Raw genomic sequence first — 72089 nt, 5'->3', positions numbered from 1 at the left:
TATTATATAATTATATTTTTATTATCTGATTTTATGAATAAAATAGATATTAATTAAAAAATTGAAATAAAAATAAAAAATTTGAAAATAATATAATTATTAATTAAAAATAAAAAAAGCTTGAAACAATATGGAATAAAAATTACAAATGTGTTTGGAAGAGGAGGAATTAAACTTGAGACTCAAGGATAAAATCATTATTATTTAACCATTTAACCAAGGGAACTAATATATTAAAAAAATTAATTAAAAATAATAAAAAGCTTAAAACAACATGAAATAAAATATACAAATGTGTGTGGGAGAGGAATCGAACTCGGAATTCAAAGACAAAAATGCTAACCTTTAATCATCTTGCCAAAGAAACTAATTATATTAAAGGGAAAGTATGTTCAACTAGGCATGCTTTCCTGTCATCGGTGCAGCAAAATCGGGATATTTTCCTAAATTAAAAAAAAAAACCTATCTAACCGATAACCTTTTTTTTTCTTGACTTATATGATTAGCCCTGTTTCGAATATTAAAAAATTATTAAAATTTGTGAATAATAAAAATAATTAATTAATACTTAATGAATTTTTAATTTTGACTATCGAACTGACAAATCTTTAATCAACCAATTGCACTGATTAGTGTGGTCAGAAATTTACAACCATGGTAGCAGCTTTTATTTTTCATCATTGAAGAGCGAAAATGACAACAATAAAACTTTGTTAGAAGGAAGACGGCAATGAACAGAAGCGCAAAAATAGATGTATTTGCAATTCTTCAAATACTAACTACAGTTACTCCACTCACAAACCCATAATATCCAAATTTTCGAAAAGAAAAATCTAGGGATGCAATCAGATCTCGTGGTGGCCGTTCATTTGGCACTTCTTACACTACTGCATACAAGAATATCTAGTCCATGGCCTCTTGCTAACCCGACGGCCATGCCTCTAAGCTAGTTTACCTTACCGCAATGAAGCACCCAAGTTTTGAGAGAGGCCTAGAGATACTATATATTGCATTGGCTACACAGCTTGATTCATCTACTGCTTTGGAAACTGGGTCTTCGGCTGGACATAGGAGAGTTTATTCAGCGACACTGGCTCCGATGAATAAAAATCTTGCCGATTAGCATTATCACTACAGCCGCAGCGTTTCTTGTAGAAGACGAAGAGCAGAAATGAAAGGAAGGCAGCAAAGAGTAGGAGAAAAACAAACATCATGATCTCACCATGCAAAGCGAAGTTTCTATCAGGAGAAAGAAGGAGGTGATCGTCTTGTTGAGGATCAATGGGGGCTTCCATGTAAGATGATAACAAAGGAGGACTAGCCATATGAGGACTGAATAATTTATTCAATGGTGGACCAGTACTGTATGTTTGGGGACATATATAGGATTTTAAATAAATAAATAAAAGACAGAAAAGGTGGTTAGATAGATAGATTGGTTTAATCCGTAGTGGTTAAAATTTGTTTATCTAACTAATAAATATTGGGTGCAGTATTAATATATAGGGTTAAAGTTAGAAATTTTTTTAAAATGAAAATTAAATTACATATTTTTACCATAGTGAAATATAATTTCATCATTTTAATGGTTTATATTTTTATATTTTTAAAAAAATTAAATTAATTTTTATTATTTTTAGAGATTAAAGTATAATTTTACTATTATTAATTTAAAATTTTATAAATTATAAAGTAACTTAAATAAAAAAAATTATTTTAGGGGAGACCGAGGCCCTGCCAATCCTGTGACTTTGCCATTGCCAATACACATATTTTCAAAGAAAAAATTTAGATTTAAACATTGTAGATAACATGCCACCGAAGTTTAAATTGATTGATATTAATGAACTATAAAATAACATTAATGATAAATTAATTATAAAAAGAATTTGCGTGTCAGAGAGAGAAGCTTGCTTGCAAACACGTTTGGTAGATTTTAGAATTGGGTTGGGATAATGTGGAAATGGTGGACAATGCCAAGCGTGAGGCGGCCGAATGAGACGCCGCAAGGGATGGTCTCCCTTGTCCCTGTCCCTACCCCTCACTTCCCTCTCTAATTTGCGTGTTTAACTACGCTTATTTAGGTGTTTTCACCTATTTAAGGTGGTCAGTCGGTAAACGTATTCTTTTTCTATTGGCTTTGGTGTATTTTAGTATTGGCATGTTTTCTTAGATTAAATTATGAAATTAATCCTTATACTATGTATAAGTTGTGAATTTAGTCTTTACAATTTGGTCATTTTCAGTCATTGTAATTTTACAATTTTTAAATTTAAGTCTTGACAAAAAATGACATTGTTATACTTTCTCCACTTGTCATCAATGGACAAATCACAGGCTAACGTGTCCACATTGAGCGAAACTATAACCAGGCGAGCTTGGCAAACCTTGCACCACAATAGACTGGCGAACCTTCATAAGATTGCCCTTGCTTAGCACCCCGTGGGGATCAAAATCATTGATTATCTAGTTGTCACCACTACATAGGAACAATGTATAACTCTATTGTTAGTAAGACTCAAGACGTGTGGACTTCTTTGTCCTCCATATATAAGCTCACTACAACACCTGAGACGGGGACTAAGACACAGAAAACTACTTCTCCTTCCTCCTCATATTTTCCTTATCTAACCTACCTCCTCAGGCAACCTTACCTAACTCTTCTTCCATTGGCTCTTCGCTCCAACTACGGGTGAACCACCACTACAACCACCGTCTCTTCCTCCTTGTTAATCTCACTAGTTAACAGACAATTATTAAATTCATTAAGTTTTACTATCTTCAAAATTTGACGTGGAAAACTTATTATTGCATGTGTAATGCGATATCAACTTGCTATTTCCACAAATTACTTACAAAAAAAATTAATTAATGGATTTAATGATTGTCGTTTATATTAAACTAAAATATCAAAATTTGAGAAGCATAGGGACTGAGAATGATCCAATTGGAGAACATGGACTAAATCTACAAATTTTCACATAATACATGACTAATTGCATAATATAATCAAACAAATTTAACTGCTATCATTTGTTCAGGAGTAAAATTTCAAATTTTGAAAAGTACAAGGACTAACATTAACCAAATTGAAAACTACAAGGACTAAAATTGATCAAATTAAAGTATAAGGACTAAATCTACAACTTATATCATAATTTGACATTTTCTTATATCTTTTTTGAATTGGCTTAATATAACATTTGGTACTTGAACGTGACACTTTTTCCAAATTTGGTACCTAGGTTTTTTTAATCTAATTTAGTATCTAAACTTGACACTTTTTTCTAATTTGGTACATTATTTTTTTTGGTTCAAATTTGGTACCTTCTTTTTGAAATGTTATACAAATTACTCCAATATACTAAAAACATTTTTTTAATGAGTTAACAAAAATAATCAATATATGATTGACATGAGCTAAATGCATGGATTTTTTTTTGTATTTTAAATCTTCAATTAATTTCATTTTAAATAAGTTTTTAATTTAACATGATGAATTTATTTAATTTTAGGGTTTATTTTTAAATCTCTTGTACTTTTCTTCTTCAATATCAATTTGTTAAGTTTAGCTCAAAGCAATTTTTGAACATGAATTCCCTTTGATAATGACAATATATTTGTGGATTGAGGACTTTATGAACACCAGCCATTCTTTAAACATGCAATCTCTCATTAATAGTTAAAGTAATCTTAATCTCAATGAAAAGTAAAATTTGATTATATTGTTTAGAGGAATAGAGGAAGCTCTAAATAAATGTAATCATTTTTGCTATTAAATTTCATGCCATCTGTAGATTTATTTTCAAATTTCATAATTAATTTATTATATCTTTATACGATTGTCTTCAATGGTTTTTGCATGGAAAACAAAATGAATAAGAAAATATTTGTTTATTACCTAAGGGTTTAACTAATATTAAGTTACATCATATGTCATATGTAGGATTATGATGCGAGAAAATAGCTTATATTAGTAGATAACCTAAATTGTTGCTAATCGGTGGGAATCAAAATGAGCAATTGATTCATGGGGACTATTATGCTGTCTATAAGTCCAATTTGGGAAATAGATAATATATATTATCTTGGTATCCTATGTAGGGGTGAACAAAATCCGATTCAATTCGAAAAACTCGATAAAATATTCAAATTTTGAATTAAATAGATCAAGTTATTTGAGTTAATCAAGTTATTTGGATCAACTCGAATACAAAATTAAGTTTTTCAGTTTAGCTCGAATATGAATTACACAATTCGAGTTATTTGAAAATCCGAATAAGAAAAGACAAAACTACGTTGTTTTGATAAATGTTTACCTTTTCTAAAGTTAAAAGTCATTGTTTTGATAAATGTTTACTCATTAAGTTAAAAGGAAAAACCATTATATTTGTTTATGTAGTTAAATAATCTTGTATTTCGTCTACTAGTTAAATAATCGGTCCATGTAAACACAACATTGAGTATAAATAATAGGATTCGTTAACTCGACTCGAAATTTTTTGACTCGATTTGATTCTATTCGAAAAAAAATTCAAATTGAGTTCGATTGCTAAAATAAGATTCGTCAACTCGACTAGCTCGAAATTTTTTTACTCGATTCGACTCGATCGAATACTCACCCCTAATCTTATGTTTAAATCTGACCATTTGTGGATTTATTTTGGATTTAAATTATTTTTATTAGAATTTAATTTTATATAAAAGTATAAAAACATAAAAATATCATCATACTAATATTTTTTATTTTTATATAAAATATTTTTTAATTTAGTTAATATTTGATTAATTCGTGACACTAATTTAATAAATTTATGCTAAAAAAATTCTCTAACTAGAATTTGAGAAATTCTTGCATAATTTTATGATATCATAGAATTTATTTAGGTTATTTTAGATATTTAGGTAGATATGGAGTAGATGATGGCACGTGCAGATAGAAACTAATTTTTGTTTTCAATTTAAAAAATAAATAAAAAGGACAAGCTGGTTTGGATTTTGGAATCATGGGCATGTGTTTTCTTTGGGTTAATTGCACTAAAAGTCTCCAAACTATTAGTCGGATTTTAAATTGGATTCTAAACTTTAAAATATTTTAATTGAATCATCGTGCCCTTTTGTCAGTTTAGCAATTAATTTAGGGTCTGTTTGATTGACGGAATTGATTTTCCGGAAAATCATTTCCAACTTTTCCAGCGTTTGATTGGAGGAAAACATTTTCCATTTGGAAAATGAACTCCAAAACAAGGGAAAATGGGTTACATTTTAGAGAAAATGTCTTACCCTTTCAATTTCCGTAAGACACTTTCCGTGCTCTCCTCTCTATTGCCTCCTTCATTCCTTCCTTCATTTCCGGTAGAAAACTGCTTCTGTTTATCGATTTTCCAGTAACTTGTTTTTTTAATTATTCAATACTTGTTTTTTTAACACAATTACAAATAATTTATTTGATATTAGTTTTTTTCAATTTATAACGATTAATATTGTAGCTTAATAATTGAGTATTATTATAAATAAATCATTGCAATATATGTAAAAATAATTTAAAATATAAAAATTTATTAATATATATTAATATATGTAAAAACAACTTTTCCGAAAAATATTTTCAAAAAATCTGCCAAGCAGCAGAAAATATTTTACACAGATTCAATCAAACACCAGAAAATATTTTCCAATAAATCATTTTACAGAAAAGTAAAACATTTTCCAGAAATTATTTTACGGAAAATATTTTACTGGCAATCAAACAGACCCTTAGATGTCAAATATTAATTTGAACATGACGTGGAGTCTATTTAAAATATACACTTTTGGGTTAATTGCATATTGGTCAAAATTTAAATTAGCCTTAAGCTTTAAGATATTCTACTTGAATCATTAGGTCCTTCCATTATCTTAGCCATTGATTTAGACATTAAATGTCAGATTGAATCTAATATAAAGCATACTTAAAACACGTTAATAAGATTGTAAACATGTGTGTACTTACCACATGAACAACTTGGATATAAAAAATAAACATTATCAATTAAATTTAGAAGGGTTGTTTTTTTTCCTAAACACCCTCATACCCAACTTATTTATGCAATAGTTACGCACATTTTTATAATTTGATAGACATATTTTAAATATGTTCTACACTATATTTAAGCCGACATTTAACATTAAAACTAATCACTCAACCTTATTAATATGAAATTGAGATTTTGAATACCCAATTAAAATATTTTAAAGTTAAGATAATGATTAAGATCCAAACAAAAAAAAAATTGAGAATATGCTCACCACCGACGACTTACCTTTCAAGGTTTTTCCAGGAAACAACGGCCTTGAAAAGTTCCCACCTTCAAAACAAAATTAGAATGGATTGGTTTATGCTTTTAATTATTTCTTCCGTTCTTTTCTTGTCGATTTTATTTATTTTCATACTTTATTTTTAATTATTTTTTAATTATTGTGGTCTTCAATTTTTAAATTTTAATTAAATTGTTTTTTTGGACGGAAAAACTTAATGAACTGTTAAAATTTTAATGACATTGACGTGGCAGCTTGTGTGATAATCTACATGTTCTTCACTATTAACATGGATATATTTTCTAATTTTTTTTAATTTTTTTTAAAAAATATTTTCATTATTTCTTTCTGAACTTTTGTAAAGTATAACATTTTCATCTAAAAGAAAATAATTTAACTAAAATTTAAAGGTTGAGAGTGTAAGTGATTTAAAAAAAACGGAGCCAAAATGACAAAATCGGTAAATGTTAGGAGCTAAATTTATCATTATGCCCGTTAAATATTGCATTTTAGATATTACTAGACTCATTTTGGTTAAATTATGATATTAATTCTTGTACTTTGTGAAAGTTTTGGATTTAGTCTCTATACTTTGATTTGATCAATTTTAGTCCTTGTACTTTTAGAGCTGGTCAATTTTAGTCCCTGTACTTGCCGGTTTTTGAAATTTTAGTCCTAACCCAAATAGTAGCAGCTAAATTTGTTTGATTAAATTCAATTAATAGTTATGTATTATGCATACAGTTGTTGATTTAGTTCATATTCTCCAATAGGGTCATTCTAAGTTCCTATACTTTTCAAATTTTGAAAGTTCAGCCTTGAGGCAAATGACATTACACATATGATAATATGTTTGCCACATCATATTTTGGAAATAACAGAACTTAATGAATTTAACAATTATTGTTTGGCGAGGACTAAAATTTTAAATTCTGAAAAGTACAATGATTAAAAAAGATCGAATTAAAGTATAAGAACTAAATCCACAACTTTCTCAAAATATATGGACTAATAGTAAAATTTAACCTTTTATTTTTGCAGATTTTAATACTTTTGTGAATCAAACATTAACTTTACTATTCAAAATATATTTACAAAATTATTAAATATTTGATATCTAAATTTGCTTTGATTTTTATTTCAAATAGCATTGGATATTCAAATTATATTTGGTTAAAATATGTTATTAGTCCTTGTGCTTCTACATAATTTGATATTTAGTCCCTATATTTTAAAAGTTAAAAATTCTATCATCTTTTTTTTTTCAACTTAAAAATCCTAGTCCAAACATCATCGCCGTTTGTAGTTTTCGTCAATATTTATCAACTTAACATGTTTATTTCCTATCAATCAAATATCAACGTGTCAAGTTGATAAATTTTGACGGAAAATTTTAACAATGTTAATGATCAAAATGAGATTTTAAAATCAGAAAAGTAAGATGACTTAATTATTAACATTTTAAGTACATGGACTAAATCTCGATTTTGTCAATGTACAAGGACTAACAGCATATATTAACCTTTATATTTTTATGTTTTAAGGAAATTCAGTGATCTTGGCATATGTTGATTGGAATATTAAAAAATCAGAACCAACCCTGATTTTGAAACTTGAATTTGACATTTCAGTGGTCCCTTTTTATCCCAGGATATGATAAGAAATTGACACCATATGCCAATGTAGGAGTCGGACCACAAAGACAGAGTAATCAATTAATGTAAAAACAATGGACCAAGATAGCAAGAACCTCAAATAATGTTTGAGGGGTGTAGGATAATTTGTCCACAATATATTTTTTATGTGTTTCGAAAACGAACAAGAATGAGAACCACAAAAGCAAAAGCAAAAGCAATATTTAGTTGAAAGCAAAGCTTGTAGGATTTTTGTCTTTTGAAAAGCTAGCAGTGCATGGTATTTATAATCATCATTGCTGCATGCAGATTGAGGAAATAATGGGCATTTGGACGTGGAGAAAATTAAAGAGTAACGGATAGTCAAAGTTTGTTAAGCGACAACTAAGTTGATTACTACTTACGAGAAGGGATTGTATGAAAATGTTATTCCATGTAATGACCCGATAGTTAGGGTGTCAGAAAATGAAGTTCGGGACTCCGTTCCCGTAAATCGGACTTATAAGTATTTTTATTATGAAATTATTTGTATAGTTAATTAAATTTTGGTTAAATGAATTTGCATGAATTATAAGTTGTTTAAGCGTAGGGATCCAATTACATAAGTATTAGAAGTGGAATTATAAGATTAAAATTTATTGAGGGACTGATGTAGTAAATATACATTTACTTCATCTAGTGGACGGCATTAATGAGTTATACATATATAACTTTATGTAAATTTATTATATATATATATTATAATAGTTGATAAATTTAAAAGTATGTAAACATATATTATATAATATATAATATATGATAAAAACAAAGTAAAAGAAATAATAAAAGAGATAAAAAGAAAGTAAATGGAAAAAGGTTAAGAGAAAGACATGCAGAATTAAAGAAAAGAAAAGAAGGAAAGAAAGAAGAAAGAACGCACGGGTATTTGATATTCAAACTACAATCGGTTAGTCAATTTAGTCCATTTTTTTATAATTTTTATGTTTTTGGAATCCCGATACTTAGGGCTAGCCGACCCGTGTTGTAATTTTTAGTATTGCTTAAAATTTTGGATATTAATATTGTTGAATATTTCAAATGCTAGGGATTAAATTCATAGATTTCAATGTATAAAGTGAAAAAGGACTAAATAGTGAAGTTAATTCTTGATTTTAAGTATAGGAACTAAATTGTGAAAAATTTGAAATTTAGGGGTTTAACTGAAAATAGGGAGCTAAACTTAGCTTAAAGTGAAATTAGTATAAAAATATAGGATTAAATGTGAAGAATACAAATTAGTCTCGGTTTAAGGACTAAATTGGAATTTAAAAAAATATTGAGTAAAAATTGAAATATTCAATGTGAAATTGAATTGTGTTGTATTGATATATTTTAATTTTTTTAATTTCGTAGCTAATGTCGTATCGAAATCCTCGACTAAAAAGGGGAAGGATAAAATCGACGTCGAATAGCTCGGAATCCACGGTTTGTATTTCTATAATCCGAAATAAGTCGTAAATTATTGCATTTTGATTTATTGCATATGGTAAGCACTGGAGGTAAGAACTTTTGTGCTTTATAATCGAATTGAATTCATAGTCAACTGAAATAGATTGAATTAGTATGTTATGAATTTATTGAATTTATAAAGATTGAATTGAATGTATGTGATAATGTGCTTATATGAAAATTTGACATTGGATATATTTGAAAGTGAAATGGAACCCTATTAACTATTTCGGGCTAAGTCGAATATAGATGGCATGCCATAGGACAGGAAAAGTTTAGGGATTTCTTTGACTTTGAGTCGATGAGGCACTGGGTACCAATTTGCTTCGGTTTAACCAATGACACACTGAGTGTCAATTTATATAGCATTGGTCACAGTTATTACTTCGAATTTATCCGATGAGGCATTGGGTGCCAAACTGGTATGTTGGTTGGATCCGTGTATCCGTCCAAGTCCGAGTCGTGTTAATAGGGGTAATTAAATATTAAATATTTGTAATTGATATTGAAATGACAAAATATGTGAATCGAAAATGGGAAAGTGGATTGATATATGAAAGGTGAAAATGTTGTGATCATCAATGAGATATATGAGTAATGTACTCATGGATTGAATATAGTTGGTTTATGCCATTGTTAAAATGAATTGTTGAATGATATATGAAAATCTATTTTTATAGCAAATGATATTAATTGAGTTATATGTTAAACTAACTAATGGAAGAATATTTGTAAGGTTGAGAAAATCATGAAATAATATGGTATTATGCATGAAATTGAGATGGTGATAAATTACAATTGCTTGTTTAGATAGTAATGTGATTATACAATTCAATTTGAGCATTCATGTATCTTTATGTCTTTAAATGTTCGGATTATAGAAATATCACTGAGTTTTACTCAGTGTTCGATTTTGTTTTTCGTGCGCAGGTTAGGTACTTCTCTTTTGATCGCGGACTCAGCATTCAATAACGATCATGATCTCAAATGTGGTGATGTTTACCTTTTGTAATGGCATGTTCCTAGGATATGTTCGGTTGTTAGTGAATTTGGTATATGAGATGTAATTGAGTTTAAGTATAGTGTTGGTTTGGTATATATATATAAACATATGTTTGTGTTTGAAGCCATAATTTAACATGTTGTTTTGAACCAAGGTTTGTTAGGTGTATGTGAATTTAATATTGATGTTTAGGTGGTTATAAACTAGGCTAAATTGAGTGATTTTGGTATGTTTTAAACTTTGTTTTGAATGATGCATTATTGATAGGTTTTGATGATATAAATGTGGTACTAATGAGGGTACATTGGTTAGACATCTAAGATTATTTTTTGGCATGTTTGGAGCATGTTTGATCGTATTTCGGATAGGTTAATCGATTGGTTTTTGAGTTGCTTAATGCCCAAGCAAGTAGCAAATGGTAAACTTGTTATTTAAGGTACATTTTAGGTCCACCCGACCAGACACACGGGCGTGTAACTTGGCCGTGTGTCGTCTGATGAGTGCTTAGGGAGCAAGTCAGCTAGCACACGGCCTGACATACGGGCGTGTGGCTTGGCCGTATGACCCAAGTTAGAGAGTTACACGGGCACGGGCATGGACACGGGCTGGGACACGGCCATGTGTCCCTATTTCGAGAGTTACACCGCTTGAGACACGGGCGTGTGACCCATGCAGTTGAATTTTTTTAACTTTTTCCTAAATGTTTCAAATGTTCCCGATTTAGTCCTGAAACACTTATAAAGTGATTTTAAGGCCTCAAGGGCTCGAATAAGGGATGATATGTTTGTATAATATTGGATTATGCTATGTTCATTGAAATGTTTTGAAATGAATGATTTAGGTTATGTTTATTCGGTAATGCTCCTTAACCCTATTTCAGCGACGGATACAATACTTGCTTGGACTTTAAACCTTGAAAAAGAACAAAAATAACCTTGGCTCCAAAGTTAAAATGACAAGTAAGTCCTTTGTACGGAAGCGTTAGCGATGCCAGTTGGAGATCTCAAGTTAGGGTTCACAAGCTACCCATGCTGGGGCTCCAAATCTAGTGCTAGGGCTCCAAATCTGGCTCTAGGGCTTGGCCTTTTTAAGTTGCAATCCACACGTCTTCCTTTGACACTTCACATTTTGCTCATTTTAGCTCATTCATGTCACTTTTATTGGTCCTTAAACTTGTATCCCATACTTTTCTGTACCTAATTAAAATTATGAAACACAAAATTAATTAATAATTATTAAATCACATAAAATTAAAACATAAACAAATAAAAATGATAATGTATGCAAACGTTACACTAAACATGCAAATGAGTATAAAACATGATATTTTACTTGAAAAGTAATGAAAAGAAAAATAATAAGTAGTAGAGAAAGAATTGTATGAAATTATGATTCCATGTCATACCTATCCCTTTTCCAATATGAGAATGATATATCAGATTTTTCCTCCTGATTTTTAGCATTTGTAATTGGATTTGAAATTTTTTGAGGAGGAAAATTTTGATTTGTCATTCTTCTATTTGAAAGGGATAGGATTATAACACCCCTAACCTGTATCCGTCGCCGAAATAGGTTTACTGAGCATTACCGAATAAATATGACTTAAAACATTCATTTCAAAACATTTCAATGAACATAGCATAATCCAATATTATACAAACATATCGTCCCTTATTCGAGCCCTCGAGGCCTTAAAATCACTTTATAAGTGTTTAAGGACTAAATTGGGAACATTTGAAACATTTAGGAAAAATTCAAAAAAATTAACTACATGGGTCACACACCCGTGTCTCAAGCCGTGTAACTCTCAAAATAGGGACACATGGTCGTGTCTCAGCCAGTGTCCGTGCCCATGTAACTCTCTGACTTGGTTCATACAACCAAGCCACACGCCTGTGTGTAGGGCCGTATGCTAGCTGACTTACTCCCTAAGCACTCATCAGACGACACACGACCGTGTTACCCAGCCGTATGTCTCACACAGCCAAGTTACATGCCAGTGTGTCTAGTCGTGTGGACCTAAAATGTAACTTAAACAGCAAGTTTACCATTTGCTACTTGCTTGGGCATTAAGCAACTCAAAAACCAATCGATTAACCTCTCTGAAATACGATCCTATTCAAAATACGATCAGACATACTCCAAACATGCCAAAAAAAATAATCTTAGATGTCTAACCAATGTACCCTCATTGGTACCACATTTATATCATCAAAACCTATCAATAATGCATCATTCAAAACAAAGTTTAAAACATACCAAAATCACTCAATTTAGCCTAGTTTATAACAACCTAAACATCAGTATTAAATTCACATACACCTAACAAGCCTTGGGTCAAAACAACATGCCAAATTATGGCTTCAAACACACACATATGTTTATATATATACCAAACCAATACTATACTTAAATCAATTACATCTCATATATGAAATTCATATACGGGTTAGGGGCGTTACAATCCCTATCCCTTTCAAATAGGAGAATGACAAATCAAATTTTTCCTCCTTAAAAAAATTCAAATCTAATTCCAAATGCTAAAAATCAGGAGGAAAAATCTGATATATCATTCTTTTATTGGAAAGGGATAGAGATGACTTGGAATCATAATTTTATACAATTCTTTCTCTACTACTTATTATTTTCTTTTCATTGCTTTTCAAGTAAAATATCATGTTTTATACTCATTTTCATGTTTAGTGTAACGTTTGCATACACTATCATTTTTATTTGTTTATGTTTTAATTTTATGTGATTTAATAATTATTAACTAATTTGGTGTTTCATAATTTTAATTAGGTGCATACAAGTATGGGATACAAGTTTAAGGACCAATAAAAGTGACATGAATGAGCGAAAATGAGCAAAATGTGAAGTGTCAAAGGAAGACGTGCGAATTGCAGCTTAAAAAGGCCAAGCCCTAGAGTCAGATTTAGAGCCCTAGCACTAGATTTAGAGCCCTAATGTGGGTAGCTCATGAACCCTAGCTTGAGGTCTCCAACTGGCATCGCTAAGGCTTTCGTACAAAGGACTTACTTGTCGTTTTGACTTTGGAGTTAAGGTTATTTTTGTTCTTTTTCAAGGCTTAAAGTCCAAGCAAGTATTGTAACCATAATTTAGGTCAAAATGGTTGAGCGATGAATGAGAAATTGATGCTCAAATTAAGCTACTTGGAAATATTTGTTGAGGAAAAGTAAGAGCTTAGATATCACATTGGTTAAAGAACCAAGTGTGAGATGTGTATATATATGGGAACCCTCTTGAAGGGTGATTGAATGACTAAGATTAGAATCTTGCCTCGCGCGTAGGAGGGGTGCAAGTCCAAACCTGTCGGGGTTGGGGCGCACCTATTCAACGTGGGCGATGCAAAATATTCGGACCGGTCAGGCCCAAAATGAGCCTGCAGGTATTTTAGTCCAATACAAAATTATTTTTCCTCAGCAGACATAACCTGTTTATATAATGACATTCATCTTATTTATTTGATTCCAATCAATTTGATTTTATTTTTAATCAAATTGATTTGTTACCTCTTTTAATGGCAGATTTTGTGGATATTTCCAAAATTCCACCATACTAAATACCTACAAAATGCTATGAATTCTGTAGAATTTTTTCACACTCATATTCTCTCACACTAAATTTCTTTTGCTTTCAAAACTCTTCTTTTCCTTTCCATATTTTCCAATGTTCCGGTGATAGAAAAATACAATGTTTGTTCATTGATCGCTGTAGAGGTGCTACTGCTTTGATCATTGTGTTGTTTTATCCTGGGATTCGACCAACGTTTCTCCAAGTACTGTAGGAGTGGTTGAATCTATCTTAAGGAAACTATGTTAAACAAGCCTCAACGTTTAGTAAATCTCTATTCTTATTTTTTTTCAACCTTTTGTTATGGTTTTTATTGGTTTACGTATTTGACAATTTAAGTATAAATTATTCTATTTATATTTTATTTTATATATAAATATGTGTTTATTTATATTTAAATATTTTGTTCGCTAACGTGTTTTGTCCAACAATTTCAACAGGCATCCTCTTGGTTATTGAAACAATAAGGAGAGATTGGTTGCTAGGTACGAAGTTTGGAACTATAACTAATTTATTAAAGAACATAGAAAATTATATTTACATCAATGATCAAACTCATGAATCAAACGGAGACTTTACCTTTGGCTAAGCTTCATCTCATTGATTTTTTCCCCAATTTTTATTATTGCCTTCTTAGCTAAGTTTTAGATTTAATTTTAATTTTGATTTTCTAAAACCCCCTTTTTCTATTTACTTTTCTTCTTTTCATTTGAAGAGATAAAGTTATTACCGATATTTGTGGACATGATCTTACTCACCATTGTCTATTAAATTTATATTTTTGAGTAGTATTTTATTTTTTTAGGTCTCGACTATAGTACATAGGCAAAGTTCAAACTTTGTTAAGAAAAAATGGTCTTTTCAAGATAAGCCTATTGGAATGTGAAAACCAAATTTACTCCATGAAATAAAAAAGACTGAGCTTTTCCATATTCTTGCGTATAGGGAGAACTTGATGATTTGCACTGCACTAGGCTTTGGGGCTCAATTTTCTTATGAACAACCCCTTCCATTCTACTAGTTCTTACAAGCCCAATAACTCATTATGGCTTATAAAAAAAGGTTAAAGAGACTTACTTAACTTGGGATAAGTTATTTTGAAATTATCCTCTATTTTCAACAATCCCCCACATAATTCAAAACAATAATGGACAACCTTTAGTTAAGTGTTTTCTTCTTTCATAAAATGCATTGATTTTAGTGTCTTTTAAACTATGAACTAGAACTAGAATTAGAAAAATAAGATATAATTTACAGAAAAATTGCTGAAACATTAAGTTTTTATGAACCAAGAATTAATCATGTAAACTAAAATTCTCTTCAATCACATCATACCTATAATTTTGTTTTTCAGCATAGATTCTGCGCTAATAGGCCATACACATGCTTAAATTTTCAAGAGTGTTATAGAGATTTTGCCACAATTCTCATAAAAGCAATTCCACTCACACTCAAATAGGTCAATCCATCAAGTGTACACTACAAATTAATACACCACCTATAAAAGATAGGGATTTGATTCAGAGTTTTACTCATCCTTACTTTCTTTGTCGTTCTGGCACTATTTACACCATAGGAAGTGTAATGACTCAATTTTAGCCGGAGTCGAAAAATATGGTTTCAAAGCCAAATTTTAGTAAATTAATAAATAGAGGATTTGTAACAACCTGTTTTCGGTGGTACCAAAAATAATGGTTTTGAAACCTGTTCTTCGATGATCAAGTTTGTAGATATTAATATTTAATATAATTGATTAAAGACTAAAATGATAATTTAGCCATTTTTATAGATAGTGGTCGGACAGGTGTTGGCATTACCTATAATAGTGTTAATTTTTAATTACTAATCAGATTAGATATTTATATTGTAACATAATGGATAGAGGGAAGAAATCTTTTTTTTTTCTTTCATCCTCTACATTATTGTTTTTCTTCTTTGTTAAGCTAGGAAAGCTCGGTCAAGTTTTGTGCTCTTTCATGGTAAGCTAATTCGAGCTTGTTTTGCATGAATTTTGTGTTTTTGAGATTGTTGTGCTTCAATCTAGCTAAAAGTGGTGTTTGTTTCTAAAACTGTTAAAAATTTCATGAGATTGTCATTGTTGAATGCTTGAAATTTTAGTGTTAAATGATTAGATTAGAAGAGAGGTTATGAAAAATGATCACTTGGTAAAATGGAATTTGTTAGTTTCGAATATCAGGACTAAACTGTAGACATTTCGAAACTAGCTTAAGATTTCCATAAACTTTGTTATAAAGGGTTCAACTGTTTAATGTGTTAGGTTTAAGGGAACCTAAAGTGATAGAATTGAACTGACTTATATGTTTCATAAGTTGATGAATTATAATGGTTGATAAAATTTGAATTAAATTATATTATAGATCAAGATTTAAATCCGCCGAGAGAAGATTGCTGGAAATGAAAATTTGTTGAGTAGACTCTATCGTTTAATTTTTAATAGATTTAATTTTTTTAATGGTTTATCAAACTAGACCTTACTTAGAATAAAATATTTTCTGGGAATTACAATCTTTACCGGTTTCTATTGAGAGAATTTCGTTCCTACTGAAAGTAACAATATTGTTTCTTGTTTTGTGCTTGGTTCATGTTGCTTGAGCCCACATTTGACGCAATTCAAGGTACGAGGATAGTGGAGAAGGTTGTTCAGTTGAAAGTCAGGATAAACTTGAATTCATTTCATTCAAAGCACAACTACTTTTTGGTAATTTTTTTGCTATAAATATAATAAACGACTCGATTTTAAAAATTTGCAAACTTTCACCATATTTGTAAATCATTTTCTTAACTGGTCTTTTCCAATATTGACAACTTAGTTTCGGTATAAGTGGTCAGTTGCATCTGAACAAATAAGTCAGTAGCCAAAAATGAACAGTGCCACCTACAAGTATTGACACAAATGCTTACTTATACCGATACAACTATGTCAGATAGGGGACTCTCCCCTGTTTTGACTTGTTTTGACCCTCGAGGACTTGAACTTGGTCCCGAGCATCCCCAAACACATAGAACTCGTTTAAAAATGTTTCTAATGTGTTTTAAATTATCTAAAATGATTATAAATATTGTGATGGTTGTTAAATGAGTTGGTTATTGAATGGTATTCTTATGAGAAATTGAATGGAAACTAATTTGAGTTGCTTTGGCAACGAATGTGGTGTCACATACTCAAAACTCGAGGATCGGATCGGATGTGAGGTGTCACAGGAAGGACATGATTTTATAGTGCTCATCAATTCAACTAATGATTTGTTATTACTCATATGAATCTAGTTCATGAGACCATCAATCTTATAGGTCGGGTTATCATCACCATTGATATTTCAATTTGGAAATAGTCTTTTTACCCTTGATGTTTTATTTATTAATTTTATTAAATTTCCCCCTAAAGGCACAGTAAGAGTGTCGATCAAATTCACTTTCAACTTCACATAATCAATAAATATGACTCCATCTTTTTGCAATTGTTTTATCACATTATGTCTCAAATGAATATGTCTATTTAGGGTTTGTACCTAATGGTTTGTTATTAACCATACAAAGGATATAAATTTATAGTGCTCAACAAATCATTGTTATTACCCATATGAACCTAATTCATGTAATCAATATCTCAATTTAGTAATAGTCTCATTTCTTTTGATAATATTTGATTCAGCTGTCATGTACTCTATTCTAAATATGTTACCATTCACCGAATTTTGAACTACAAATTGGTGAAGTGCATGAAAAAACGTTGGTTTTTTTTACTACAAATAATTATAACTTTTTTTTGTACAAAATAGGGGTGAGCATTCGATCGAATCGAATCAAATCGAATCGAAAATTTTTGAGTTAATCAAGTTTTCGAATCTCATTTTATCATCCTAACTTTATTTGAAGTTTTCTCGAATCGAGTCGAGTGAGATGGAATTCGAATCAAATCGAATCGAATATATTTGTTCGAGTTAAATTTTAAAAAATAATTTTGGGTCCTTGTAACCATTGTCACCCATCATAATAAAATTTGTCTACATTAATCAAATTTTTTATTAACTTTCATCACTTCATAATTTATTTATTAATTTTTTATATATTGGTTAGCTTCTTTGCTTGCTTAGTTGTTTTAATTATCTTCAGATTCTTGTCACTATGTATTTTAGAATTGAAAAATATATTAAATGTAAAAATATAATTTTTTAATAAAAGTTATTTTAAAAATAAAATGTGAAATTGATACCAATATAAAATTTTAACACGAATATTTTATGGCATAATTAATAATTCAATTTTAATATAAATATTCAATATGACTAAACAATTCAATAATATAAATAATATAAAATGTGAAATTTAATTTAATAATATAAATAGTAGATATAAATAAAATTATTACTATTTATGTTTAGTGATTTTTTTTGGATAATTTTGATTTTTTATTTGAGAGTAAAGGGTGAGAAGTAAAAGTTTAGGGGAAAAATAAAAAGTTTTGGGAATAAAAGTTTGAGGAAAAGTAAATAGGGGGAGTAAAATTTTGGAGGGAAAATATTAAAAAAAAAATGGAGGGGGGAAGGTTTGGGATAGATGAGAGGTGGGATGGGAAGGGAATAAAAGTTTTAGGGGAAAAGTGGGAGGGAGTAAAAATTTTGGGGGAAAATAAAAGGTTTTGAGAGTTTTTGGGAGTAAAATTTTGAGAAAAAATAAATGGGAGAGTAAAATTTTGGTGGGAAATGGATTTTGTAGATTGGGGGGTTCAGAGGGGAGGGGAGTAAAAGTTTTGGGGGGAAAGTGGGAAGGAGTAAAAGTTTTGAGGGAAAAGTAAAAAGGTTTGGGAGTTTGGGGTAAAAATGTAAAATATTATAGTTTGATATTCGAATTATTCGAATTCGAAAACTCAACTCGATTCGAACTCAAAATTCGAAAAAAAAATTCGAGTTGATTCGAATAACTCGATTAACTCGAATAACTCGATTCGTTTAACTCGAAATTCGAAAATTTTTTTCGATTTTTTCGAGTCGAATCGAGTTTTGCTCACCCCTAGTACAAAATACAAATTGAGAAAGAAGATGGCAATCACATGATTTGGACCCTGATTTTGTAGATGCCAACATGGGTTTAAGCATTGCTATTGGCATAAATAATCATAAATCCAAATAAAAAATTAAATGTGATTTTTTAATGAAAAATTGGTAGAAAATAATAGAATTTTGAGTTTGAAAAATCTCACTTTATTTAACTAATAAAATATGTTAACATTGTTTCTTTGAAGAAAGTATATTAATAGTTTAGATTGAAAGATAAAATTAATAATAATAGATAGTACAAACATTTCAATATAAAATATAAAATGAAAATTTAAATTAAATATTTATTTTTAAAATTTTAAAGTTTCTTTTATTTAATGTCAAGAATATTAGGTTGTAAGTATGGGCGTTAAGGTTGAATCCCAAATAATCCAATCTTTACCTTCAAAAAATTGTATTTTACCAGTATTAATAACTTAGATTGAAAGATAAAATTAATAATGATAGATAGTACAAATATTCCAATTTTAGATTAAATATAATATAAGGACCAAAATTATAATTTACCCTTCAATTTTAATTTTATATATCAATGGAAAGACATTTTTAGGTGAAGGGTCAATAAAATGTCCAAATTTGATGGAAGCATGGCCTACTACTTTCTATCATGAAGCCCAACTTTTGAAAGATGTGGTTTCATTTTCTGTGTTATGATTGACAAATCTATTGCTTAATGCATTATTCAATTTGTTGGAGACATTTGGAATCTTATTTTGCTATCTGTCGGTGATAGGACAGATTATACCATCACAAATTATTTTTTGGATTTTGGGTAAGAAGTAAGGGTTTATTGGATTCATTAATTTTGTTCTTCGGAAAAGGTTTGATATGAGTCAACGGATTTCTTTAAGAAAATATATAGTCTGTGCTTCATCAACCTGTCTGACAATAGATTTAAATTGTTAAGATTAAAAATATCCTAGTTAGCAGGGAAGCATAAAAGTTAGATCTCGAGAGCACCAACTTAAGCTTGTATAATGAATTAGATCTAACTTATTAGGTTTCATATGTATTCTCTGTTGATGTATGCAAATATTCATGTTCGACAATCACACTTAATAATTCTCTAAATACATGAAAGTTTTGAAAAGTTTAGCATATTCATATTCTATAGTCACACCTAAATTTGACTTACATCCAAGGATCCTCCAAATACATTAAAGAGCATAAAAAGACTAACCATATCAAATACATGCTCATATCCAAATGACTTAGCATTTCCCATTTGTGTTATTTTGGGATTTAAGTGAGATATATGTTGGATTATAGTCTAACTTTTTCCTTTTACTTAATTGATTTCAAATAAAATTTTTCCTTTAATTTTTTACATTCCATCTTAGAAAAGAATTATATATAAGTAAATCCTTTACTTATGATTTTTTTATCATATTTCTAAAAGAAAAAGATAAATATTGAATCGCGAAGGAACTTAACAAATTATAATCATTACTATATATTTAAAATGCATATAGAGACAAAGTACACAAACATAGAGTATTTTATCTAAATGACTTAAAATAAATAAATATATACATAAATAATCCACTACCTTGTATTTTGTCTCAATCATCACTTGATAATTGTGTCAGGTGTTAAAAAAATATTTTTTGGGGTTGGGGGACCTAAATGACCAGCACCCTTCGAATTTTTTTCCAACAGTATCATAATGGTATACTTTACACCAGTATTTGAAAATAAAAATTTGGGTTGGGGAACTTTGATGGCCAGCACCACCTTTTTCGGGACTAAAATTTTTTTTTGGGTACTGGCACATAGATGGCCAACACCCACTTTACCAGAAAATAAAAAAGTTTGGGTTGGGGGACTTTGATTGCCAACACCATATTATTACAAAAAAATATAATATTTTTGGGTGCTAGCACATAGATGGCTGACACCCACTTTATCAGATACAAAAAAAAAATTTTGGTTAGTGGAACTAGAAAGTTGGCACCCCTATACCCAATTTTTTTTTAATTCCAGTAAGTCAACATTTTGAAATTGATTTTGATTTTAATGTCTAATGGGAAGATCAGTCGGGTTGTGGACGGTCACTACAAACTCCCGAAAATCCAAACTACGGTGGATGTTGGTATAATGTTCCAATACCGTGTCCTCGTCTAGAGATTCATCTAGAGGTGTTGGCCACCATAGAAGATGGTGAGGAAGGGTCCAACAATAAAGAACAGTTCGACCATGAAGAGTAGTCCGACCATGATATTGAATATTCGAGTAATCTCGATTTCGATGACATCCTTGAAGACATAGACGATGAAGGCCCGGTGGAGGGTGAAGATGTACATCTCTATTTGGCCGGGAACACGAGATCCGATATAGTTATCTGTAATAATCCAGGGGCTTTCATGACTGATGTAGATCTTGATGCGGCGCTTGCGCGCGAGTTCTCTGAATATTCAGATATACTGTTGGCTTACTTACTAGATAAAGAATAGGAAGCTGAAGAGTTGTTCGTATGACAACAATTCGATAACAAGAAAGATTGCTTACATGCAATAAAGCAGTACATCTTAAAGTTGTCTACCGACTATAAAGTCACAAAGTTAACACAATTTTCATATGTCGGAGAATATTGTAAAGCCTCAAGTGGCTGTAACTGGCGTGTTCGAGCTGCATTAGTGTAGCAAACCCAGATGTGGACAGTCATGAAAATAGAAAGCCCTCATACATGCACAGTTGCTCATATGTCGCAAGACCATCAAAAATTGGATGTAAAAACAATATGCAATTGCATCGTCCCATTCATGAAGGACAATCCCACCATCCCTGTATCGACTCTTATTGTAGACATGCAAGCTTAGTTCAAATACAAGATTTCCTACAGTAAGGCATAGTGGGCGAAACAAATGGCAATGAAGCAGTTGTATGGTGATTGGGATGCGTCATACAACGAACTTCAAGGGTGGATAATTGCGATGCAGTAATATGTGCCAGGAACGGTGACTGATTTGCAAACACTGTTGTATAAAGGCTCAGACAGCGAGATAGAACCTTGCAAACGGGTTTTCCACTAATTGTTTTAGACGTTCGAGTTGTGTGTAAAGGTCTTCCGCACTGCAAGCCGATGGTACAGGTGGACGGAACATTGCTGTACGAGTGATACATGCAAATACTCCTGATTGCAGTTGTACAAAATGGCAACCGGAATGTACTTCCTATCACTTTTGCCATCATGGAAAGTGAGAACTTCGAGTCTTGGGAATTTCTTGTCAAATCTTCGGAGGCATGATGTCAGGCAAGACAACGTTTACCTCCTATTGAATAAATCGAAGGGATTAGTTGCTGCGGTAAAGCGTTCGTGGGTTCCATGGAGATTCATTTATTGCATTCGACACATCGCGTCAAACTTCCAAAGAGAGTATAAGAATAAAGAATGTCGTAAAGAACTCCTGAAAATGAGTAAAAAATACTATTCCAAAATTGTTTTGTATTTTTTCAAGATTTATAAGTTTGTATTTCTAAATTTCCTTTGTATAAATTTATAGATGTGTAATTGTTTTAAATTATTTATTCGAAGGCAAGACAACGTTTGCCTCCTATCGAATAGATCGAAGGGATTAGTTGCTGTGGTAAAGCCTTCGGGAGTTCCGTGGAGGTCTGTTTTATTGCATTTGACACATTACGTCAAACTTCCAAAGAGAGTGTAAGAATAAAGAATGTCGTAGAGAACTCCTAAAAATGAGTAAAAAAACACTATTCCAAAATTGATTTGTATTTTTTCAAGATTTATAAGTTTGTATTTCTAAATTTCCTTTGTATAAATTTATTCTAAGAATCGCGACGATTCATGCAAAGGTTTGCGAGGCTTGAAGCTTAAATGAATTCGTTACCCAAAAATCGTCGTCTCTGGCAGTAGTTGGGTAAAATAGAGAATTGGAACTGAAGTCAAAGTTTCGATGATGGGTTTTGGTATAGTCACGTGACGACCAACCTCATAGAGGCGGTTAATGTGATCTTGAGGCGTACACGTTATCTTCCAATTTTGGTTGTTTTCTCAGCAACATTCTATAGTCTGTCGACGTTGATGCCAAGGATATGGAAGAGACAAGTAAAGAAAATAGAGGACAGGCACGTGTATGTTGAGGGCATCTGAAACGGATTGAAACTAAACGCGAATAAGGTAGGGAGGATGAACACAGAACTGTATTCGCACAACTTGGAGACATTTCGGGTTCAAGAGTACGTAGGTCATCTCTTGGGTCTTCCACCCAGGTTGTACGCTATTGATCTACAAAATAGGCATTATAAGTGCGGACGGTTCCAGACTCTTCGATATTCGTGTACACATGTTCACGCAGCATGTGCCCATGCAAAACTAGATGTTGAACAATTCATAGACGAGGTCTACATGCTGCAATACATTGTGCGTATGTGGGGGAACGATTTTCTCGTAATATCAAATGTCTTGAACTGGGAAGTTTCGCCGTTTGCTTTCAAAATGTTGTTGGACTGCAGTCTTCGTAGACATTCTAAACATCGACCATAGTTGACGAGGATTCGAAATGACATGGATATCAGGGAAACGGGAGAACCCAAACAATGCACGGTCTACCGAACATTCGGCCATAATCGATCAACTTTCCCATATTGTGTTTATATTCATAGTCAATCTTCTCGTAATGCTAGATTGGAAGACGACGAATAGGACGAGTGATTTTTTATTATTTCGTGATTATTGTTAAAACTTGTAATTAAAGTATAAATACAAAGTATTAATTATTTTTTATATTGTAAGTGTTTTTATGAGCCAATATTTTTAGTGTAAAGAATAAAAACTTACTAAAAAATAAAATGAATGATGAGAAAAAGAAAAAGAAAATATTTATTATTAAAAAATAAATAAAAATAAATAATTCATTTATTCATTTATTACAAAATGAAATAGAGTAAAATAAATAAAGTGTAAATTAAATTAAATAAAAGTATAAAAGTTAAAATAAATAAATAAAGTAATAAAAAATAAAAATGGATGAAAAAAAGGGAAAAAAGAAAAAAGAAAAAAATAAAATAGGCTAGTGAATTGAAGAAAAAAAAGAAAAAAAGAGAAAAAATTTTAAAACACTGATAGCCCGTGAATGACAAGCCGATGTCAGCATGTCAGGCCTAGGCGAAGTAATGGTCGGCTTCAATCCCGCTCCTCACTCCTTGTGTCAGGCCTAGGCCCAGGTTTATTTTGTCAGGCCATGGCCAAGCAATGGCCGGCTTCAAGCCAGGCCTATGTGTTAGCATTACTCAGTCCACTGGTGGCCGACTTTAGGCCTTCGGATGTGACTCGTATGGGTCATAAGGCTTTTCAGTTAATTCTTTTCCTTTTTTCTTCCTAATTTTTCCCTCAAACCCCAATGGTCCCCAACTATAAATAGATGATTTGAGCCATCAGTTGTCTCACCACCGCAAATTCCACCACCAACTACTGCAAGTTCCATCGCCGACTACGTTGACCACTGCTACTCACCAGATTTATTCCCCTCATTTTCCTATAATACTAAAAATTGTAAATTTCTCCAGACTTGTTTCAAATTTAAAGGTTTTCTAGTAATTTCCTAATTATTTATATCATTCCTAATAATTTCTTCGATTTTTTCGCAAATATCGAAATGGATGATAATTCTCTTCTAAAGCATGACAACCACATTGCTAAATTTGTTCGCAATATGGTCAAATACTCACTAATTAACCTTTATAGAAATATTTACTAATTGATAATATATTCTTTTTTAAACGATAATTAAAACTTATTATTTTTACTATTTTTGCAGGAACAATACCTGGTTGTCAGATCTCGACTTCATGATCTGGGATATTTTTCGAATAGAGGGTTCTGTCGTATTTGGATGTCACGGGGTTTAGGGTAGCCGCGAATATTCAAATTGATGACTTATGGACCGATTTAATATCAGCCCTGTTTGAACGATGGTGCTTTAAGACACACACGTTCCACGTCTCGTGCAGGGAGGCAACAATCACACTAGAAGACATAACAGTTCAGTTGGGTTGTCTATCAATGGAGAAGCAATAACCGGGCCTAGAAAAATGCTCAATCTGTGGGGTACTTGTAGCCGATTATTAGGAAGAGTGCATCATGATGATGAGGGAGGAAAACTAACCAAGCTGAAGTTCACTTGGTTAAAAGCTAACTTTGAGCATCTCCTAACCAATCCAACATAGATAGACATTATCTACGCTGCTAGAGCGTTCATTCTGCAACTCATAAGGGGGTATATTGATGCTGGATGTAAATTAAAATAAAGTCCACATCATGTACCTTCCCTTACTAGAAGACCTGGCCCAAGTCGGTAACTATAGTTGGGGCTCTACAGTATTGGTGTGCTTATACCGCGAGCTTTGTTAAGTGACAAAGCCATCTACAAAGACTGTGGGTGATTGCTGCATGCTACTATAGTCGTGGGCTTTATATCGGATGCTATTTTTGGCAGGTATGATCCACCAACCGTTGTCCTGGCCACTCATAAATAGGTGATTTAACATTCGACTATATCTTTTGATTCTTAATTTTATAGTATAGTACTTTTGCATGAAAAGAATAACAATCGAAAATATTCACGTGTATTTCAGATGGGCGACGGTACTGGGAATGGGACAGTCATACATCGTGCCCGTATACCGCCAAGTGATAGACTCACTCTAGGGATGAGGTAAAATACGCTTCTAAACTTTTCCAACAAATACATTTTTTGCAAAAAAAAGTACTATCACCCCTAAACGTTTGATCTATAATGTGTAGTTTTTATAGATACCATATTCAGACCGAAATTTATGCCACTCATACCATCATGAGTACACGATCAACAAACTCTATTCGTAACAAACGTGCCATTAATTAATTTTTATATGGTCAAGTGGCATGCCGTGGATCGGGTATTAAGACAACTTAGTTACAAGCAACCTATCCCAAACCCTCCATATATATTGGGTGAAATACAAGGGATTGACAAAAAGGGGAGGGACCACATAAATTGGGCGAACCAATATGCTTTGTATACCTTGCTATGGAACGCCCGACATGAGAGGTGATCCCCGTTATTTGTCTCGGACACATGGTTCATTCCTTCTCGCGAATACTCAAAATGGTACTTCGAAAATGAGTTGCAATCACCTGACACACTCCGGCACATTCGACACACTCTGAATCGTCCTCATACCCCCTCGAGCTTCAACGACAATCACCAACACCTAACATTGAGGATTTTCTGGCTCGACACCTCCAGTCTCGCAATACCCAACACCCCCGATGATGGGGTATACAGTTATACAACTTTCTTCAATACACCAGAAGGGACACCGGAGGTCGGCCCGGGCAACTATCAAACGCCTCAACAAGTTGCACGCCTTTGTCGACGGAGGCACCTCGAACGTTATACGTCAACACCGGGGATGTCATCAGGATCTACACAGTTTTTATTTTTTTAAGTATTTATTTTGTAATTATTCTACAAACACGAAAAAAGTTGGAATTTTTATTGTAATTATTTGTAGGCATAGATAAGTACAAAATATTAAGTCAAAAATATATAATTCGAAAAAATAATATTATGCAAATAATAATTGAAGAAAATAAGAACATTCTACAAAACTAATATACGAAAAAAATATAAAATTTATATATGAAAAATATAAAATTTGACCAACAAATACAGATTAAAATATTTTTACAACACCCCAAAATAATACAATTTTTTTGGAATAATTTATATATAAAAATATAAAATTCAAACAACAAATAATACGTACCAAAATTGATTTATGGATACAAAAATAATACGTACATTTTGAATAGTAGTTTCTTCACAGTTAGTTGTCTTCTGCTTGAACCAGGTCTACATTACATTTAGTAATTTCAACCTTGTTCACCCGTCATATTCTTTAACCGTAACTGGTCTACACAGTTTGCCATCTATGTCGTAGGAAGTCATCCTACCTTTGATGTCATAACCTTTACATTTAACGTGACAGTATGTAATTAAAATCCGTTAAAAAATGAAAGTATATAATTCAACCCCGAAATTCAGTTGTACACTCCCAAACACTCTCATCTACAACCCACTACATGACACCCATTTGATGATACACTACCAAAATCAATATCCACATTTGATAGTACACTCCCAAACAAGTTTTTTTCTATCCAACTACAATATCACACCCCCACGACTTTTCATATATATAGACTAAGTGGTTGCCGGCCATTAGTGTCTCGACACCCCAATTTTTTTTAAATCTGATACAAGAGTGCCGGCTATCAGTGTCCCAGCATCCAATTTTTTTTTAAATTCTGGTACAAGGATGTCGGCCATTAGTGTCCCAGCACCAATTTTTTTAAAATCTGGTACAAGGGTGCCAGCCATTAGTGTGCCAACACCCAAAAAAAATTTTGGGTATTGAAAAAGGTGGTGCCAGCCATCAAAGTCCCCTAACCCAAAATTTTTTTATCTTGGTAAAAAGGGTGCCGACCATCCATGTGCCAGCACAAAAAAATCATTTTTAATGCAAAAAGTGGTGTCAGCCATCAAAGTCCCCCAACCCCAATTTTTTTTAAATATTGGTGTCGACCATCAAAGTATACTAGTATGATATAGTTGGGAAAAAAATACGAAGGGTGCCCACCATTTAGGTCCTCCAACCCTAAAAAATATTTTTTTATCACCTGACACAATTATCAGGTGATGACTAGGATAAAATACGAGGTAGTGCCGGCCATTTAAGTCCCCCAACCCAAGTTTACTGTTCATTTCAGATGATTTGAGTGATTGTTTTTTAACTTGGGCCATTTGTGTAATTATTTATTTTTTTGGGTGATTTAGATAAAATAACCCAAAAACATATGATACATTTGTGTGGGTGTCCATTGTATTTATCTTCTTAATTTACTTTCCCAACCACGGTAAAGCCTATAGTTTTTCCAAGTAAATAGTAGTACACTCGTTTAACTGCATTTATAACTACACCATAATTATATTCATTCATTTTGTGGATACCATTTTTTAATTCTTATCTTAGTTAAATTTTATTAGTGGGTCAAACAAATGGTCTTAATTTGCACAGAAGTCAAAATGAAATAAAAAAAAACATGGGGTTGTTATAACATGCAAACTACATGTGCATGTGTGAGGATAACGAAAAAGGAAAGACATACATTTTTCAATTGTTTGTTTGAATTCCCTATGAGAGCTATTTTTGGTACATGTTTTTTCTCTTTTTCCTTTTCTTAATTAATAATTAGACCAATCATTAAACTTTCTTTTGATTGTTGCAATTTTTTTACTCTCAAGCATGTGCATTATGATTTAAAAATGTGTAAGGATGAACTATTTTGCAGTAATGTTTCGGTTGTCATTGATAACCAAAGTTGAGAAACACAAAAGAACCGTAATTGTATTGAGAACATGGTTACAGATGTGTACTATAATGAGTTGGTTCTTAACTATGTTAATATCAAAGTTCACCGTAAGAAGTTATAAACCAAGAGTTAGGTCATACATATTAGATTTTTATGCTAAAAAAGAATTATGTGAAGAGACTTGTACATGCTAGTGATGAGACATGTATTGAACAAATTAGGATGAATAGATTTGCTTTTTTAAAATTATATGAGATGTTACAGAATTGAGGAGGATTAAAATCAAAAAGGAAGATGTTTGTGGATGAGCAAGTGGCAATGTTCTTGTATATAATTTCTCATCACCTAAAAATTGATTTATCAAATACCATTTTAAAGTCCAGAGAAATTGTTAGTAGGTCATTCCGTAATGTACTGAATGCAATCATGCACTTGCAAGGTTTGTTGTTTAAAAAGCCAAACCCAATTCTAATTAATTCTACATATCCGAAGTGGAAATGGTTCAAGGTATTGAAGTGTATATATATTTTTCGTGAAATAAAGTACTGGATTTAGATTTCAATAGATTATATTAACTCTACAATTTCCTTTATTTGTAGAATTGCTTTAGATGGAACCTATATCAAGATTAAAGTTCCATCTGTTGATAAACCTAGATATCAAACTTGGAAAGTTGACATAGCAACAAATATCTTAGGTGTTTGTACAACTGATATGCAATTTGTATATGTTCTTCCTGGATGGAAAGGTTTTGTCGTCGATGGATGAATTCTTCGGGATGCAATTACTAGGAGACATGAACTTAAAATTCTTCGTGGTAAAGTTTTGACATAAAAAAAATTTTGAATTAATCTTTTTTAGATCTTTTTAATATTGGGAAAAAGAAATTGATAAATGTAAATGTTTTTAAATATAGGTTGTTACTACCTAGTTGATGTTGGATACACAAATTGTGAAGGATTTCTTGCACCTTTTAGGGGTCAAAGGTATCATTTAAATTAATGGCGTCAAGATCACCAACCAAGCACTCCGGAAGAATTTTTTAATATGAAACATGCAACAACATGCAATGTTATTAAAATGTATTTTGGATTGTTAAAACTCAGATGAGGCATATTTAGAAGTCCGTCATTTTATCCTGTGAAGGTACATAACCGGATTATTATTGATTGTTGCTTGCTTCATAATTTTATTCGAATGAAGATGAATTCTGATCCTATTGAAGCAAAAACATAATCAAGAAAGATGATCCTAGTGTAATCAATATTCATCCAAGTGATCCATGGTAAAATTGGAGGATGGAACTAGCACATAATTGTTTAATGAATGACAACCATCTAGGAATTGAATATGTTGTAAAGGTTGCATTTTCCTTTTTTATGTAAAAACTGTATGTTGAAGCTTATAAAATATAAGCATGTCATAGTGTCACGGGGCTAGATCTTTCGTCTCGCAATTTGTGCTGTCTTAGGCAATCTGTTCATCCAAACTCGCCTAAGTCAACCCAAACATAAGCGAGGGTTCCTTTAAAACTCCTCTAACGCACCAATTTGTATAGCGAAAGTAATTTATGCCAAAAGAAGCCATAAAAGAATAATAGAAAGAACGCACAATAGGTGTTTGAGTAAATGCTGTCAATATTCTCTTATTCACAAAGAATATTAAAATAATGAATGGAGTGAGTACAGATGAGGGGAAGGCTCTCTATTTATAGTTGAGCTCCCCCAAAACCGACAGTCAAGATTACATTACATCGATAGACGAGATCAGCCTATCCCTTGATTTTAGGGATTTACAAGATTACATCAAATCAAATCTAATATTTACAAGATATGATTCCCTATCCATCTTTAAAAATTAGTTCCTATGCTTATCAAGATAGCCTAAGTTGTCATATTTTCATCATTGGGCCAACCAGGCTTTTCCAACAGCTTGTCGAATCGGGCTAGTTCTTGCCGGCCAAATGATCTCTATTTAAACAATAGACCTCCATTGGATGCATTTGGTGCGATGGTCATGGGCTTTACACTTTAACTTGTGACATTCTCCCTCATCTATTCTCATAACGCCCTCGCTGTAACTTCAGAATGACACTGACTTAACTCGCCTCGGTCTCGTTTCAATGCTTTAACTTTTTCCTTCTTTCAAAACTTTCGCCTCGGCTTACATCACTTTTTAACTCAAACCATCCCACTTGTTTGTACATCTCGATAGTAAGAAGTTATGTCATTCTCTTGTCCACATTCTAACTTGCCTCGAACAGAACCCTCTTGATTCACAATAATTGGCTTCGAATTACCCACAATCCTTTGACCTTCTTGCTCAAGAACTTCGAAAGGGTCCCTACGTTCTTGCCAGTCAACAAGTTAGAATGCAACACACTATCAAAGTGTTCAGAATGTACCTTATGTTGCATTTACTCGGGTCAACTGTCTAACTTGTGTCACCATTTTCTCGAAGTTTGTTGCACACCCCACCCTTCTCATGGGTGGTAGTCCCTTCGATGTGTCAACAAAAATGGGCCTCATTGATCTTAGCTTAGCGGTTTGCATCGTGGCTTCTTCCTCTGAGTCTGATGCCAAACACACCTTTTTCATGGGTGAAAGCCTCGCTAACGACTTAGTCAACTCCGTCACTTTAATCGAATTGAGCCTTATTGGTCCTAGCTTTAGTGTTTTCAACGTAACTTTTTCTTCTAAGTTCGATGACAAACCCACATCTTCCTTGTGTGGAAGCCCCTCCGATGACTCTTTAAGCTTCGATTTTGCCTTTTCTTTGACCACAACTGACTTAGACTGCTTTGGATAGTTCTGTAACTCATGCGGACCACGACACAAGAAGTTTTTTACTCATTTCTTTTTGCTCATCTTTGCCCTCTTGGCTTTAGCTTTTCCCTTACTCGAACCAAGCTTCTTGGACTCCTTGTTTGTTCCATTGTCCCCTTCGATAATAGTCTTTTTCAGACACTTTCGCAACCTATGCGGACCATAACACAAGAAGCACTCCACTGGCTTCGACACTCCTTGCACTTGAACCAATCCCAAAGAACATACTGGCTTCTCCTTCTTAGAAAGCGCAGATTTCTTCAGACATTTCTTCAACATATCTAGACCGTCGCAAAGAAATCATTTCAACTTGTCCCTTTTCTTGTTAGGTTTTTTTTCATCCCAACTCGTGGTTTCCCATTACCACCATTATCGTCGATGTAATTTCCATCAATATCTTCCATGTAATCCATTTCACATATGCCCCTTTCCGCGGACTTGGAAGACTCAAGCTTATTTTTCCCTAGACCAAGCTTGACCACGGACTCCGCTACCGTCATGGCTTCCGACAACTTTTGGACACCTCTTTGTTCCACCTCCTGTCTAACCCACAGCTTCAATCCATTCTAAAAAGTAAGAAATACTTCTTTCTTGGTCACATCTGAAACTTGTAGCATGAGTTCTTTGAACTCTCGAACATACTCCTCCAGTATGCCTCGTTGCGTTAGCCATTGCAACTTTGCTCGAGTTTTTTCCTCAGTAAATTCTAGGTAAAACTATCCCTTCAACTCACATTAGAACTTTTGCTATGTCCTAATCTCACTTTGCCTTTTATCAGTGGACTTGTCTTGCCACCATAAAAACGCAATATCAGTAAGTAGTGTCTACCTTAACCGCATCATTCGTGATGCCTTTGGCATGGAAGTAATTTTCCATCCTCCATAAGAAATTATCCATATCGCATACAGACCTTGTCCCCACAAACTCTTTCAGCTTCGGGACATCCTCGTAAATGAGTGTTGCACTTGACACTCATTCCCCTACGGCTACTCAACACAAGGCTAGCTCTCCCTCGAGCTCCTCTATTCTTGTGTTCAAAGCCTTCGTCGTGGCCATTGTTTCCTCCTTCAAAGCCATCACCATGGCCTCGAGAGTATCGTTCCTCTCCTTCAACTTCTTCCTTTAGGAATCTAGCAACTTTTACGCATTATCACTATTAGAAGTGAGACACATGGTCACAAAGTCCCTAGACTGCTCCCACAAGTCATCCATGTGTTCACCAAGTGCATTGTGTGACTCATTTGCGTCCCCCATGGACTTCTCAAGTTTACCCACGCGCTCTCAACAATTGACAGCATCTCTCTCAAAGGGACTGATCTTTTGGCCAACTTTTGTTCTAACTCTTCTTTCGACATCCCAACGATGCATTCATAACCAATAGCTTTGATACCACTTGTCGCGGGGCTAGATCTTTCGTCTGACGATCCGTGCGGCCTTAGGCAATCCGTTCATCCAAACTCGCCTAAGTCAGCCTAAACACAAGCGAGGGTTCCTTTAGAACTTCTCTAAGGCACCAATTTGTATAGCGGAAGTAATTTATGCCAAAAGAAGCCACAAAAGAACAATAATAAGAACGCACAAGAGGTGTTTGAGTAAATGCTCTCAATATTCTCTTATTCACAAAGAATAATGAAACAATAAATGGAGTGAGTACAAATTAGGGGGAGGCTCTCTATTTATAGTTGAGCTCCCCTAAAACCAACGGTCAATATTACATTACATCGATGGACGAGATTAGTATATCCCTTAATTTTAGGGATTTACAATATTACATCAAATTAAACCTAATCTAATCTTTACAAGATATGATTCCCTATCAATCTTTAAAGATTAGTTCCCATACTTATCAAGATAGCCTAAATTGTCATATCTTCATCATTGGGCCAACCAGGCTTCAATCTGACAGGCTTCTCCAACAGCTTACCAAATTGGGCTAGTTCTTGCTGGCCAAATGATCCCCATCTAAACAATAGACCTCCATTGGATGCATTTGGTGCAATAGTTACGCGCTTTGAACTTTGACCCGTGACAATAAGAGGTTGTAATTTTTGTATGTAAGACTACAAAGTTTGAGCCAAATTCTAATAGAGATTGTGTCTACAAGTTTATTAAAGTTTTTATTTTGATTGTTTCTCTTTATATTAGATTGTTTATCCATTTCATTCTTTTGTTGTGCATACATTTTTAATTGATGAACTTTGTATTGTCTTGATATCTTAGTTGTGTTTGAGATAAAACAAAACTACTAACGCACTTTAATTGTAATTAATACACAAGATTAAAAATCTTTTGAAAGTTAACTATCAAACGCATGATGGATGGTAAAAATTTGCTTTAGATGACTCACACATATTTTAACAATCTTTACATATTAATTAATAACATCCAAAAATTATATATTAATGATTTTATATTTTTTCTAAAAAAATATTAATGAATATATCCATGTTTTAAGTATTTCAACATTTTTAAGGTATTAAAAGGGTATATTTGTCATTTGAGTATTTTTTTGTTATGCTATTTCAATCTCCGTTTCACTAGTCAAACATGTGAATGCTATTAAAGTATCTATTCCATTCCATCTAACCAAACTACTGTTATATTTTTTCTATTCCATTCAAAATCTATTCTATTTTCACAAAATAGTTATTCCATTACAGTTCTATTCCATTCGAATTGTAAAATTTAATATAACTCGAACTTGAAACTCGAATTACTTATTTAATTTGACTGAGAAATCGAATAATTTAATTTAATTAACTCGAAATTCAAAAAAAAATCAATCTTTTTGATTTGAATTAAAATTTACTCACCCCTAATTACTTATATTTTCTTAGAAGAATCTCACATCAGCCATATTAGCCTTTTAAACCCTCCTAGTTTGTTTCCTCCATATATATTATTCCACACAATGTTGTAGATGCCACAAGCTTTTACAAGACGCCCCCCATCTCATCCTTTTTTGTTTTTAACTTGAGGACCTAGGATAAATTCACCACGGCTGTATTAAATTAAATATTGATCCCTACGTTGGCTTAGTACTTGGATAGGTGGTGGGACAGTCTTTTCGTCCATTCTTGTGGCGTTAGTATGTGGGGAAGGCGTCTGCTGTTCTTATATGGGCTGGGTTTAGGATTTGTTTAAACAGAGTTTTATGGAGATATGGGGTTAGCCCATCTTAGATAAATCAGTTCTAATTTTCCAACCCATTTAGTCACTAATTGGACATTAATGGATTCACAGGCTTTTACCGGATTCAAGATCATGACAAATGAATTCACCTTTCCCTCCAACAATTCCATTTTTATTCTAAATTGATATTTGAGGTTTGAATTTAATAATATTTTTTATTTTAGGATTTGAACTTAGCAATTATTCTTAAATTGAGACTTAAATTAGGTAATTATTCTCATATTAGGATCTGAACGTGACAATTGTTCCTACATTGGAGTCTTAACTTTTGAGTTTTCAATGACTAACATGGATAAAAAAAAGTTCACGTCTCAATGCGAGAATAATTGTCAAGTTCGGGGCTTAACTTAAACAATTGTCAACTTCAAAACCTAACTTGAAAAAAAAAAGAATCTAAACCCCCAAAATTAATTTAAGAATGGGTGGAATTAATTTTCGATCAAGCCAATATACGTTGTAAGTTTAATTGCTTTAGTTTTTGATCCTTTGAGTAATCAAATATTTTGAGTCATTATTTCAAGTTATTTGCATCTTGAATTTAAGTTCTCTTTAGTTAAAAATGAACAGATATATATCAACATGATGAAATTAGAATTAAATGTATTTGAAGTTATGTAGTGATTTTTAAAATCGTTTGATTTGATGAGTTAAGTTGCTTTCATTTTCAGTCAATGTTGCTGAAAACAGCATTAAGAATACTTGTTTCTATCAATCGAGACATTAGTGTAATTTCTATTGAATAACAATACATAAATTCTATTATTTGGCTGATATATTTTACGAAGAACAGCAAATGGAAGGGCGTCACAAAGCAGTTCTGTCACGGCATCTCCGAAACTGCTTCTAGTCTTCAGCCATGTGCATATGCTCTTCTCCAACCTCCAGAGAGGCAAAGATGATATGATAAAGCTACTTGCTTTATCAAATTTAAATCGGGTAAACCGCACCATTAGTCATTAAATTATGGGTAAGTTTTCATTTTGGTCACTTAACTAAAAAAAGTTACAATTTGGTCATTGAACTATTTAAAAGTTTTTTTAAGTCATTGGATTATTAAAATTGATGCTATATGGTTTTCTCTATTCATACTACCTACACCAATCGAAAACTCTCTTTCCCCTTCTCTTCTACGATTTAGTTTTTTTTTCATGAAACAACTTACGAATCTGTGAACCAAAATTCAAATAGTTTTTTTCTCTGATCTCCAACACTGACCATCAAATCGACCTGGATCTAAATTATGTTCTTTTATTCGTCAGTAGATACTGCTCTATCGTACAAATCGTCAAATCGTCACTTAGAACTCGCTAATAAAAACTTAAAAAAAAAAACTCAATAACGTTTTTCTAAAAGCGGCATGGAAACTACCGTAACTAATATATATGATAAACGGTGATTTAACCATTTGTTAAAAAATTAACGGTGTAATGACTTTAATAAAAAAATTAAAATAATTTAATTAACATTTTGTAACCAATAGAAAACACCCTAAACATACAACGGTGAAGTATTTATTTCTTAGTACAATTGCAATCCATCGCTACAACATATATTAATTAATATCACTAAATTTTCAAATTGAAAAGCTAAAATATCTACCAAATCCACCTATCATTATAGTTGTATATTTTAAGGTTTAGAAAGATAAAAATCGTTTATTGAGTTTTAATTTAGTTGATATTGATATTATTATCAATATAATGAACGTAGATTTAAATACGTTGAAACGTATTTATCATTTTATTTAAAAGTTAAGAGATATTATGAGATATATGTATTATATAAAAGGAAAAAAGAACCTATGAAACTGTCATATTTTCCCGTATTTTATTTATAGTATCACATGGCAAATGCGTTGACTGATTCAAGCCTAGCAAGTTTGCTATGGCCAACACATGTGGGTCTAAAGGCGGAGACCTTTCTCCCAAATCAAGGTTTTCCATTTGCACGAAGTCTAACTTCATCCAGAATAGATACCAACCAGAGCAAGCTAGAAGTATTGATTGAAAAGGATATACGCAAAGACATCTAGTCTGTCATTTTTAACTTATTCATTTTGAAATTTCACAATTTGATGCTTAAGAAAAATGATATAGCACTATAGGATAATGTAGCATAATATCAAATCCCCGTTCACACGTCAAAATGAAAAAAGGTTGACTAAAGTTTATTTTATGCTTATTAAAATAAGGAAAAAGAAGGTTCCTTACAACGCATCTCACTTTTTTCTACCCAACCTAACATATAAAGAAGACTTAAGAGCGGTTACAAATAGCAAAGATATTGCCAAGGTGTGTATGCGTCTGAGTCAACCCGGCGCAGCACAAGCTACGTTTAGCCATGGATACCAATCAGATAGCCTACACGGCAAATGAGAGAGCCCCAGCAGTGCCCCAATGGCTAAACAAAGGAGACAATGCATGGCAAATGACAGCTTCCACTCTGGTGGGGATTCAGAGCATGCCTGGACTTGTAATCCTCTATGCTAGCATCGTCAAGAAGAAATGGGCCGTCAACTCCGCCTTCATGGCTCTTTACGCCTTCGCTGCTGTCCTCATTTGCTGGGTCCTTGTATGCTACCGCATGGCCTTCGGTGATGAACTTCTCCCTTTCTGGGGCAAGGGTGCACCCGCTCTAGGCCAAAAGTACCTCGTTATCCGAGCCAGGGTCCCTGAGAGTAGGCACAGGGTCACCACCGACAGCTATGAGACCACGGAGCCCTTTTTTCCCATGGCTTCGCTTGTATATTTCCAATTCACTTTCGCTGCTATTACCCTTATCTTGCTAGCTGGTTCAGTCCTCGCCGCATGAATATTAAGGCCTGGATGGCTTTTGTGCCTCTATGGCTTATATTTTCATACACTGTTGGAGCTTTTAGTCTCTGGGGTGGAGGCTTTCTTTATCACTGGGGTGTCATCGATTACTCCGGTGGATATGTTATTCACCTCTCTTCTGGGATCGCCGGTCTCACAGCCGCATACTGGGTAACATAAATCAAACTATTCGTTCGTATCATCAAATTTCGTGTATAATATTCTTACAATTTGGTAACATAAATCAAACAGGTTGGACCAAGGCTAAAGATCGACAGAGAGAGGTTTCCCCCAAACAATGTTTTACTGATGCTTGCAGGTGCAGGGTTGCTGTGGATGGGATGGTCAGGGTTCAATGGAGGAGCCCCATATGCTGCAAATATTGACTCTTCGATAGCGGTACTCAACACAAACGTTTGTGCAGCAACCAGTCTCCTTGTGTGGACATCTCTCGATGTTGTGTTCTTTGGGAAGCCTTCCGTTATCGGAGCTGTTCAGGGAATGATGACGGGACTTGTTTGCATCACTCCAGGAGCAGGTTCGATCGTAATTCTCTCTAGTACCAGGAATTTGAGAAAAAAAAAGTTTAATTATGTTTCAAGTCTCTATACTTTTTGAACTTTTGAATTTTTCTCTCTCTACTTTAATTTCAAGAATTTAGTCCTTTGTACACATTCAAAGTGCATGTTTATTAATTTGTTGCAGGCTTGGTGCAACCTTGGGCTGCAATAGTAATGGGAATGCTTTCGGGCAGTATACCATGGGTGTCTATGATGATCCTTCACAAAAAATGCAGTTGGCTACAACAGGTAGGTGACCTAATTAAGTTACAAACTCCCTTTCTAAATTTTTTGTTTCATTTGCTTTTGGTTGTGTGTGTCTCCGATTCTAAGGCTTGACTTCTGTTGCCTTTGTTTGAATATTCTCATCACTTTTCCACATTTAATCAGATATTAATTTGAAACCACCCCTACTAGTTAGAAGGTCTAGAAATTTATGATCCGGTAGGTTCTTTATTTAAGGAGCCATTGAATTTAAGACCCCCTCCCCCACCCCCACGGTTCACAGTTGCGGCCAAGACCCCTCCAAAATGATTTGACGGCTCTTTTATCGTATGTACGGGTTAAAATTAATTTTTTAAATAAATCAATTTAATTTGTACAGCTAAAAAAATGGTTCCATGAATATTCCCTCTAAGTTGATGTTGTAAGAACATTAAACACTTGTTACTTGTCTTGCATTTTTCCCATTGCTTTAAAGTCGTCGTTTATGAATTAGGGAAAAAGAAAAGGCCATCGTTTATCCGAAAGAAACTGATCAGGTTCGCCCCACTTTTGGAAATTTAACAGCAAAGTCGCTTTCACTGGCGAGTTTATGACTTTTTGAGCACTTTATAGTTATGTCTCTAAGCTACATTCTTTAATAGCCAAAGCTCATCAATGTTGACTATTATATACGGACTATATAATGAAAACCCACTCTAAATTATAAAAATCCCATTGGGTTTTCTGTGAAGTACTGTGATCTTGACCTTTATATGTCTACTTCTTAATTTCCTTATTTAAAGAACAAGTTGGTTTTATTGCACGTCAGAAACTAGAGGTTGCCAAATGCCGATATGATATTTTCCCATATGTAATGAAGTTTTAAAGGTTTAACTGTAATATTATGTTTTTTATCTAACCACAGGTAGATGATACTCTTGGTGTGTTTCACACACACGCGGTGGCCGGCCTGTTGGGCGGCCTCCTCACCGGGCTGTTGGCAGAGCCAGATCTCTGCAGACTCATACTCCCAAGAGAAACAAGGGGTGCAGTTTATGGTGGGAATGGAGGGGTTCAATTCGTGAAGCAGATAGTAGCAGCCTTGTTTGTTATTGCTTGGAATGTAGCGTCCACAACAATAATACTTTTAGTAATAAGGTTGTTTATACCATTAAGAATGCCTGATAACCAACTCGAAATCGGAGATGACGCCGTTCATGGAGAAGAAGCATATGCCCTTTGGGGTGATGGAGAAAAATATGACCCAACAAAGCACGGTTGGCATACGTCTTCGTACTCAGAGGTGACAGCACCCTCACGTTTCGTTGATGGTGCGAGAGGTGTGACCATTAGTTTGTAGCTGCATGCATGTGAACGTAAACAAATTTGCTGTAAATACGATTTTTCCTGGTGTGAGATTGCGTCCCCTAGCTTCAGCCTGGTTTCTTGAATTTTAAGAGCGTAGACCATTGTCTCTGTGGTCTGTCTGAGTTTTGCGCCAACAATGCTGATGTTTTTATAGTTTATAAAATGAATATTTATGTTTCTATTATTAATTATTTGTGTTTATTTTCTTTTTAAGATTTTTTTTGAATAGTTTTATTTTGTTAATTCGACCTCCATCCCAATTCTTACACCTTTTATGTTAAGAGATCCATACTTCCTAGAGACATATTGATATCTAAGTTGCCTAAGATTTAACTTGTACGTGCAAGCTGTAAGCAAAAGCAAGAGCCGAGTCCAAAAACCTGGCAGAGCGACAATGCTTTCTACCATTAAGGTATTGCATTACATCTGAATCCATAAGAATCAAGTTGTCTTTCAAGCAGAAGATAATCCCCCTTGGCTTGAAAATTAAATGTAGCCCCAGAACCATTACAAATGAACCCTGGATGATTTATATATTATGTTCCACAAGAATGAGGCAAATATTAACTAATCAAAATCTGAGATTGCATATGTAGAGTCACAATCAAGCTTCCGATTCCAGAGCAAATATTCACTAATCAAACCGTTCCCAATCCTGTGTCGTGTTTGTTGAAGATGACATAGGTGGAGGAGCAGTTAAGCTTCCCATCTACGAGTCGAATGTCTCCCAATTCGTTGTCACCGACACAGCTTTGTGTTTGTCGCTAAAAGGATTGGAATTTATTGTGTTTAATTTGTCGAGTGTCTCGTGGTACTTCTGGATGCGACGTACCTGATCAAAGGGAGTAATTAGTTGATAAAACAGCATACAACATCATCTACATTAATTCCTTGGCTAGATACAGAAATTGCAATTTTCAAAAGCTTGAAACATTATCCCACTCCACATTTCCTAATCTACAAACTGTATAAAATCCTTTCCTCTTTCAGCAGAAAGAGTACATTGAGAACACGATTTTAGCACAAACCATCCTTCAAGGAGGGGAATCTGTAATGGACTGCTAGTGCTTGTAAGTATCCTACTTACAAGAGGTGCAAACATCGAGACCACACACAGCATTCCCAAACAAGAAGGCCACAAGGAACCCGGGACAGGATATATTCCATTGACTATGCGATTCAAATGAATATTAAACAGCACTAGTCCTATACTTCTCATGTAGCATAGCTCTTGATTGGTATCAAAATGCAAAACTTAAGGACTAACTAGCGATGTCCCTAAAGGACAATAATATATCAATCTCAAAAACTCAGTTTAAATTCAAACCTTCCTAGCCATTGTTTAAGACATATTTATATCACAATTGACGCACCATGCAAAAGTTATCCACAATCAGATTTTAGTAAACACCAAAGCCTACAATACAAACCTCAGCCTTCCGCTGTAACCTCGCTTCTCCTTCAGCCCCGATCCCATCCAATTTCAGCAACTCTCTCATAAGTAACTCCGCCGGTACAACAAATTCCTCGTCGGTAACCTTTGTCCCACTGTTCACAGCCACTTCTAATGCAACAACCTATACAAATAAAGCAATACAACAGAGACAGATAATTCAATTTCAAGATTCAATACCAGTAAATATAAGAAACAAGCAGAGAAACTCACTCTTTCAGAGAGCTTGTCTACTTCTTTTCGGACTCCGGCAACCGCTGCAAAGGCTTTAGATATTTCTTCACTTTCCTTTACCTCTTCAACCTTATTATCTTTGGTATTAGTCATTTTCTCTTTGCTTGCTGGATTGTCTAGCACAGTAGATTACAGTTCACAACAGGGAAAATACAGCTTTAAAAAATTTTGTGACCAAAACATAACAATCTACATGTTAAAAATTTGCAATATACAGATCAATTTTATAAAAAGATCAAACCTGATTAACTAATTTTTTTTTTAAATTCACACAAGATTAAGAACCAATTAGGAACATAATAAACGAAATTTCAGAAAATGATTGAAAATTTAGGAATGTAACAGAATAATTACTAGAAGATGCCTTGGGAGTGGAAGAAGCAAGCCCATATGAAAGGCATAAACAGACGACAAAAATCCTAACTACTCTTCATTCTTTATCCACAACAAAAAGCTAAAATTAGCGCCAGCAAGAACAATTAACACACCAATGCATGATGAAACCAATAATATTTCTACCAAAAGAAAAACCCAATAATATCAATTATCCCAAAAAGAAAATCTTTGTGTTTGTTGTATTTGCAGCTGTAAAGAAATAAGAAGGTACAAGGAAATTACCAAAAGAAGAATGGGAGGAGAGCTGGGCTGGGCTATGGGCAGGGTCGCTGTTGATCATGGGCCCACCAGAAGATGCAGCAGCGGTTTCGTGATTGTGGTTGTGATGAGTATGATTGTCGTCTTCTTCTTCTTCTTCTTCTTCTTCTTTGTGGTGGTCTCATAGCTGGACCAGCATGCCACCTGGCCTCACCTCCCAATCGGATTCCTCGCTTTTGGCGTTGGGATTTTTCATTTTTATATATTGATTTACCCAATAAGACGAGAGGAACCAACTCGATGGTAATACAATTAAAAATTATAATTGAAGGCCTCACCTCAGAATCTTGTTTGATCTGCCCAATACATCCAACGTATCCTTGGAAAATTCCATCTAATATCTATTTAAAATCCATTTGACTTTTAAAGTATACACAATTTTTTTTAATATTTTAATTTTTTATTCCATTAAGTGCCTAAAATATCCAAATATTATGGTTTTTAGTCCAGTTATAAATCGACCTTAAAAACAAAAAATGTTTTGCCTATTTAATTAAAACATTAAAATAGTTGATTGAAAAGCTAACAAAATATCGGAGTTTAAGGATAAAAATAACCAAGACTCATCTCAACTACCATATAAATAGAACCCAATCCCCTTTCAATTTTTTTTCTTTATATTATCTTTCATATTTTGTTTTTTCATTCCCTTCTATGCAACTAACTAAAGTGCATCTAAGTGAGGTGCATAATATAAAGTTCACAACACATAATTCTTGTTATTCATCCTATTGTCCTCACTCATTTGAAATAAATAAAAGAAAAAAGTCTCTTCAAAAATTGAGAATCTCAATGATGTATTGTCTTTTATTTCTTTTTATTTATTAGCCTATCCAGAAAAATACAAATAAAATCTCAATTCACTTGTTTGAGCTAGAGAGAATGTACAAATATTCTTTGAAAATTCGAGTTATCATTCAATGAACATTTTGTATTTCATAAAAATTAAGGGGCACGCTTTTTTATTTTACTATACATATTGAAAAAAATTCGAAATTAAAAAATATTTAAATGCAAATAAACAAATACTTCTTTTATTATCTCACTCTCTTTTCCACAGCATTTAAGTAAACAACTAGATCAAAGTGTTGCACCGCCGTAATCACTCATTCGACAGATATTCCTGTCTAAGGGTGGGTTTGGATGGATGGTGGGGTGTGGTGCGATGTATTTAGCTTATTTTTATCACACGTTACAGTATCTGATCTCACCGCCACCTCTATTTTTACACTAATAGCAGGTAAATGCACTGTCCATTCAAACTCACCCTAACTCTTCCTTTTTCTTTTCTCTCCTCTACTAAAATCTCCTTTTTATTTTCTCAAGTTGGACGAAACTGAAAAGCTTTTATTTTTGGTAAAATATCCTTCACGTGATTGTTACATAAGAAAAGAAAAAGGGGCAAACTCTCATTTACATGAATGACCCACTCAAGGGAAAGTCGGTCCTAATTAATATATGTTTTTCATTTGAACAGATATTGGTGGAGCTGGTTTTTGACTTGCTCTTGGGTGCTCTGCGTTAGAGCCATTTGTTTGCAAAGTATTACTACACCATGAACAACAGATGAAAATGAACCCTCTTCTTTTTAATTGAAAACATTTTATTAGTTAATGAAATTATTGGGTTTCTATATTTCCATCTTATAGGGGCTGAGGAGGTATTCGATTTCCATTTCACACCACTTCACAACACTACTTTTCCTTTATTATCAACTAATAACTAAAATTTTTCTTTTTAAAATTTAAACAGAAAAAAGAAAAAGGCTTTGATTATGAAAATGAAGAGATGAATTTGATGAAGAACAATTACCAAATGAATTTTGATGATGAGAAATGAAAGGATGAATCTTGATTTTTCATATTTTTTTGTTAAAAATATTTAATTATAATTTTTTTTATATATTTTTTATTGTAACACCCCAAAACTCGGCCTAAACTCAAAACCTGGCCTAGAAATTTCGGCCGAATCTCGGAGGTCACATTATTGAATTCCAAAATCCTCTTCAATAGTCAATCCCTTTGTATGCTTAACTAAATTTAATAAAACTAAACCTATGCTTTGCAAATAGTGTTTAACTGACGTCAACCAAAATCCATAACCAGTGATGCAGCAGAAAACATGTTGTTTACTTTTTGACAGAAAACCTTAGGTCATTTCTCGACAATCGTGTGAGCTTTAGAATAGTTGCAAAAAGACTAATTAAAAACCATGCATGAAGTTTTCAGAAAAATTTGTTCAAAACCCAAAACACAAAATCCAACGAGAAATTTAAAGAACAAAACCTCTGCCACAGTTTATATAATCTTACTTACAAATCAATTGAAAATAATAAGCTGAATTTTAAGAAACTTCATTAAAAACAAACCAAACTCTTTAAATTCCGAGACCATCGGTTTACCAAATCCAAGCTCCAAACTCCAAGTTAACCCGAAAAAATAGGAAACTAAGGGGGATGAGCTACACGAGCTTAATGTGAGACCAAAATAGAAATGAAGGCAAACGACGGAGTACCAAAATAGATACTTAAAAAGGGATCTTGGAGTTAAAGTATGAAAATCTCAATTCGGTAATCAGGCATACAAACAGTGTCATTGCCAAACATGACATGATGATATTATTCTTAAAACACCAATTACCTAATCACGTCGGACTACTCAAATTACTATGTAGTTATGCTACCATCCTTGCAGACAGACTTATACTCAAATATGAAAATGAATGCAACAAATTAGAAACCCCCCTAACCATCAGAACACCACTTCGTCCACCCTGCACACCACATTCAGGCTATAGAAAGCCCATCCACCCTACACACCACAAATGTGGAACTAATCCTCTCGAATTAAAATGTGCAGCTAAGTTGACATTTGCATAATTTTACGCGGTAAACTGCTGTACAGAAATATTGTAGTTAAACTACCAAATCAGTCTTCCTTCTCTTCACAACCAAAATCTCAGATTTTTATGCAAATGTAGGAATGCACCCAAATCACTAACAAACTCACAGAAGCAGTGGTTCATATTTAGTCGAACAAATTCAGAATCAATAATACTAGTATACATTTATTAAGTAGCGATGACAAGAAAATAACTCAAGCTCATTCATCATATCACATCACATCAATACTTTCCTTTCGACCAACTAAACCTAACACCCATGAGAACACATACATACATGAATCCAAGCTGTAACGGAGTCCTAAATACAATTACAGAAGCTTTAATGAGGGTCGGATTACACAGAAACTAAAACGAGTCAATTTTTCAACAAAGAACAAAATTTGCAAAACACAGCCACACGGCTGTGTGGAAGTGTCCAAACTGTATGAGGGTCTACAAGGTCGTGCGGAGAGTGACACATGGCCGTGTGGCAAAGGCACATGGCCGTGTGGCTGAGACACACGCCCATGTGACAGAGTTACATGGTCGTGTGGCCAGCCCGTGTAACTCATTGTACACTTGTACAAAATTTAAGAAGCAGAGTAGACACAATAACGTGGCTAACTCACACGCCCATGTGGTTGAGGAACACGACCGTGTGTCTAAGGCACACGCCCGTGTGGAAAGCGATAAAATCCCAAACAGTGGTCATATGGCCACTAATAGTTCAGAAACACACCTGATAATCGAGATCTCAAGCACCAAGAATTGACCGATTTGCCTCCACAAAATCGTTCTGAAAACTCAACTCCACATACAAACTAAACTATAAGAATTTCAATTAAAACAATGTACAAGAAACAGAAACAAATCTTTCCTTAATCCTAATAAACAAAACCTACCCGATTTAAGCATCCAATTAGACAGAAAACAAAAGGACAATCGACCATTGACCAACGAACAATAACAAAAATGTAGGAACAAAAGAAGTAAGAATAAAACAAGAAAAGAACGTGAAGAATAATGGAAAAAAACGTGAAAGAAATGTTTTTGGGAAAACTTCCTATCTTCAAATAAATATAATTAATTAATTAAAACTTTAAAACAAAACAAAACTAGAATAAAATCAATTCCTTTTAACACATAGGAGGACTCAAACTCAAGATCCAAAGTAAACTAACACACCCCTTACCACTAAATCGATAGACTCATTTTGCTCTCAAAATGCAAAGAAAAATATAAAAATTTACGCGAAACCATTGCCTTATTAACAAGCCTAAATCCTTCTAACCCCTAATTTCAAGACGTTACATTTATAAAAAAAGAAAATCAATTTTTTTAACATAAGTACCTTTTTTATCCATGTAAATAAAGGAAACAACCCATCAAAGCTCTAATTCCATGACCGGTCAATGTCGTTTTGAGGGGGAGAAGCATTGCAACACTATTTTGCACCTTTTTTTTATGGGTTGTCTGGTTTAGTTACATGGATTTGGACATTCTTATGTCTTGATTTATCTACATTTGAACAATTTCATGTGTGCCTTTTATTAATTTTTATAGTTATTTTATAAATTATTAATTTTTTTTATTTTTTACACTTGTTTTGTACCTATGTATTTTTATTAATTTTATAATCACTTCTAAAATTTTTATTTTATTGTTAATTTGACATATATACCATTATTTACCAAAGCACCATCAAGAGTCAAATCGTTTAATGGATGATTTTCGTTAATAGGTACTAGTTAATTTTTTGGCTTAATTCATGATTTGACTCTTGAAATATACTTAATTTTTCACTTTGGTACTTCAAATTTTTTTTATTCTAATTTGGTACCTAAAATATCAATTTCTTGTACTTTTGGTCCATTTTGTAACAGTCGTTAAAAAAATTTTGTTAGGCCACTTTGACCAATTGAAAACTGCCACGTGACTTGTTTTAACCAATGAAAAAATGGTACGCGGCAATTAGATTTATTTAAATTAAAAATATTAAATTTAAATTAAAAATATAAAAATATAAAATTAAATATTTAGATATTGAAAAATATTGTTGACTTTGACCAATCATTGACCAGAGTTGATCAATTGTTGACTGGTGTTGGGCAATCGTTGACCAATTAAATTACGTCATGTGTCCTTTTTATATTTTTTAAATATTATATTTTATATTGATTAAAAATGTAAAAAATTATATAATAGATAAAAATAGTTGAATTTTTTAAAAAAATTTAAAATATATAATATAATTTTTAAAAAGTCAAAATAATATATAAAAATTGAAAATTGTTATAAAAATTTACAAAGTATTTAAATTTCAAGTAATTACAAAATAAACATTGAAATTTAAATACCTTTTTAGTATTTCATAAAAAAATTTAAATTTTTTAAAATAATTTTTTACATTTTTATAGTAATATTATTAATTCCAACTAATTTCTTTTCAATCATCGAATTTTTTAAAATTTATTTTTAATTTTCTTTAGAATTTATATTTTTTTCTAAATTATATATTTCTAAATTTTTTATATATTTATTTCCATTTTCATATTTTTTTGATGTGTATATACATTTAATAAAAGAAAATCTTTGTTTTTTTACTTAAAGTTGTCATGTGGTACTTTGTGATTGGCTATCAATTTTTTTAATATCTATAAAAAATGGACTCAAAAACATAATAGAAGTATACTTTAAGTACCAAATTGGGAAATGATTGATATTTTAGATACCAAATTGGGACAAAAAAAAAATTTAGGTACTAAAGTGGGAAAACGAGTATACTTTTAAGGGCCAAACCGTGAATTAAACCTTAATTCTTTTTAGATAAATAGCAAAACTACCCAAAGAACTTTAATTTTGTATTCATGGAATTTTACTTTGATTTAATTTTTACAACCTGCTAAGAATATTATCAACATAGCACCATTTAAATGCAAACAATTAGAAAAATAAATATATTAATTTAATATAAAAATAAATAGATATATTTATTTCTTTAAATCAAAATCAAAGTCCACAACTAAAATTTTATATACATAATTACACCAAATCAAAATTTATATAATTCATATGATTTTTTAAGCATCTGATCGTCGGGTCCGAGTTATGAAATGCTACGTCATTACCAGAACAGTTGCAACATTTAATAATCAAATTATACCATAAAACAAACATTCTTAATCATAACATATCATAAATACGTCATACGATGTTTTCCGGGACTTGATCGAGCTTACAAAAGCTCATTTGCTAAACAAAACATGAAAAAGGACCAAAATGTAAAATTTTTAAAGTTTTCATAAGAAGTACTGATTCCATTTTTAACTTTGATATTTTACAAAAATATATAAAAACTCAATAGTATCGATACCTAAAATATGGTACCGATACTTCCTTTATAAAGTACCGATACTTATTCTAGTATCGATACAAATTTGCGCATTTGTTTCTTTTTGCAAAAATAAGGCAAAATCCAGTGTATCGATACCCTTGTAAAGTGTCAGTACTTTGATATAGAGTACTGATACTTTAGTCCGGTATCAATATCGTTTTTGTATTCGAAGTTTTAGAAATTAAGAAAATTTGTTAAAGTATCGATACCCTTCCTAAGGTATCAACACCCAAAGGCAAAAATGGTAAAAAAATCTCCAATTTTGGTATCCTATTCATGCCTAAACCAAATTGTACTCACTTAGTACATATAAACACAGACAAAACCTGTATAAAACCAATTCAAAACACACACCGAACATTCATTCATACATTCCTAATATAAACTAAACCAATATGCCACAATTTGACACCATTTCACAACAAAGTATACCAAACTTACTAACAAGGTTATAAATCATCTAATACCATCATTAAGCTCACTAAAATTTACCAAGACATGTACTATTGCATATATGCATAATAACTTTACAAGATCAAGTATTAAATTAGAATTAAACCAATCATCATTCACAAGTAATACTTAGATAAACACCTACGTACATGCCATATAAACGAACTAAAAATGATCAAAGGACTATCAAGTCAAAAGTAGGATAGCGTGATTCTCAAGTTGATTTGACCAACACGTTCAGCAATTATCAATCTACAGGGAGAAAAGAAATCAACGGTTAAGCATAAAAAATGCTTAGTAAGTCCATATGAAAATCAACTTAACTTACCTTGACACTACAATTAGTTTAAGTAATTGAAACGCATTTGAGCATAGCATGACATATATAATTTCAAAAGACGACTAAGAGATTAGTTCATTAATACTACAAGATTATAATTCTCAATTCATAAGCAAGTACTACCATATCGTTATTATCATGCGATTCAACTTTGCCCATTTTGTAAACTTAACCATTAATTTCATATTCAATATTTTCAACCATTTCATTTTCGTTTAGCTATTGTTTTCATATTTCGGCTGCTCACACAAGTTTCAGATCAGGGTTACTATACAAGCTTTACTCAATGCTACTCATTAGGGGTGAATGTTCGTTGGAATCGAATCGAATGAAAAAATTCTGAGTTAATCAAGTTGACGAATTCTATTTTATCATCCTAACTCGATTTAAAATTTTCTCAAATCGAGTCGAGTGAAATGAAATTCGAATCGAATCGAATATATTTGTTTGAATAAAAGCTTAATCATGTCTGTCGACCTTAAAAACCTTAATTCAAGCTTTCACTATGACTAAGGGTAGAGTAATATGCATCAATTTGTCACTTCAAACTACAAATTCAACTTCATTTCGGGGGGAACCAATGCATTTCTCAATACACTGCTACCACTCCAAGAAATTAAAAATATGCAACAGTCCAAATAATTGTTGAAAACCAAATTCCTTTATCCCAAAACTGATTCGTAGTAATGGTAACATCTCTCTAAATCCAACTTGTCGATAAAAATAAAATTCTTAAATAATAATTAAAAGAAAATGCACCATTAAAGATAGAATTGAAGCTTTAACTGACACCCATCACAAACATCAAATGTTTATGTTTGCTAGATTGTTTTAACATGCACCATTTAAGATAGAATTGATACTTTAACTCTTGCTTTCAGGTTAACCCTGACTCCACTTGAAACAAATAAAAAATCTAAAAATATCGAAGTCATGCTCAATTGATGGAATTTTATATTGCAAAAAAAATAAGAAAATAAATAAAAATGCTCAATATGAGTTTTTCTTATTTAGTTCATAATTTAATCTGCAAAAGATTGGAGATACCACCATTAATAGAGCTCATCAATGAAATTAAACTTTACAACCCATTGTTTCTCTCTTTCATACTCTTTATTTTCTTTCTCTCGTTTTTTTTTTTTTTACTTTGGCTTAAACTACCAAAACACAAATTACATAATTTAACTCATTCTTCCCCAAAGTTACCAATCATTGGCCACCTTTTTAAACTTGTGAAACTCCCCCATCGATCCTTTCAGAACCTTTCACTCAAATATAGGTCATTAATGTTTCTGAAATTAGGTCAAAATCCAACCTTAGTTGTATCATCAACTAACTCCTTAAAAGAAATGATGAAAAACTATGATACTGTTCTCATGAACAAACCAAACACCACAATTGCAAATATCTTGCTTTATGGGTGCAAAGATTTGGGTTTTTCCCTTAATATTTCAAATCCACCACGCATGTATATTCTTCAGACTCAATACCATTTTACACTATATCCAAAATATTTTTCACTAAAAAAATTTTAAATGAAAAAGGTTTTGGATTAAAATATCATTAAGAACAAAATTACCGGAAAAAGAAAACAGAAAAACCTGAACTTGAGTTGTTTCGATGCGACGCCGAGCAAGCAAAAACTAATGAACAAACAATTTTCAGGAAAGTTCCATAAAATGACGAAGAAGGATGGTTTAACCGGAGATGGGTGAGGGACGGCTGAACGGGAGAGGGATTTCAATTTTCAGAAACTGATGAGTGATGAAGAGGAAGATGGTTTACTTTAGGGATTTTCTAGATTTTGGGGTAAAGGGTGAGGGTAGGGCAAACATTTTGGGGGGGGGGGGGTCGGAAAAGTAACTGGGTTTTTTTTAAGAGGAAGTAGAAGGGGTAAAAATGTAAAAGACCTAAATTAAATAATAATATAAATTTAAAATTTAAAATAATATAATTTGATATTCAGTTTATTTAGATTATTTGAATTATTCAAATTTGAAAACTTAGCTCGACTTGAAGTCAAAATTCGAGAAAAATTCGAGTTGATTCGATTAAATTGATTCGAATAATTAAAAATTCTAACTATATTTTGATTTTTTCGAGTCAAATCTAATTTTGCTCACCCCTACTGCTCACACAAACTTCAGAAAACCTGTAACACTTGCCGAATCTTAAGCCATCGGTAAAGGAAAATTTGATGTTGCTCACACAAGCTTTAGAGAACTCACAACACGTTTTGGATCTCAAGCTATTGATAATCAATGAGTCGATGTTGCTCACACAAGTTTCAGAGAATTTGCAACATATGTTGGATCTCAAGCCATTGATCATGGAATTCCTAATCAAACACTCGATTCTTTTTGGACCCTAAAACATTTACTAATTCACCTGATTACAGTTACCATTCCAAACTTTAAAACACCATCATATACATATCATTCAATTAAGCAACAGTTCACATCCATTCGTTTTCGCATATGTATTCCTATTTGTCATACATTTCATATTTTACGATTTAGCCCATTAAATGCAAAAATTATCAAAATTACAATTAATCTGAACTAATAGACATTAAATATAACTCAATCATAGTATAAAATAACTTAGTAAGTTCCATATGAACTTACTCGACAAAAATAGCAACAAATAAATTATTAGGGTCAAATCTGTAATTTTTATTTTTTCGCGATTATCCTCCAGTTGATTTAAATTATGATCTATACGATAATTCAACTCAAATATCAATCTAAAATACCTTATAATATCTAATTGTATGCATATGACATTTTAAGGTTCATTTTACAAAAGTTCTCTAAAATTTCACATTTTATTCAATTTTAGTCACTATAACCAAAATTGTCATAACTTTCACGTTTGAGCTTCGATTTTGAAACCAATCTCAAATATATCCTTCCATGAATCTCTAATATCTATCATCATAGAAATTTCACACTCCTATTTACAAATTTTACACTTTAGTCCTTTTTACCAAAATTAACAATTTTACTTTACAAAATAACTCTTTTTCACTTTTAAACTTAAAACCTATCAATCTGATATCAAAAGCTTCAAGAAATTATAAATGGAAACTTTTGAAAATTTAACAATTTTACAAATTTGTACCCAGGTTAGCTAAATCAAGCTTCCGGGATCTCAAAAATATAAAAATTACAAGAAACAGGCTTGAAATCACTTTCCAATTGAATGAAATAGAATTTGAAAACTTGAAACCCTTTGTTTTTCTTTCATTTCGTGAATGGGAGAAGATGACCACAAAAAATGTTTTCATTTTCATTTATCTTTTATACTTTATTTAACTATTAATTAGGGACTGCCATTTGGCATGGTTTTCGTCTGCCTTTTGGCACGTCTATTTTCTTTTGGTTTTGAGGGGTTTTTTTTCAGTGTTTTCTTTCTGTGGGACTGTTAGTGGTTCTGTTTTGCTTTATTTTTGGGTTTATAGAGGACGATTTGGCGAATCTAGCGCTGGCAGATGAGGAAGAAGAGGCTTTTCAGGAGCATGCGGTGATTTTTTATCAGAATCTGCATATATGTTTGGTAGGATGCTGTTTGACAGATAGTATTGTTCATTTTCCTTCGCTTCGTAATATTATGGTTGATTTATGGCACCCGATTGGAGGCATCTATATTTCAGATCTGGGAGAAAGACGTTTTCTTTTTCAATTTTTTCATGAGGTGGATATTCGAAGAGTTCTTGCAGAAACGCCATGGTTTTTTAACAATCACTTGCTCTTACTTCACAGGATCCAGCCCGACGAAAATCTTTCACTTGTTCCTTTAATTTTTACCGAGTTTTGGGTACAAGTCCATGATCTCCCTCCAGGGTTGGTGTGGGAGCAAATGGCTAAACAGTTTGGAGAGTTTTTAGGCCAGTTTCTGGAATACGATACATCTGCTCGGTCAGTAAATTCTCATTCTTTTATGCGCATTTGAGTCCAATTAAATGTGACTATCCCTTTAAAACGTAAAAAGAAAGTAATGGTTGGTTCTGACAGGATTTTTTATGCTCGATTTCAGTATGAAAAGTTAAGTATTTTTTGTTTTATGTGTGGGAAACTTGGGCATGGGGAGAGTTTTTGCCCGATTCGAACTAGGATTGATCCAGAGAATATAGTTTTTGGCTGGGATTTATCCATTCGTGCGGTGGCGAGGTGGCACTCTGTCTCTACTAGTCGGTGGCTTCGAGAGGTTGGTGGGGTCGATAGTAAATAGATAAGAAAAGAGGGGAAGTTCAAGGCGATTTTTCTGGAAGTTTGGAAGTTTCAAGGACTTTCTGTAGGAATGATTGAGACCATTTTCATAAACATCCTAATTTTACTCCAGGGGGAGTTGATTGTGCTGTGGGAAAAACTGGTTTGAATATTCGATCAGATGGGGCAAATCGGTCAATTAATGAGATGATGGTGGGCCAAGGGCCCATGGATTTGAATTTAAATGATGAAAATGATCCGCTTCATGCTTCTGAGGGGAAAAACGACAGTGTAGGATTACTAATAATATAGTAAATGATTTATCAGTTGGCTCTGTTGGGCAGAGCAGCCGAGTGCCATGAAGTTGCTAAGTTGGAATGTCCGTGGTTTAGGAAGACCTCGGATGGTGAATAGGCTCCGTAATAAATTACAAGTCCTGAATCCCCGTATTTTGTTTCTTATTGAAACAAAACTTAGTTCGAAAAGAATGGAAATGGTGCGTTTGAAGTGTGGTTATTATAATGGGATTGATATTGGGGCAGTGGGTTCGAGGGGAGGCTTGTCGTTGGGTTGGAATGGTAATGACCTTGTTTCAATCAGAAGTTATTCATCCTCTCATGTGGATGAAATAATTCTTGACCCTGATAATGGAGTTGAATGGAGGCTTACGGGCTTTTATGGCAGCCTTGACGAACGTTATAGATGGGCTTCTTGGGATCTTTTACTTAATTTGGGGCATGATCAGTCTATGCGTTGGTTGGTGATTGGCGACTTCAACGAAATCTTAAGCTCATTTGAGAAAAAAGGTGGACGCCTTAAGTCAGCACGTCAAATGGCTGAGTTTCGATCTACTTTGGAAGATTGTTTACTTTATGATGTCAGTTATACTAGTAGATGGTTTACTTGGGAACGGGGGTGGTTTTTATCTTCAAATTTGCGAGAACGATTGGATAGAGGTGTTGCTACTCCTAATTGGCTGCATCATTTTTTGGATTTTTCTTTGGAACATTTGAGCCACTCATTTTCTGATCATTACCCGCTATTGCTGAATACTATGGGTAAGATGCGTCATAAGGAGAATCGTTTGGCTCTTCTCTTTCGTTTTGAAGCTAAATGGTGTTTGGATGATTCTTTTGAGGAAGTAGTTCAGCGGAGGTGGACTGGTCATCATGGTAGCCTACCGTCTAAGCTAACGCATTTGGGACATTTTTTCCAAAATTGGAGCCATATCCGTTTTCATGAATAGAAGGGTCATTAGTTGGAATTGGAAAAAAGACTTTCTGTACTGTTGGAACAAGATCCAACAGATGAAATTTTGGGAGAAATTTTGGAGGTGCAACTTGGGTTGAATTTTGAAGCAGATAAATAGGAGGTTTTTTGGGCTCAGCATGCTCGACTCAACTGGTTTCAGTATGGCGATAGGAATTCTTCCTTTTTTCATAGGGTGTTTGTGGCCCGTCACAATCGCAATCGAATTCTTGGGTTAGAGGATGATTCTGGCCAGTGGGTTACGGGTACAGAAGATATGATGAGAGTTACTGTGAAGTATTTTGAAAACCTCTTTACAGCCTCTGCCTCGGGAGGTGATGATAGAGTACTTGGCCTTGTTGAAAAACGGATTACTAGGAATATGAATGAAAAGCTCCTCCAACCGTTCACAAAAGATGATATTTGGCTAGCAGTTAAGTCTATGGCACCACTGAAATCCCCAGGATCTGATGGTTTTCTAGCACTGTTTTTCCAGCGGTACTGGCATATTGTTGGTGATGAGGTTTCTAATTTCTGTTTGGATGTTTTGAACGGTAAAAGGGAGATCGGCGAGATTAATAGAACTCATATTGTTCTTATCCCTAAAATTGATAAGCCTAAGGATCTTTCTCAATTTCACCCTATTAGCTCATGTAATGTTCTCTACAAGATCATTGCTATAGTTATCGTTGCTCGTATGAGCCCTTTTCTAGGCTCTTGTGTTGACGAAGCTCAAGGTGCTTTTATTCTTGGAAGGCAAATTTTAGATAATTCCCTTATCGCCTATGAGGTTATTCACTCTCTAAATATGAAGAAGAAGGGTAAACAGGGGAATTTTGCACTTAAGCTTGATCTTAGCAAAGCTTATGATCGGGTGGAATTGGATTTTTTGGCCGGAATGTTATCCAGATTGGGTTTTCATCAGGATTGGTTGGTCCTTATCATGCGTTGTATCTGCTCGGTCACTTATACGGTGGGCATTAATGGCGATGTTAGTAAGAGTTTTATTTCGTTTAGAAGCTTACGGCAAGGGGATCCTTTTAGTCCCTATCTCTTCCTCCTTTGTGCTGAAGGGCTTTCCTGTTTGTTGAGGGAGGCTAAGATTAAAAATGAGCCAAAGGGAGCTCCGATTGGTAGAAGGAAGTTTATGATAACTCATTTATTGTTTGCTGATGACTGCTTCATCTTTGGTGACGCTTCAGTTGAGGGTGCTTGCTCGATTCGCAACATCTTAAAGGAGTATGAGTTGGTCTCGGGGCAAAAAATTAACTTGGGAAAGTCATTAATATACTTTTAGCCAAGCAAGTATGGCGAATTTTTACTCAGCCTGATTGTCTCCTTTCAAAAGTTTTTAAAGCTCGTTACTTTCCATCATCTGATTTTTTCAGCTAAAGTAGGGTCTTACCCTTCCTTTACCTGGATGAGCATTTGTAGTGCCAGGGATGTGTTTGATGATGGTCTGCTGTGGCGGATAGGCAGTGGGGCAAATGAGAAAATCGATTGAAAGACTAATATGTTAGCTATCAAGTCTAATTGGGGAAATGCCTTGTCTTAGGCATCGAAACAAATGACTTAGAAGATAAAGGCATAGATCTTGAATCTGTTTATGGATTTATTCACTTGTGATGTTCATAATGTGACATATCTAATCCTAAGTGGATGGTGGACTATGTATGCGTGACTCGTACACTTTGATGTAAGTAAAAGCCTGAGTTCAAATATATGAGGAACCGAACGTGGGTGCATTAGGTGTATAATTTCTGCAGTATGTAGTGTCATTCACAGTAGTGAAATTCATAGCTCGAGACATAGGTAAATGATTTTCTCTCATAGGCATTACATGGTTGGTGAAAACTAAACATGGCCACAGGTCATTCGTCTTTGTGATGGATGACTTGATCACTATCACTATTTGATAATGATTGACTTTTCATGAATGAAGATGTAATGGTTACCATGAGATAAAATAAGATCATATTGGGAGAACAAATATTATCCCAAAGATATCAATGATATCGTATGAGAGTAACACACTTATGACAAGGTCATTGGATGAGCATTGAGTAGTTGCTTTAGTAATGGTATGTCGTTGGGGAGAGCTTAGTCACAATACTATAATAAAATGACTTCTTGACTAAATAAGTTTATAACTAATAGATGAAAAGGCAGAACTTAATTATAAATCATTTGAGCCTTAACTAAATATATCCAATCGGTCCCTCCACTAGCTCATTGAAACTAGAAATGAATTGCATGTTTGAATAGAAATGAACTAAATGAATAGGAAAAGAGAAGTGGGAAACACTCAAGAATAGTTATGGTTTTATCTAAAATAGAGAAATAGAATCATTTGGAAATGAATATAAGTTTCCAAAATTAGATATGGAAATGAAAATGGAAATGGAAATGAAAATGAAAACGGAAATGGAAATGAAAATGAAAATGGAAATGTAAATGATTCATTTGCAATCCTAAATGGATTACTTAAAAAATGGTAGGAAGAATAAGTTTATGTTTTTGGATTGTTTTGAAGCTTGAAAATGAAAATAAACCATTCGGTCATAGTGAACATATTGAGTTGTGAAATATTGAACATATTTTCTCGAAATTTTACTAGGGGAAAAATCATCAAAATTTTACCAAGGATAAAATCGTTAAAATTTCGCTAAGGGTAAAATAAGGATGATAAAATTGTTTTATATATAAATATTAATGTTTATTCTGGGAAATAGAAAAACTGAATTAGGTTGGATCACATTACAGAGTACTAGATCAAAAAAGCCCAAGAAGTACTCGTAATTGAACCCGATGTGAGAGAGCCCAAAAACCCCTCATGGACATAAAGGGGGCGACAACCTTAGTAGGAATACTAAGGTGCGTCGTCCAACCTAGTCCTATTCTAAGTAGAATGTTTTTCTATTTGAAATAACCCACTACAACTCAACAATGGTTCTACCTTCTCTTCCTATAAATAGATGGAACCTGTAGAGCTATTACATATATTTTTCTAAAATAACAAATTTTTCGGGTTCTATTAAGAAAAGAGAATTTTCGTTTTCACCCCAAAAGGCGAGAAAACTTTTTCTAGTTATATTTTTCAACTCAATTGGTTCAAACCCACACTCGAAGCAATTCGTGGTATGAGAATAGTGAAGAAGATCGTTTGGTTGAAAGTTGGGAACAACAAATGTTTGCTAAGCCGAAAACACAAGTACAAATTCGATTAAGGTTTATATCTATAAATATCACAAATCAGGTCAATTTTCAAAATTTTAATTTTTCGTTGTGCAAAAAAGCCATTTTCAAATCGAGTTTTTTCTAAAACCCAGAGGTTATGCCTCGGAGTTTTAGTTTAGCCACAAATTTTCTTGAGTGTTACAGTCAAATTTGTAAACGAAGTTTTTAAGTAGAAATTTTAAGAGGTGTATGTGTTAGTATAGATTATTGTGTTTAGTTAAATGGCTAGAAACAAATTTTAAATAATGTTAGTCATTTATTTACAATTTGTATCATCCTGGACCCGGACTCGAAGAACGGGTTTTGGTTGTTACAATGGTTTTTTATTCCATCATTTCTCCATCGGTGTTAGATTTGAACTGACTTTAACAAGTCAAAAATATCAAGGCAAAGTCGGCTAAACATGGAGATGATGAGTTGGCAAGATTAATCTATAAGGTTCTTGAAGATTCAAGAAACTAGCATGCAAATAGAAACATAACAATTATCTTTAAGATTGAAATGATGACAATAAATAATGACTTGAAGATTAAGCAAATAGAGAAGCATGAAAAATACATGCATGACTGAAACTTTAGGAAGATTAAAAGATAAGATTGTATTAATGCGATAAGAAGTACTAGAGGTTTCTTAGGCGGTTAACTATGCTTATATATATTTGTTTCATATATTAGTGTAGGCATGTGTGTGAGTGTCGAGAGAAAAAAATAGTAGGCATGTGTGTGATAGAAAACTAGCAACAACTACTATTGAGAGAGAAAATTTATTTGCATTTTTATTGTGCAATATTTGTATGTAATGAAATTATTTTGGCTTATAACTCACTATGCTTCCAACACATGGTATTAGATCTTGGTTTGTGTCAACATCACAATAGTAAACATGATTCAGCCGCATATCTCAAAATTAACAAAGACAAATTATGGTAATTGGAGCATCCAAATTAAGGCTTTCTTCGACTCTCAAGATTGTTGGGATATTGTCAAAGAAGGATAAGTTGAGCCTGAAAATGTAGTTGTCGAAGTGGTTTTGACAAACGAAGAGAAACAAGCATTGAATGAAGCTTCTAAAAAGGATAAGATGGCGTTGTTCTTTATTTTTCAATGAGGTGACGAATTAACCTTTGAAAAAAAATTCAGATGCAAAAACATCAAAGGAAGCTTGAGGAATTTTGCAAAAATCCCTTCAAGGAGCCAAAAAGGCTAAAATGGCACATTTACAAACACTCATAGTCAAATTTAAGATGTTAAAAATGAAAATTCTAGAAAGAATTGATGATTATGTCACCCGAGTAAAAGCAGTGGTAAATGAAATGAAATGGTGAAACTTTCGATGGCATTAGAGTAATGGAAAGATTTGATTACGTGGTTATTGCCATTGAAGAGTAAAAAGATTTTTCACAAATATTTATCGACAAACTTGTGGTGTAACAACCCATTTTTTTGTAATGTTGGAAAAAGTGGTTTCGGGACCACAATTTCAACGAGTGAGTCCGTAAATAGTATTTATTAATATTCACGAGTTAATTATAGTGTTTTATTAAAATTATCAAGTGGTAAGTTTTGTTAATTGGACAGTTAGCTAAAGTCAAGTGGTTTGACCCTAAGGTCAAGAGGTTTTGGAAAATAATGAGTCGGGACCTCATTTCTGTAAACTGAGCCCGTAAATATTATTAAATATTTACGGATTTTTTATATAGGTAATTGAAATTTGGTCTGGAAATTTTGCTGATTTGATAGTTAATTAACGAGAAATGACTAAATTATAAAAGTTATAAAAGTTAATCGGTATTGATTTTTATTAATTAAATTACTTTAATAGTAAAAGTGGGAGATTTTATGTTCTAATTAAACCATAATTAAATATGGGATGGTTAGTGGACATTTTTGTTGTATTTTATATATTATTAAATTTAAAATAATAATAATAAAAGTAAAAATATGAAATAAACTTATTATCTTTTTCATTTGGTGTTTCATCACCAAAACCAACCTTCAAAAACACCATTGTTAAGCTTCCTTAAGTTTGGCCAACAAAACTCTTTGCATGTAAGTTGATTTCAATCCCGTTTTTAGAAATTTTTATGTTTTTGAAATCGTTATAGCTTAATCTAGTTAACCTAGGCACTAATTCGTAAAATTGTTAAAGGTTTTGTTATTTTTTATTGATGTTTTTTCAGTTTTTATGAAGTTGAATGAAATATTTATAAGTTTGGTTGTTAAATTCCTCTATTTTGTAAAGTGATTTTTGTTAGTTTTAAGTCTAGAGACTAAATTGATAAAATAATAAATTTAACATGAAATTCTTGTGAAACTTATATAATTATTGGCTGTAGATGAATAACTTAAAATTCGGTAGCATGATTTTTGGCTTAATTGTGATAATTGTGTAAGTTTCGAGTTTAAGGACTAAATTGAATAAAAGGTAAAAGTTTAGGAGAAAAGTGTAAAATGTTGATAAAGGGTCAAATACATGAATTTAAGTATTTTAAGGTATTTGAATTGGTTAATTGAGCTAAATTATTATATATAGATCAAGAAACGGTTTAATCGATTAATAATCGCGGGAAAGGAAAAGTTGTCGGGTAGTCTTCGTCGAGATGTTGGTAGCTACTACATTTAGGTAAGCTTGTATTGGATTTGTTATAATTATTGATGTTTTTAATTCTAATCATATAGGTGTTTATGTAAGTGTAAATAATGACCATAGTTAATTGAGGTAGCTTGAATATGGAAACAAAGGCCTGGGTAGTAAAGCTTGGTGATAGTACTTATTTCACATGAAACATGTTATTCTATGGAATGTTTGTAATCAAGTTGAACATGGTATATGGTTATAATGATGAAAAGATAAAGGTATACAAGTTAAGGTTGGTGTGAACTCAATGAATAGCTAGGATACAAATAACATGTTATTAGGGTGTTCCAGGCACTAGGTGCTGGTGATTTTAGTTTCCAGGTACTATATACCGGTGATTACAGTTTCCAAGTACTATGTACTAGTGTTATAGTTTCCAAGCACTTTGTGTCGATGATATATTTCTAGGTACTATGTACCGGTGGTGGATATCATATCGATGGCTGGAATCTAACATTTTTTGTGGATTCTCGTCAGCTTGTGTGAGAAGCATCGTGTAATGGGAAATATCCCAACAATTATCTCGTCTGAGCATTATTTCCCGTGTATCTGGTCTGCCGTAATTTGGTATAGCAGATGAAACTAATTTTCGCACTTTAGGAGCTTGAAAGAAAGTATTTTCATTAGGTTTTAATTATGTTTTTGTAAGTTATCCTAAAGTTAATAAAATGTGCAAATTTAGTCTTTTACTGACCTTAGGGGCTGAATGAGGCCTAAGGGTGAGCTAATGACCTTTGTAAGTGTGCAGGAGACCATTAGAAGGCGTGTTAAATAGATTCTGGTCACTATGTCACAACACGGAATACTCCATGACGCAACATAGGGAGCAAAGTGGAGAAATCACGAGTCTGCCTTTGATGTCATGACACAGCCTAAGGGTGTCGCTACATGCCCTTGAGATATCCCAAGAGGAGTACTCTAACTTTTATGTCACGACATAGGTTCTGGTGTGTCACGACATTGACTTTGGACAAAAATTAAACACGAGCCAGTGGACATTTTTGTCTGCACAATTAAACTTAAAGATCGAGAACGTCAGCTAATGTAGGGTTAGGACGACAGCCACCTGAAATCTATAAATAGGCTCTTTTGTCACATGTAAAAGACACCAATTACTTAGCTTAGTTTTCTTCTTTTAAATTCAAGTTTAGTTTTTCTCTTTTTAGGTTTTAGATTTACTTTCAAATTGTTCATGTTTATTTTGAGAGATTTGATTTGTGAAGACAATCAAACTTGTGGATTCACTTCATTCTTAATACAAATCAGACATTTTCTTAAACTCTATAATTCAATTCATTTATCATGTTCTTTCTTTACATCAATTCCACATTGTTTATGAAAACCATAAGGAACTAATCTTTCTACGGGGGAATAGCGAGTGAAGGTATGATCTGTTAACTATTTTATAGGGTTACTCGATTGATCAGTTGTTTGGGAAAGCAAGAACCTAAATCCTAGGCCTGACAATCCTAGGAAGTCATCAAGGTGGAAATTAACCCAAAATTGGTATGACCTATCCGTAAACACCTTCACCCTAAGCTGGTGTAGGTTGTGAGGTCAGAAGATAAGTAGTCCTTGCTGACTCGTTACTTGAGTGGAAGACCGGAAGATCCTATTGGGATAGTGACTACTTGATTGAAAAGGAACTCGAAGTGACAGTTGATAGGGATTACCGAAGCGAGCTAATCACTGATACTCAGATTTGATTTATTCTATTCTCTGATCTCTTAAATCTTAGTTCTTTACGTTATTTTATTTTATTATTATAAAAACCTTAAAAACTTCTTTTATTTTACTGTCATACTATAACTAAAGTACTAATTAGATCTTTCAGTGTTTAAGTTAGAATTGATCTAGCACTCACCTCCATTGGGTACGATCCTTGGAGTACTCACCTACTCCGTTGTAACTATATTACATTCAGACTTGTATACTTGCGGATACAGCCTCATATAGCTATATCTTTTATTGTAGTATTCACATTCTAAACCTTAGTACGTTCGGAGGCGGTCAAGTTGTTGGCGCCGTTGCCGGGAAGGAAACGTCACTACTTTGATTTTAATTATTTCACTCCAAAAAGAATAATTAGGAAATTTTTAGGTGATAGATACGATTTTATTTTCTTTATTGTTACTAATTTTCTCTTTCTGGGTTTAGTATGACTCGTAGTAAGGAACACCCATAGTAGCACTCAAATATCCAAAAAGAATAATTCGAAAAAATCACCGATAGCAATAGTAGCAGTAGTAACAAATACAAGATCCACCACCATCTGCTGCAAGTAATGTACCACGCGAGAATCCGCTGTTTGGTAGCACTAATGATAACGTTTTAGGAGACCCACCAGCACTACCACAACTACTCGTGAATGTGCACATGGTTCGTAACAGAGCATAACAAGGCCGGCTATCATAGCTAATAATTTTAAAATCAAGCCAACAATGACTCAGATGATCTAGAATAATCTACAATTTAGGGGCACAATGACATAAGACCCGAATCAACACTTAAAACGGTTTCTCCAACTTTGTGATACTTTTAAGTATAACAGGGTCACTTACAACGCAATTCGTCTTCGATTGTTCCTCTTTTCTTTGATTAATAATGTCTTTTCTTGGTTAGACTTGCAGGCATTAGGGTCTATCACGACATCGAATGAGCTCGCTGGAAAGTTCTTACAAAATTTCTTCCCTGTTAGTAAAGCAGTTCAACTAAGAAGAGAGGCTACTATCTTTAGACAGATGGAAGGAGAAAGTTTCTATGAGGCATGAGAGCGTTTCAAAATATTGATTCAAAAATACCTGCACCACATATTCCTTGAGTGGATGTGATTGTAGGTATTTTACAATGGGTTGGATGCGAATGCAAAATCAGGACTAGACGGAGTAGTAGAAGGAGCAGTCATGAACAGGATGTACAAGGATGCATACGAAATAATTGAAAATATGACATTAAACTCTTGTCAATGGCCTATTGAATGATTCACATATGGCCAGAAACCCGCTACGGTAAAAATAATCTAGGAGGATGACAAGTATCAACAGTTAGTGGATAAACTTAACCGTATTGAATATGCTAATAAATCGTCTATGTGTGGAGAAGCAAACCACTCTTCCTCTACATCAACAATCCTACTGAGGATGTGAACTATATAAGAAATAGGGTTGGAAATCCTTATTCAAATACCTACAACCCCTGCTGAAGAGATCACTCGAATCTGAAAAGGGGAGGAAACCAAGGAGCAGGTAATAGTTTGAATCAAGCCAAAATTACTAATTCTCAACCTCGTTATTTGTGGAAACCCCAGGATAGGGTCAACTCAAGTGACCATACTGCATGTGGTCAACGTTTGGATAGAATCGAGGTAGAAATGTAGTCAATGAGATTGGACGTAACACATGTGCAATCTGAGTGTACCAAATCAACCATGTAACAGCTAGATTTTGACTCTAATCGGACATAGTGGTTTCAGGACCACAAGTCCGAGTCAAAAAAATATTTTAATATTATTTTGTGTGTTTATTATGTGTGAATTTAATTGTGTAAAATTTTTGTGTTTTAATTTTGTTTGTTTGAGTGATCGATTAAAGAAAAATGACTTAATCGCGTAAAATGAAAAATTGGCTAGTTATTGTGAAAAGTGTTAATTTTCTAATGTCTTGTTAATATGGAGTTCTTGATAGGTAAAAAGCCCATTATTATGTGAGTGGGTGATAATGGTAAAAAATGACCTTATATTATAAGGTTTATATATTTTGTAATAAAGGTTAATATAGTAAACTAATAATTAAATTAACATATGATATAATAAATCAAATTGAAGCCATTATTTTCATTCTTCATTGTCGAAAATTAGAAAAGCAAATAGGGTTTAAAAGCTTTGAGATATTCAGTCATTATCAAGCTTAATTCAAGGTATGTTTTACTTCGATTTTTAATAATTTTTACGTTTTTGAGATCGTTGTTTCGAATACTATCCGACCCATGTTTGAATTTTTAATTTTGATGAATATTTTGAGTTGTTCCATTGATGAACATTTGTGTTATGTGATGTTTGATGATGAATAATGAAAGATATATTTTAGATTAATATGTTTTGTATTGGAAATTTTGGTGAAATTGAGTAATTAGAGTTAAATTGTGAAATTAAATTTTGGTGAACAAATTTTGTGTATTTTGTGTTTTATCTAATAGGGACTAAATTGTAAAAAGTGTAAATGTTAGAGGCAAAATGGTAATTTACCCATTTATGTGTTTTTTGGGATTAAATTGAATGTAATTATATTTAAACTAATTATATTTAAACTAGCTTATTTTGAATATAATTAGATCGAGAACCGAAGAAATCAGAGTTGGATCGGGGAAAAACTAAAGTTGTCGATTAATCGTTTGGTTTTGACTTTTCACCGTCTAAGGTAAGTCTATTAGCAACTAAAATTTATTAAGTTAATATTTATACATGCATACTAATTGTATTTTATGTTGAGCTATAATTTAAAGTATATTAGTTGAATAAATTTTGAAGTGTGGATAATATATATAACATGTTCGAATATACAAGTATGATCTTGTATAAATTCATGGTTTGAAAAGAAGATATGAAATGTAATCAAGAATAGGTGATGTTCGAGTAAGCATGGATATATATATATATGTAAATTTCTTTTCTTGAAATTAGGTAAGAAAGTTATCAATATATATACATACGATAGATCAAATATATATATGTGAATACATGAACAAGTCTTGAATTTAGACAAAGATATGTATATATATATGTATGTATAATATTCGAATATATATATGTATATATATAAGTTTTTGAGTTTAGTTAAAGTACAAATGTTGTATATGTATAAATTCCTGGTATAAATCAAAGGTATGTATAACATTTATAAATTAGGTTCGAATATATGTATATATATATACATAAGTATATACAAGTATAAACTCTTGGATTGAATTAAAAATATGTAACTTATAATTGTATATATATAGTTTCGAATAGGTATATATATATGCGAGTTATAATTTATATGTATATGCTGTATTCGAATGTGCATGCTTACATATATGTATATGTTCTTTTATTGAATTTAGGTAGGACATTTATATAAGTTTATATGAGGTTTGATTATGCAAGATTATGTGTATATGTTCTTGTAATGAATTTAAGTATGAAATTTATATATGTATGTGAAAGTTTTGATTATGTATGTATATTCATGTAAAAGTTCTTGAATGGAAGTGAAGATATGAAATTATTAGTTTGGATCATTATAAAGTGATCGAATGTAATACAAACTTTACGTCTAGCAGGCTTGATGCCGGTGAAATAATTCAGACTTTACGTCTAGCAGGCTTAATGTTGGTGATACATTTCGGATAGGTCTAGCAGGCTAAAAGCCGGTGTACCGAATCAGGTTTTAAAACTTAGCAGGCTAAGTGCCGGTGAATCTGTTTAAATTATGTGAGAATATGCAATTGATATATCTATGATTTTGATTATATGAAATCGATGAATACATAAACATTCGGTTTTTACATGCTTGGTGAGCATACACCTACATTCGGGTTTTGCATTGGTTAAACATTGTATGCATTCGGTATATACAATTAATAAAGGCATATGTACATTAGGTATATGCGATTGTTGAATTTATAAATTCATATGGTGATATGCGGTTGTTAAATATATATATATGTTGAGCCTATGTGTTTGATAATTATTTATGTATGCATTCGAGATATATATATAAATGTACTCATTTATATGTATATGAAGAATATGTATATATATTCGAATGTATGTATTAGCTATGTATTCAGGTATAAATTCATAATGAGTATATATATATACAAACGAATATAAAATGTGATTGGTATATATGTGTATGATCAATTATATGCACATGATAAGTACATATGTGTATTCGGATGTATGCAGGTAATAAAGATGTATACACATATGTATATATATGCAATCAACTATTTATGTTAAAGTGTATATACATTCGGTTTTAATTGTTGATAATTATGTATGCATTTATCTATAAGTATTTGATAATATATACAGTGTTTACGAATTCATTAAGTGTACCAGGAAATATTATGATTTTTATAAATATATTTGTTGTTATGCTATAGACTTACTAAGCTATAAAAGCTTACTTTGTTTACTTATGTCTTTCTATTTTATAAACTTAAAGATCAAGCTTCAAGCTCGGGGATTGTCAACAAGTTCATCACCTTATCTATTAACTCCGTATTTAAAATATTTAAATTCTAACTATGGCATGTATAGACTAGATACATGTTTTGAAGATCGTACTTTGTTGTATTGTATATGATTATAATAGCCATACTAAAATGGTTTATTTCCTTATGGATTTGCTAGTTCGTAATATCTTTATTAGTTAGATTTTAATGTCTTTGTTTATTAAAAATGGTTAGAAGAGAAGTTTAATATTTTGCATTTTGTTTTATATTAGACTAAGTTTATTTTATTTAAATAATATATATAATATATATGTATTGATTTTGAGATGGTTGTGTTTTGTTCGGTAATACCTCGTAACCTTAATTCGGCGATGGATACGGGTTAGGAGTGTTACAAACTAGAACATTGACTAAACTTGAGGATCAAATGAGCCAATTGATGAGCATGATGGGTGACATCAAAAGTCAAATTGACACAGGAATTCCGAGCAATATAGAAAATAATCCTCGGAGGGAAGGAAAGGATTATGTGAAAGCAATAGCACTCTGATTAGGCAAATTATTGAGTAGCCTAATAAACCCTACTCCGAAGGTAAATTTGGAGAATGCTAATGATCTTCAAGAGAAATCTGTAGAGGCTGAAGATAAAGCAGAACCAGATGAGATAATTGCACTGGCAGTGGAGACAAAAAAAGAAATAATTAATGATGCTGCCGTTACAAAGATCCTGTTCCCTTAAAGATTAGAAGAAATGAAAAAAGGGGATGAAGATGAGTTTGTAAGTTTCCTAAACTTGTTCAAAACATTAAATGTAAACCTGCCTCTAATTGAGTTAATTGAGAAAATTCCTGAGTACGCTAAGGTTTTAAAGGAAATTATGTCTAGGTATAGGAAAATTAAGGTAGGAGAACAAGTTAATTTAAGTACCTCCTGTAGTGTTATTATTTTAAGATAGGTTCTCCAAAAATTGAAAGACCCAGGAGGTTTTACTATTGCCATAGAGATAGAGAGCGTTCATTTTAATAGAGCTCTATGTGACTTAGGGGCTAGTATTAATTTAATGCCTCTATCTATTTTTCAAATACTCAAGTTAGGAGATCCCAAAACTATTCAGATAACACTACAGTTGGTTGACAGGTCTTCAGTACATCTGAAAGGTGTATTGAAAGATATGTTAGTCAAGGTGTGCAGCTTCATTATCCCAACAGATTTTGTGGTTCTTGATTTTGAAAAAAGATCAAGAGATACCGGTCTTATTAGGTAGACCCTTTCTAGCCACCTCTAGGTCCACTGCTGATTTAGAAAAAAAAATGAATTAACCATGAAAATCAATGGTGAGACTGAAACCTTTAAATGCGGTCATCAATTAAGTAAGGAAAGTAGAAGGAAGTTAGGGGAACAGTGCAAGGAATTATTTATTTCTAACACTCCCAAGTCAACGAATATACTTCCTCTCATGCATATAGAACGAATTAACAGGTTTAAGGAAAAGGACAACTGGGCAAAGGTGGAATGGCACGATGGACAATGGGCTAATACTGATAGAATGAAAGAATCGTCGATCTGTAAATTGATGATACTATCAGATGAATCCAACAGTAAAACTTAAATTATTTGAATTGATGCTAAACTTTTGTAAATTATTGTATATTTAGCTAATTGTTTAGTATAAATTTTAATTTTCACTAACCTTGCATTTTATAGAAACTGTAGCACTCTAGAAAATGGAATTTTAAGTAAAAATAGAGCCAATGTCACAACACAGGACCCCTGTGTCGCAACACTAAGGGCAGTTTTAAAAAAATCGAGAAATTTCGTTCTATGTCACAACATGGACTTTAAGTTTCGTGAGACCAAAGTCAATATGCTTAGAAAGCCAAAAATCGAAAGTGTGTCACAACATCAAACCCCAACTTCGCAACAATAGTAAACTACCAGGGATGTAGCAATACGAAACCTCTGTGTCATGACATCACTGTAATTTTTTGTAGGTAACCCGACCTTACAGCACAACCCGGCGGCATTAAAGCCCATTTCAGCATACTTTTTAACACCTAAACCTCTAATTTTTAACCTAAAAATATATTCTCTCTCTTTAAACACATCTTAACCCCTTAACATCTCCTTTCAAATCTTTAACAAACTTCTTAAACCCTAAACCCCCAATCACCACTTTTTAAAAACCTCTATACCTCAATCATAATCGGTGCCATAAGGAACGAGAACACTCATGGAGCAATAAATGCCGTACAAAACGAGGAATTCAAACTACTTTTACTAGATTAAGGGTTCCTAATTTAATACTTTTAACTGTTCCATTGAATTTCTTGATATTCCTAATCTTGTGGTAATGCCTCCTAGAAAAGTTAGACGAACTATGGAAATGGAGCCATCGATGGTTCAAAATCCCTCTAGTTGTTCGAATTCGAATGTTGAAAAATATTTTAGTGAACTTCAAGGAAAAACATTCATTCAAGAGAGGGGATTTGATCTATCCATGATTCTTTGTAAGGAGATATGACCTTTGGTTAGATATCATAAACGGGAGCATTTTTGGATGATCTCGAAAGATAATGTTATGGTCTCTATCATTCAAGAGTTTTATGCATCCTTACAGGACCAAGAGTCTAGAATCACTGAAGGCCATATGTGAGAAATAGTACCTGTGAAAAGGAAGAAAGTGTGAGTAACCCCTCAAATTATTTGTGACTTTTATAATGCTCCATACTATGAAAAATATTTTATTGTTGAAACTGATTTAGAGTATTTTCGAGACATAAATATGGATAACATTCTAAAATTTTAACTGAAGGTAGGGACGAATGGAAATATCGCCCTGGTACTAATATCCCAACATCTATTATATTTCCAGAGGCTAAAATATGGATCCAATTTGTATGTACATGACTCGTCCCTGCTTTAAAAATCTCTAACATTAATACTTTTCGAGTTGTTTTACTCTATGTTGTTTTATAGAAAAAGCAGGTATGTATTGGCAGATGGATTCACCAAAACATGAAAAGATGTATTAGTGGCCAAAAAGTAAGAGTTTTCTTTCCCCACTTAGTAACGGCTTTATGAAAGAAGGGAACTGTACCTACGACATCCATTTAGTAGTCGCTAAAACCTTCCCAAAAGTTATCGGTGACACGTTATTCCAATAGTACATAGAGCTGCGAACCAAATAAATAAAAGATTGGAACAACCAACAACAAGAAGCAACAACTCCACCGACTTCATCACAGAGGTTAACACAAGTTCAACAAAATGTTGATGAGTGCAATCATTCAAAGCTAGATTGGATGATACAGTGGATACAAGAGTCGGTGGCCAATTTTCTAAGAATTTGCTTGGCAAAACAACATCCGGGTTCCCAATTATACACCTGACATGTTTGGGCCAACCCATTTGGAGCAGGAGGAAAAAACGTATAAAAGCGAAGAGGATGGGGAGGAAGAAGGAGATGAAGAAATAGATTTTGAGGAGGACGATTGAACATTTTTACAATTTTGTTTTTAAAAGTTTTGTATTAATTTTTGGATGATTGTAATTTAAATTTGTAGGAGTAGGATTAATAGTAGATTTCTAGTTATGTTACATTTTCTTTAAGTTTTCTATATAGGAACCCAACACAAAGGAGACACAAACAATTCGAGCGTTACACGAACAAAGGAAGGAGCACCCACCATTAGCAGTTGGAATGACCACGATTAATCGGGTAACTTCTTTCCTTATCTTTTTATGGGCTACACATTGAGGGCAATGTATCAACTAAAGTGTGAGGGGTAACATAGAAAAATTTGTTTTAAATGTTTACGTTTTCCCTTTCTTTTTCCTGTCTTTTGTGTGCTTAAGCTTGTAGAAATACAAGTGATTGGTTAGGAACATGTAAATAGGTTGCTTGTAGTTACAAATAAATTTGGCATAATGATAGGTGATTTTAAATTTTTGATTATTAGACTACTAAGTCTAATATGTTACACTGTAAATAGGTATTAGGCAATCAAGTGTACCAAATGATACAGAAAATACAAGGAAACGAGCATGCTAGTATGAATGATGAATGGTTGAATTTAAGTTTGTTTGGTTGATTAAACTCATGCATATTGAGATAGTTATGGGATGACCTAAAGCATTGTTTGAAACATACCTAGAGCCAAAAAGCTGACCTATATTTATTCATCTTTAGTACCAATTTTTGAGCCTGTTAATGCTTCTTGATGAACCTTATTACAAAACCCGAACCTGAAAATGTTAATTTGTATTTACCCTTTTACTTTGGCCCTGCACTGTACGTCTATAGATGTCTGGCCAGACATATTAAGGGTTAAATAGATACATCATGATGGATTTTGTAAAAATAAGAGTGAAATAGGAAAGATTGGTGTGATATAGAAACTATAGGTTATCCTAAAAGTGCAATTCAAAAGAAAAATTCAAAAAGAAAAGTAATACGAGTAGAAAATGTTCTTGAAAAGCAAAAAAAAAAATTCATGAGTGAGATAAATTGAAAAAGTGAAAAGTGAAAAAGTGACAAGATTAAGAAACACTCGTTCATTAGTGTAGAAAAACTTGTAGGCTAATTGTAGTTACTATGTTATGCTATGATTTCCTATATAGAGAAACAAGGAAGGTAAGAGAAGGAGAAATAAGGCGATGAGTGGGTAAGGGTCACTTTTAGGAGAATAATAGGGATCAATACTATGTGCCAAGCTATTTTTGTGCTTGTAACCCTTTTGATGCTTATTGTTTTTTTTTAACTTCATACCTGTCCTAAGCCTTAGAACGTTCCTATCCAGAAGTCCTATGTGACCTAAATATCCTTATACATGAATGGACATTATACTAAACAATCGCATAAATGACCATTTGTATTCTACTCGGATAGTCAAATTAGTTGTACGATTTATTGATAGATCCCTACAGGTGAGACCCTTAGTGTTTGTATACTTTGTAACTTACGGAACTTAGATGTTTGTGGTCAAAAGTGGTAAGTCAATTATTCATCATGCTAAAGTTTTTCTTGAATATGAAATACCTAGTCATATGCTCCAAAGTCAATACTTGTGAGATATCTGCTCAAGGGACGTATTTTATTTCTTGCCTTTGATCATGTTTCTTGAGGACAAAAAAAAAACTTAAGAGTGGGGGAGTTTGATTTGCCGTAATTCTGTACAGCAGATTAAACTAATTTTTGCACGTTAGGAGCTTGAAAGCAAACATTTTTATTAGGTTTTAATTATGTTTTTGCAAGTTTTCCTAAAGTAAATAAAATGTGCAAATTGATTCTTTTATTCACCTTAAGGGTCGAATGAGGCATAAGGGTGAACTAATGAACTTTGTAAGTGTACAGGAGACTATTAGAAAGTGTACTAAACCGATAGTGGTTACTATGTTGCAACACAGAATGCTTAGTGTCGCAACATAGAGAGAAAAATGGAAAAATCCTGAGATTGCCTTTGATATCGCGACACAACCTAAGGGTGTCGTGACATACCCTTGAAGATATCCCAAGATTAGTATTTTGACTTCTATCTCGCAACACATGCCCTGGTGTGTTACAACATCAAATCTTGTCAAGAATTAAACACGAGTCAGGGGCATTTTAGTCTGCACAATCAAACTTAAAGCTTAGAAATGTCAGCTAACTTAGGGTTAAGGACGACGACCCCTTGAAATCTATAAATAGGCTCA

The 72089-nt window shown here is 32.8% G+C and overlaps 1 protein-coding gene, 1 long non-coding RNA gene, 1 other non-coding gene and 1 pseudogene across 5 annotated transcripts; 1 reads left to right on the top strand and 3 right to left on the bottom strand.

Annotated features, from left to right (window-relative positions):
- The first annotated feature begins 36639 nt into the window (after positions 1–36639).
- LOC107899567 (ammonium transporter 2-like) lies at positions 36640–39620 on the top strand (annotated as a pseudogene).
- Positions 39621–39803: 183 nt separating this feature from the next.
- Positions 39804–42084, bottom strand: LOC107899568 (BAG family molecular chaperone regulator 4). Of its 3 annotated transcripts, none has more exons than XM_016825322.2 (4): positions 41738–42084; positions 41099–41235; positions 40863–41009; positions 39804–40264 (listed from the first exon to the last, which is right to left on the bottom strand). In XM_016825322.2, exons 1-4 carry the CDS (start codon positions 41793–41795, stop codon positions 40142–40144), a joined length of 465 nt encoding a protein of 154 aa, XP_016680811.1. In that variant the 5' UTR covers positions 41796–42084; the 3' UTR covers positions 39804–40141. The 3 variants fall into 3 exon arrangements, with proteins under 3 accessions (XP_016680811.1, XP_040946695.1, XP_040946696.1); XM_041090761.1 differs by having other exon boundaries at positions 41099–41226; positions 41738–42027; XM_041090762.1 differs by lacking the exon at positions 41738–42084 and adding an exon at positions 41474–41706 and having other exon boundaries at positions 41099–41226.
- Positions 42085–48499: 6415 nt separating this feature from the next.
- On the bottom strand, positions 48500–50709 carry LOC107899566 (uncharacterized). The gene is made up of 2 exons (XR_001684728.2): positions 50445–50709; positions 48500–48755 (listed from the first exon to the last, which is right to left on the bottom strand). It is a non-coding gene; the product is annotated as an uncharacterized lncRNA (long non-coding RNA).
- Positions 50710–62886: 12177 nt separating this feature from the next.
- On the bottom strand, positions 62887–62991 carry LOC121216488 (small nucleolar RNA R71). The gene has a single exon (XR_005912669.1). It is a non-coding gene; the product is annotated as a small nucleolar RNA R71 (small nucleolar RNA).
- Between the last annotated feature and the right edge of the window lie 9098 nt (positions 62992–72089).

Source organism: Gossypium hirsutum, chromosome D04 (genome assembly GCF_007990345.1).
Source record: "Gossypium hirsutum isolate 1008001.06 chromosome D04, Gossypium_hirsutum_v2.1, whole genome shotgun sequence".
Classification (NCBI taxonomy): Eukaryota; Viridiplantae; Streptophyta; class Magnoliopsida; order Malvales; family Malvaceae; genus Gossypium; species Gossypium hirsutum.
This window is presented reverse-complemented; position numbering and strand designations above follow the sequence as displayed.

Excerpts from the sequence above, each read along its gene's own strand:
- LOC107899568 (XM_016825322.2), bottom strand. The coding sequence starts at position 41,795 with ATGATCAACAGCGACCCTGCCCATAGCCCAGCCCAGCTCTCCTCCCAT. Across the intron at positions 41,236-41,737 it reads CTCCTCCCATTCTTCTTTTG|ACAATCCAGCAAGCAAAGAG; the intron begins GTAATTTCCTTG and ends CTACTGTGCTAG. Across the intron at positions 41,010-41,098 it reads TAGACAAGCTCTCTGAAAGA|GTTGTTGCATTAGAAGTGGC; the intron begins GTGAGTTTCTCT and ends TTATTTGTATAG.